The 72,089-nt window shown below is 47.5% G+C and overlaps 1 long non-coding RNA gene across 1 annotated transcript in view; it reads left to right on the top strand.

The window, feature by feature from the left end:
* The first annotated feature begins 71,016 nt into the window (after nt 1-71,016).
* LOC147111491 (uncharacterized) overlaps nt 71,017-72,089 on the top strand; it is a 3,895-nt gene continuing 2,822 nt past the window's right edge. The window contains exons 1-2 of the long non-coding RNA XR_015079840.1: nt 71,017-71,213; nt 71,950-72,061. This is a non-coding gene — a long non-coding RNA (uncharacterized LOC147111491). The remainder of the gene's footprint in view (nt 71,214-71,949; nt 72,062-72,089) is intronic.

The raw sequence follows: 72,089 nt of genomic DNA, 5'->3' as shown, positions 1-72,089 counted from the left end.
CATTTTCACTCCACCCAGATGCCCCTCGTGAAGCTCCTTTAGCACTTTATCCTGGAGTTTGGGTGGAATCACCACTCTGGATCCACACATCAAGGTTCCTCGGCACACTGACAGCTGCTCTCTTCTTTGCGAGAATGCTGGCAACAGTGGTTCGCCATGTGCTGGCCATCCCTTCACTGTTAAATCGTAGACCCGTGAGAGAGTAGGGTCATTTCTTGTCTCCCTTTCAATGGCAGAATTTGTCACCGGTAGACATTCCACTATGGTAGAGTGGAATATCTCTACTGGGTCTACTGTAGGTGCCTCTTCTATCGTTGGCAACGGTAGGCGTGATAAACCGTCAGCATTCCCATGCTGTTTTGACCCTTTGTATTCAATGTTGTATTGGTGTGCTCCTAGAAAAAGGGACCACCTCTGTAGTCTTTGTGCCATCATAATGGGGACACCTTCTTTAGGGTTGAATATGGAGATGAGGGGTTGATGGTCAGTCAGCAAGGTAAATTTTTGTCCGTGTAGGTAATGGTTGAATTTCTTCACTCCCCATACCAGGCTGAGTGCTTCCCTGTCTATCTGGGCATAGTTACGCTCAGCTGAGTTCAATGAGCGTGACGCAAAAGCTATCGGCCGTTCCGAGCCATCAGGGAATCTATGGGACAATACCGCTCCTATGCCGTAAGGGGATGCATCGCACGCCAGTCTGATTGGTAGTGATGGGTTGTAATGAGCCAAAATTTTCTCGGATGTGATTAAGTCTTTACATTTATGGAAGGCACGTTTACAGTCTTCGTTCCATTTCCAAATCACTCCTGTCTGTAGAAGATCATTAAGAGGGTGTAGAATAGTTGATAAGTTCGGTAAAAATTTATGATAGTAATTTATTAATCCCAGGAATGACCTTAATTGTGAAACATTTTCAGGTGCTGGGGCTTTTATAACTGCTTCAATTTTTTCAGGTGACTTATGCAACCCTTCCTTATTAATTATGTGGCCACAATATGATATCTGATTTTGGAAAAATTCGCACTTGGGGCGATTTGCTCGTAGGCCCCGTTCTTTCAGCCTAGTGAGCACCTGCTCCAAATTGGCAAGGTGCTCGTTGTCGTTTTCTCCTGTTATAAGGATGTCGTCTAGGTAGCATTGAGTCCCCGGAATCCCTTGCAGGACTTGCTCCATAGCTCTTTGCCAGATAGCTGGAGCTGATGCTATTCCAAAAACCAGTCGATTGTACTGGTACAGGCCTTTGTGTGTGTTTATTGTGAGATACTTCCTAGAGGTCTCCTCAACCTCCATCTGTAGATATGCCTGTGCCAAGTCAATTTTTGTGAAACGTTTCCCTCCGGATAGTGAGGCGAAAATATCTTCTATCCTCGGAAGAGGATACTGTACCGTGTGAAGGACCGGGTTTACAGTCAACTTAAAGTCCCCACAGATGCGAATTTTTTTCTGTTCCTCAGAGTTATTTTTCAATGTTTTTTTCATGACTGGAACGATGGGTGTTGCCCATTCGCTCCAATCTATTTTGGATAATACGCCTGCCTTTTCCAAATTCTTCAGCTCTGCCTCGACTGCCGGACGTATTGCGTATGGCACCGGTCTTGCCTTAAATAATTTTGGAATTGCTGTATCTTCCACTTTTATTGAGGCGGTGATGCCTTTCTAGGTTCCTAGTTTCTCTTGAAACACTTCTTTGGCGTTGGCCAAGATGTCTTTTAATCATTCAGGTATGATGTCATCATTGTTTTTTTCCTTACTGGTCACCGTCAGTGCCTGAATGGAGTGCCAGTCTAAACGTATCTTCCTTATCCATTCACGTCCCAACAACGGTGGACCACCATCTTGTAGAATGTATAAATACAACTTTTGTATTTCTTTGCCGTTGTATACCACAGGCACCCTTATTTTTCCTTTGGGGTAGACTTTCTGCCCCATATATGTTTTTAAGATACTGGATGTGTCTTTTAGAGGTATATGCGAAAATAGCCTCTCGTAATCTCGTCGATTTATTACGGTTAGAGCTGATCCTGTATCTAGCTCCATTTTAACTGGGGATCCTGCTATTGTGAGGGTAACCCAAATGGTTTGGTAATCCTCTTTGGCAAGTACATTATGTAATTTGAGACAGCTTAGTCTCTTGTTTCCGGAGTCGCTATCGCTATTATGGCCTGCGGAGCTACTGTCCGCCATCATTTGTGCCTTCCTGTACTTTTCTTTATTGATTTTTTGTTTTCTGTCAGTGGATTTATTTTGTCCAGATTGGCATACCCGTGCAATGTGTCCAATCTTACCACATTGCCTGCATGCTTTGCCCTTGAACCAGCAGTCCCTCTGGTTATGGGTGGATCTGCCGCAGCAATAACATCTTCCGAACTCCTGTGTCATTTTATGGGTGCCGAAGTCCTGTGTCTCTTGTTGTATCTCTGCAGCTCCTTTTGCTGCTGCTTCGTATGATACAGCCATACTGAAAGCTTTGTCCAATGTTAAATCTTTTTCAGAAAGCAGTCTTTTTTGTGTTCCTTCACTTAAGAGACCGCAAACAAATTTGTCTCGAAGATAATCCGATAGTCCTGCTCCGAATTGACAGTACTTTGATAGCTTTCTTAATTCGGTTAGGTAATCAGCGTTACTTTCATTCTTGTGTTGATTTCTCTTGAAGAACTTGAATCGTTCCGCTATCAGCAGCGGTGTTGGGTTTAAATGCTCCTGCAGGGTATCAACAATTTCTTTAAAAGTCTTGTCCTTTGGTTTGGCTGGAGTGATTACATTTCGTAACAGCCCGTATGTCTTCGCGCCCATTAAGTTCAGAAGTACTGAAGCTTTTTTTTCATCTGTTATTCCATTTGCAGTGCAATAAACCTCTACTCTTTCCACGTATGTGGTCCAATCTTCTATTTCGCCATCAAAAGCCTCAATATTACCAGATTTAGGCATTTCAGAAAAGATATGGCACTTCCCGCGCTTTTTTTTTCTCTCTGTAGCAACGATATGGCGCTTCCTGCACTTTCCCGCCGCTGCTACCGATAACAACGCTGTTTTACTGTGGTTTCCGTTTATTCACTGTTGGAGACTCGTTCCCGACGGAGGTCTAAACGCTGAACTGCTTGCCGCGCCGGCCGTCTCTCGAGTGCACCCTCCCAGTCCGTTATTGCTTGCCTCCGATTTCGCTGCCTGTCTCAGCTGTAGAGCCCGCCGCTGGAGCTCCAGCCTGACGCCCAGGAAGGATTAGCGCAGTACCTGTCACCAGCTTGGCCAGCTGGTGAAACCACAGTTTCTCTTACTTCCTTGAGTCTTCTCGACGCTGGAGGAATCGATGTCCTTGAGGTGCTGCCGAATTGCAGGTAAGTCCGTTTCCACTTCGTCGCCACTGTAGTGTCCGTGTGTAGATAAAGACACTGAAGACAGGAGTTGGTTCATAGGTATTTACTAAGCAAGTCTGGGGGGGGTTTCTAAAGGATATACACAATGCACAGGCTTATATAGCCCAAGTGGCAATTACCGGCATTACGCACACCTGGGGCTCTTAAAGGCACATACACCATAATTGCTCTTAAAGGCACATACACCACAGATGATCTCCCGACAACAGTACCCGGGCCACCCTCGTCGTTTCCCCGTCATGGCCGAGCCTTGCCTGGCCGAACACCGACCATGCTGCCTTAACCGAAGAGTCCGTCCCGAAACGTCCTGCTCGAATTCCGAAGCTACCGAGGTAGAAGAAGCGTGTCCCGAAGAGTGAATCTGAAGCGAAGCGCCTGATGGACTTTTCAATCCACAGTTATACCTTTTTGGGACAGTCTTATCTCCCGCCAAATCATAATCCTGTCTTTGTAATATTTTTGGCGGGCAGAAATCTCTGCAGGGGTGCTTTGTCTTACAACGGGAGCCGGTGATAGCTTAACTGGCCTTCCTGGCCGATAATGTCTTTTACTTTGTCACCGTAACTCGGTTCGTTTATTGATCGGTCTGGAGATTGCCCTTGATGGCTGTTAAACGGTTTTTCCTTTGTACAGTAAATGGGTTTAAGTGTTCATTCAAATGTCCGCCCATTTCTTGATGGGCCCCACCCTGTTACCTGAAACTGTCCTGTACTTAGAATCCAATTAATATGTATGCTCATTTCCCTGAGTTTCGTTTTCCCGATACTGGCTTTCGAGGGCTTACTGTCCTCAATCCACAAGCTTGTCTGGCTTGCAGTAACAGAAATCAAATGGTCCCAGAAACTGATCACGAGGTCCGGTGGCCATTTTGTATGCCCTTTTTTATCAATAGTTTTTCTGTACAATCTTCTTTTGGTCAATAAAACTGTCTTATTAACCCTGTTTTCTTGCGTGGTTAAGTTACTGAAAATTTCGAATCTTACAACGAGGTGAGGAGGCGACACGAATTGGGAAGACGAATGGGAAGACAATTGAAGAAAAGTTTCGAATGATCGGGCCTTCATTCCAGCTGACCTGTGACTATCTTCATGCAGACTCCAACTGCCGCCCGAGGAAGAGGAACCATCACCCCTGCGAGGTAAAGTACCCAAGCAAAGACTTTAACCTTGGGGTACTTTTACCTGGACGATGCCCTTGCAGTGCCCCGAGACCACGTGAGGACGGTAGGCCCCAGAGAGCACAAAGAGCGAACCCCAAGCCCCACCGTTGCTTAAATTCAGCAGATTTTGATTGGTGAGCATGAATTCTGACCCCTCATAGCTTAATCTAGTTAGGTATAGGGGGTGGGATTAGGATAAGGGGATTGTTAAGATAGTCATTTTCCCTCGATGTGCCGTGTGTTCCTCATTCCCTGTATAAGTATAGTTATTTTGTATTTGCCTGTAATTTTACACTGGTAACTTTTCATAAGATTTTATTATTTCCTATTTCAATAAAAATCTTGGTTTTGCTTACATCCAAACCACCTGTCTACTCGAGTTTTCTGTATCACCACCTGTACCTAAGTCCGGTGTCTAGAACCCAGGGGCGTGGGAGTGATTCGAACCGCTCACAAACAGTCAGGGGCATAACTGACTGGGCGTACGCGCCACACGCCACCACCTCCTACACCACTGGTAAGGCGTGTCCACCAGGTCCTCTGGGCTGCAAGTCTTGCTCCAGCAAGCTACAAATGTCTGCGATGACCTGACGCGATAGCCTGAGCCTCCTTTAGCACTGCTGCTCAGTCATGTTGAGGAAGCTCATCCTTTGCCTTTAAAGCCTGTGTTGGGGGTATCGCCTCTGACGTGATGCAGCCCTGCATTGATGCCCTCTGTCCTGTGGAGCATCAGGTAGTTGAGGAGAAGGTTGTTGATGCTGCTACTGCTGCTGCTGATGGTAGGGTTTAATCTTGGTCCGATTCTGAGGACCAGGGTGAGACAGTATAAACGGCACCCATGCTAATGTAATAGATGGCAGGTCAAGTAGAAATAAGAGGACCAATTTGTCAATGGTGTGATAGTTTGTAGCAATGAGCTGAGAGTGGCTTCCAAAGTTGCAGAAAATACTTGCAAAGTGTGGACACCTAAGTCTGTGCTCAAAATGCATTCAGCAAGAGCCTTTCCCATGGGCAAGTAAGCAGGTGCCATGTGGGAGTATTTATTGGGATTTCCATGCTCTGCATTAATCACCTTGATCAATGGCCACTGAGCTTCTGCCTCAGGTTGACGGATGTGATTCCCGATCTGCGTGATTCCCGTGGTCATACAGTGAAATTCAAAAGGCCTGGTTAAAAACACTGTTAAGGGTTGGATAACAAGATTTTAATGAGCTAAATTAGGTCGCCCGCCTCTGCCATTTGGGTCCGTACCGCGCTGGCAAATGCGCCCGAGTTAAAGGCGTGAGGAGGCGGGATGACAGCGGGTTCCTGAGGCGCTCCCTTTTTCTCCAACTTTTACTGCTGACCCGCCTTTAGTTCCGCACAGATGGCAGTGGGAAAATTCCGGCCATAGTATCTTACAGCACTGAAGGAGGCCATTTGACCTGTCACACCTGTGCCGGCTCTTTGAAGGAGTTGTCAAATTTAGTCCCACACCCCAGCTTTTTCCCATAACCCTGCAAATTAGTCCTCTTCAAGTATATGTCCAATTATCTTTTAAAAGTTTCTGTGGAATCTGATTCCAGCATCCTTTCAGGCAGTGTGTTCAAGATTTTAACAACCTCCTGTGTGAAGAAATCTCCCCTCTAGTTCTTTTACCAATTATTTTAAATCTATGACCTCCGGTTACTGACCCACTTGCCAGAGGAAATAGTTTCTCCTTACTTGCTCTAACCCCTCATCATTTTGAATATGTCTATTAGGTCTCCCCTTAAGCTTTTATATCTAAGGAGAACAATTCCAGTTTCTCCAATCTCTCCACATAACTAAACTCCCTGGTATCATCCTGATAAACCTCCTCTGTACCCTCTCCATGGCCTTCCTAAAATGTGGTGTCCAAAATGGTGCACAATACTCCAGTTGAGGCCTTGCACAGATTTGTGAAGGTTTCGCATGACTTCCTTGTTTTTGTATTCAATGCCCTTATTTACAAAGCCAAGTATCCCATACGCTTTCTTAACCGGCTTATCAACTTGCCCTGCCACCTTCAAAGATTTGTGACTATGCACCCCCAGGTCCCTCTGTTCTTGCACCCCTCCTCAAAAAGGTACCATTTAGATTATACTATCTCTCTCCATGTTATTTCTCCTAAAGTGCATCATATCACATTAAATTAAGTTGCATCTGCCATGTGTCTGCCCATTTCATATCTTTAGAAACTGTCGGAAAATCTGGGATTTTCATTAAAGAGGTTTAAGTAGTTGTAGATCTGGCTTAGCTTGGAGACATGGAGGAGAGTCAGTATTGTATTAACGCAATTCAAGCATTGGCAAAATTTTACAGTGGAAAGCATCCGTACAGAGGGATAGGCTTAGTCATCCTTGAGTGTTTCTCTTTTGACCTCTCGCACAAAACATTCTTTTTTTAAGTTCTCCTAATGTCAAGAATGCTGCCTGTGTTGCATAATGCATGGCTCAACTCGTGATCCAGAGCAGTGTTTCAATCAGGTGGTTCCGATGATGTGAAATCCATAAGAATAAAGCATCAGCCGAATCCTGGAACTGATTTACTGCCTTCAGTTCAATGCCAACTTTGTGTTATTCTTCCTGCAGTACAGTATTTAGTACATATTGTAGAAAGATAGTCTCCTTGCTGGTACATAATAGGCATGCTGAGCTCAGTATCCAAAAAGATGATAAAAAATATTATGAAGGTATATAACACTGCTTGACTAGCAGTGGATTACTACCAATGAGGATCTTTTTATTTCCCAATGATGGATTACTGGGAAATATGCTACACATACTCATTATAAATATAATGAATTAAAAGCACTCGCAAATAAACAATCTGGCTACCCTAGTGGGCCAGGTGTATATCAACATTATTATATTATCATCTGTATACTATTATCCCCATTATACTTATTGCTGTGATAAAGTGTAGCTTCTTAAGTGCTAGAGATGGATATAAAATATAATAATTTTTCCACTTGTTTTGGACCTGATTGAAATACAATGGTCAGGGTGACAGGTTTGATATTTCTTGCAATTATTGACAAATAGGTCCTGAACTAACTCACCACTTTTTCTGTGGTGCAGATTTGTTGCAACCCAATTTTCAGGGCCGCAAATTGGGGAGTTAGCCCTTTCTGCCAGTTTTCTGCCCATATTTACATATATTAAAATGCGGGCCAGTGAAGTTGGTGTGACTAAATCCAAGAAGTTATGCTCACAGTGCACCAAGGTAACATGGAATGAGATAAAGGAAAGGTATTCCTGCTGCCAGTAAATGCTCAGACCGGCAGAAGTGAGGAACACTTGAGCCTGAAGAGTGAAGAAACTTGACCAATGGATGACTGGAGCTGGGAAAGAGCTTTTGGACATGTTTTTTGGCTTTTCACCAAGACAGTGCTGGGCTTGCCTCTGATGACCTGTGGAACTGAGAACACTCAGACAGAAGTTCTGACGACTAGGCATGGGATTCCCTAAGGGGTTTCCTTTCTTGCCATCATACTGCTGGAAAGGAGGCCGCACGTTGAGAATAGATCAACGTATCCCCATTGGAATTAAGTAGACAGAAGAAGTTGTGGAATCTTGTGGCTGTGTGCTGCTTCACAGAGATGGCATGGCGACTGTTTAGATGTGCAACCATTAACCTGGCGCTTGTACTGTACCATCAATCTCACTAACTCCCACGTTTAAAGCCAGTGCCTCACTGACAGTTTGATAGACTGCCCTTCATAAGAGACAGCTCTTTGATGTCAAGAATCCTTCCTTTTACCCCCTGCCCATCCAGATATTGTGAACAAGTTTGTCCGGCAACATGATTGAGTGAATTTGGTGAAGGCCAGAAATTGTCTCCCAGGTGGCTAGTGGACAGTAAATATAATAGATCTGCTGTTATCACTCTGCTAAAATGGAGGAAGGGTTTGTCGAATTCTGCACAGATGTCTTTGCTTTTGGGGGAGATGGCAACACATACTGTAAAACCCAGAGTTAGTGACCCCCTTAACCACAGAGCAGTGTGAAGGGTTACTTGTTCTTAATTTTAGAGCATGAACAGTGTTTGGAGACCATAGTGCCCAAGGAAGAAAAGGGAGTGGCTGGTATGACATTTTGCCAGCCCTCATTAAGGTCATCGAAATATTTCCAGCACTGATCTACAGTTCAGCGGGATAGAGAGATGGCACTCAATTGCCACCTCCTTTAACATGATATGCAACACATTTTTCTGCATTTTACTCCCATGGACACTCAGAAATCCTTCTCTCTTTTGTTCCATCTCATCTAGGAGCGTTTGTAGGTTGGCCTTATTAAAATTGTGTGCGCTTCTTTTCTGTCTATATGCAGTGCCCTTTTGCCATCTTTGGGTACCTCTGCCAGAGCCTCTAGAGAAAGATATTCTTTAAAAGTGGCTTAAAACCACACATGAGCCATCCAGTACAGCTACTTTATGGTGAACCCAGTGAGTCAAACACTTTCCTACTTATCTGATGCTCCCCCAATCTCCTGCATCATTCTTCAGTCATTGTTGGCTATTTAAAGGCTGCACTCTAATTTTCAAGTCCTCCACAACCCAGTGCACTGCACCCATTTTACATAGGGGCTGTGCGGCTGAATGACGAATGGATATTTAAATGAGTTGATCCCGCAAATGATGATGGGGTCAGCAGTGCACAGCCCCAACTTGGGGTGCAAAACCGCTGTAAGTGGCCCCGTGCAATTTCAGCGCTACAATTTCCAGCAGTACGCTACATGCGGCTGCTTAAATTGCAGTTAGATTTCACTGCAGAAAACACATTAAAAGGTAAGGAGACGTCATTCTGCTATCGGGGACAGGACATGCTAATCAACTGGAAGGCCGCGATTTTCTGCTTGGAGGTGTTGGGAACGTTAGTCGGCGGGTTCCGGTCCCGCTGCCAGCTCCAGCCGTCCTGCTGACACAATTTTACATTAATTGGGCTCGTTAAGCCCGCTGTGCGCCTTACCCGCCCTGATCACAAGGTGCGGGTCTGCTGAGCTGTTCTGCTGACGCATTTGCAGCCAGAGTATTTAAGCGGGCCATTTCACAGTTAGATCTCACGTCGTTTCTGGTGCTCCTGACTGAGCTGCTCTCCACGATGTCTGCAGAGAGACCAGAGGCAGCTCTCTGCTTCAACAAAGAATACCTCCATATTCCTGGGGAGGGAGTCAGAGGATGTCCAGAGGTCCTTTACCCAGGAGATGGAAGCAGGAAACCTCCTCAGCAGACAAAGGCAGCCTGGCTGCGAATAGCTGAGGAGGTCAGTGCCAGGTCCATGGTCAGACGCACCTGGGTCCAATGCAGGAAAAGGTTCAATGATCTCCTGCGCTCTGGAAAAGTGAGTATAAAAGTTCACTTACCTTAATTCTGCTGTGCCTCTCATCACATCCCCATCACTCTGCACTGCCAGCCCTACTCCTGCACACCCTAACTCAACTTAACATCCCTTGCAACATCACCCACCCCTCTCTCCCTATGTAAAGAATCCCTTCCCCATCTAACTATGCACCCCTCAGACTCAGCCTCAATGATATGCAATGAAAACTAACAACTCAAAAGGAGGCAACTTGGTAATGGGAACCCACTCCATCGTAGTCTCCCTCTAAACATCTATCCTATCCATTCTTTACACTCATTCCATCTCTCTCACTGAAACTCCACTTCTTTCCCTCATTGCAGGAAAAGAGAGCCCATAATAAGAGAGAGAGGGAAAGAACAGGAGGAGGTCCACCATCCTTCTCACAGCTCACCCACACTGAGGAGGCCACTCTCGACATAGCGGGATCAGTGGAACAGCTCGAAGTGGGGGACGGATAGACGGGCTCAGTAGAACAACCTGGTGACAGAATGCTTCTCCATCCATCTTATTTGGCTTTCATGAGTGACACATATGGGACCTAATGTCAATAGAAATTGAATGCTCATCGTGTGCACAATGGGATGTATCTGCAATCTACATATAACATGTCTAACTCATGTCTTTACTCTCCCACGGACCCAGCAAGAGCTCCTCTCCCTACTGTCCAGGAGGAAGGGCAGGAGGACTCCTCAGAGGATGCTGCCTCCTCTGAGGGAGCAGCGTCAGCAGAAATGATCGCACTCAGCACCAGCACCAACACAGAAACGCACACCTCGGTGGGTCATTTGCGAGATAGAGTAGTGTTGTCACCTGGTGTCTCACAATTCACGAGCGAGCAAGAGCAGATGGTGGAGACAGGGACAGCAGTGGAGAGTCCTCGTGGAAGGCCGCAGGACGCTCCTAGCTCTGCTCAGCTGCATGTAGACGCTGAGCCTCAGGGGCCATCCAGAAAGAGAGTGGTGCTGGAGTTTCAGGAACAAGTGGCGGAGGCTCTGTCTGGGTTTGCAACCACGGTGACTGCTAATGTGCAGAAAATGGAGGAGTCCATCTCAAACATGTAAACAAGTAAAAGCCCATGGGATCCAAGGCAAAGTGGGAAGTTGGATCCAAAATTGGCTCAGAGGCAGGAAACAAAGGGTAATGGTCGAAGGGTGTTTATGTGACTGGAAGGCTATGGCAAGTGGGGTTCCGCAGGGCTCAGTACTGGGTCCTTTGTTTTTTGTGGTATATATCAATGATTTGGACTTGAATGTAGGGAGTATGATTAAGAAGTTTGCAGATGATACAAAAATTAGCTGTGTGGTTGATAATGAAGAAGAAAGCTGCAGATTGCAGCAAGGTATCAGTGGACTGGTTAGATGGCCAGAACAGTAGCAAATAGAATTCAATCTGGAGAAGTGTGAAGTAATACATTTGGGGAGGGCTAACAAGGCAAGGGAATACACTTTAAATAGTAGGACACTGAGAAGTGCAGAAGATCAGAGGAACATTGGAGTGTATATCCACAGATCCCTGAAGGTAGCAGGACAGGTAGATAAGGTGTATAAGAAGGCATACGGGATACTTGCCTTTATTAGCTGAGGCATAGAATATAAGAGCAGGGAGGTTATGCTTGAACTGTATAAAACACTAGTTAGGCCGCAGCTAGAATACTGCGTGCAATTCTGGTCACCACATTACAGGAAGGATGTGATTGCACTATAGGGGGTGCAGAGGAGATTTACGAGGATGTTGCCTGGGCACCAGCGATCGGAGTGCCGGCAAAAGAGCCCGGCACTCAAGAAAAGTGCCGGCTCATGGAGCGCAACTGGCACTCTGCGGTGGGGGGGTGGGGTGGTCAGGAGGCCGGGGATGGCAACGGGGGCAGGTGCTGGCAGGCGGCCAGCAGCAAAATGGCCACCCACACCTCGCCTTTAATTAGCACCGCCCCGGCCGCAGGTAGGCCCCCCTGACCCCATCGGAGTTGGCGTCTGGCGGTAAGTCAGGGAGCGCTACCGAAGATCGCAGCCGGGGCGCAAGCGGGGTGCTGCTCACAGAGATGATGTCATCGCCGGCGGCGCAGCGCCGTGAGGCGCTAACAGTTACCGCCGCCACTAACCTCCCGCGGCAGAGCCACACCAGAGCGCTAATTGCTTTGTGCCCCGTTAGGGAGGTGCAAAGCAACCAAATTTTTAGGCCTATGTGCCTTAAATCCCTTACCCGCCACTTGGTGTCGGGTCTGTTGTGAAATTGCAGAACTGACACTCTTGAAACTCACACTGAGGCGGGATCGCGGCGGGTACTACAAGAGAGCGCGAGAGCGGGAGATCGTGCCGGAGATAAAAGTGCGCCACTGAGCTGACCAGCAGGACTACAAGAGAGTGAGCCCGGAGCAGCGCCAACCGACCTGGGAGGGTAAGAATTAGAAAGATTCAAAGTGTGACGTCACAGGAAAGCAGGGAAGCGATTGGTTGGTCAATATTTCTCTCTTTCTCTTGGGCATTGCTTTAAATTAAGAGCCGGGATTAAAAACTAAACACTCAAAACTTAAACACTTAATTAATTAAATACATTAGAGATGGCAGGGCAGGCGATGTGTTATTGCTGCAACGTGTGGGAGCTGGTGGACACCATTGAGGTCCACGGCGACCACATTTGCAGTAAGTGTTGGTTGCTCGAGGAACTTCGGCTCCTTGTTGATGAGCTAGAGTCCGAGCTTCAAACACTGCGACACATCAGGGAGGGGGAGAGTTACCTGGATGCTGTGTTCCAGGAGGCAGTCACACCCCTTAGATTAAATAATTCAAATTTGGTTCGTGGCCAGGGACAGGTGGGTGTGACTGTGAGCAAGGCAGGTATGGGGACACAGGAGGTAGTGGTGGAGGAGCCTCAGCCCTTGCTCTTGTCCAACAGTTACAAGGTTAGTACACTCTGTGTGGGCGAGAGCAGGGACTGCAGTGAGGATGAGCAAACTGACCACAGCACCATGGTACAGGGAGCAATTCAAGTGGGAGGAGCAAAAAGAAATGTGGTAGTGGTAGGGGACAGTATAGGTAGGGGGATAGACACTGTTCTCTGCAGCTAAGAGCATGAGTCCCGAAGGCTGTGTTTCCTGCTTGGTGCCAGAGTAAAGGACATCTCCTCTGGGCTGGAGGGGAACTTAGAGTGGGAGAGGAAAGAACCAGTTGTCGTGGTCCATGTAGGTAGCAACAACATAGGTAGGTCAAAGAAAGAGGTTCTGCTGAGGGAGTATGAGCAGCTAGGGGCTAAATTAAAATGCAGAACCACAAAGGTAATAATCTACCTGAGCCACGTGCAAATTGGCATAGGGTAAATAAGACCAGAGAGATGAATGAATGGCTCAAAGATTGGTGTGGGAGAAATGGGTTTTGATTCTTGGGGCACTGGCATGTAAGGTTCGCAAAATTCCCACATTCCCCCAAGGTTATTAATAAAAGGGACCCTGTATGGGCAATTTAAAAATGGTACCCAAAAGATGGCATCCGCACCTCGTGACCAAAAGCCTGTAAGATTTTAAAAGCTTGGACTCTGTAGCACAGAACAGGCAGCTTTGGGAAATCAAAACTTAAATTGCATTTCTGTGAAAAGGACTTTGTGTTTGAAAAGCCAGACAGCTAGGCAAACACTGAATAAGCATTGTGTCAGATCGAAACAGATCAAGCCCAGTTAGGCCTAATCATGAGGCCATTAGTTTGTCTGCATAAATAATCGGAAACAGCTCAAGGGAGCCACCAAGGCTGGACAGGCCGATTAAAATGCATTAACGACAATACAACCCAGACATCGTGGCAATCGGGTACGATAAACGGCCATCTAAAGCCAATTAATTTAGATTGGTATAATCATTTAAAACAGCCTGCCAAAAGTTAAACAATGTACTGACCTGATTTGGCGCGCAGATAAGGAGTGGAAGAACGGGTATAATTGGAGGCCCATCAATAGCAATCACTCTTTTGACTCTGATCTCGTGTTTGGTCTTGGGCTGCTGCTGCTCGTACTCGTGCCCTGGCCTCATGGCGGGTTCTCTTCTCGCTCCCCGCATTATTTTTACAACTAAGGACATCCATACCAATCGCGGGAAGGGATCGAGACCCGAGTTCAAAGTCATACAAGACACACAGGCCACGAAAAGTGCAGACGAAACGAGACAAAATGAAGAAGAAGGTAAAGACCCGACAAGAGCAGAGAAGGGCAGCAAAAGACGCATTGGTAAAAACCAAACGCCTAGTTATAAGCTGGCATTTGGGGAAGAATTTAGCAGTGCATGTATGTATGGACAGTGAGAATAAGTTGGCTATTGAACACTGCGAATAAGCTGGCATTAAAAGCGAGTGTCCACGCCCACGACGAATATGCTGGCGTTTGACGCTTGGGTAGTAAAATCAAACCAGCAGTAAAACCGCCAAATGCCCCACAACCGCAACGTTACTGCCGATGATCGCCTGAGGGAGAAGAAGAAGCAAACCCATCGCGACGAGACAACGACGGTAGCTGAGGAGAGGGAAGGTGTGTCACAGCAACAGCTCCAGCACCGCGCCCTGAGACCACGTGGTGACGGAGTACCCCAAAGGACAGAAGACCAAACCTCAAAACTCGCAACTGTTAAAGCAACAGGCTTTGGATTGGTGAGCATGAATTCCTGGCCCCTCATAGCTTAATCTAGTTAGCTATAGGGGGTGGGATAAGGAAAGGGGATTGTTAATGTAGTTGTTTTTCCTTCAATGTGCCGTGTGTTCCCCATTCCCTGTATAATTATAATTTTTGTTTATGCCTGTATTTTATACTAGTGACTTCTAATAAGACTGTTTTATTCTGTTTTAATAAAATTTTGGTTCTCTTACACCAAACCACCTGTCTACTCGATTTTCTGTATCACCGCCTGTACCTAAGTTAGGTGTCTAGAACCCAGGGGTGTGGGAGCGGTTCGAACTGCTCACAGGCAGTCAGGGGCATAACTGACTGGGCGCATGCACCACACGCCACCCCCTACAGAAAATGCGCGACCGCAGCAGGACACCGGCAGCAGGGTTGCGATACAGTAGACAATGGTTCGGATGAGCAAACCATGATGGAGGAAAGGATTTCTGATTATGTGTTTAGCAAGGTGAATATCACAAAGAAGTGGATCACCACTCTGTTAAGGGCTGGTCATCCGGTAGATGCAGCAGCTAAGTGGACAGAGGGAAAGGAACACAAGAAGTCCTTAGAGAAGGCAGTCTGGCTGATGTGTTTCAAAAAGCAGGTCCAGCTTTTAGACAGGCTCGTTGCAGCACAGGCAACCGAGTTAAGGGAGTCAGCCCTGGAGATCCAGGATAAGGCTCTAGCAGGGGAACAGTTATTGGTAGCCTTGCAGGCCTTGAAACAGGACAGAGTGTATTTAATGGGAGAACACACGGCCCAGTAGGAATAACTACAGTGCCAAGTCACCAAAGCTAAGGGAACTGAGTTAAGGTTGCGGGAAAAGAACGCCCGCTTGGCAAGGCAAGTTAGGGAACAAGAAGAGTAAGTACAGGAGGTAAAGGCAGCGTACAAGCTAGCGCGCGAACGGGGGTTTGAGGAGGCAGACCACAGCCCCTGCAAAGAGCGGATAGAAAATCTGAGCCTGGCGCTCAGGAAGGCAAAAGGCATGGTGTGCCTCATAGGCCCAAAGGCAGGTCAGGCGGATTTTATGGGGAACGAGGGGAGGACAGGTCCAACATCACCGGTAGTGCCCAGGGACAACCCGGTTGAGGGGCAGAAGATCTCACGACCACCACCCGGAGCGCCAAGTTTCAGCGAGGTCTGGCAGCAAGGGGGGGTGGAGCCAGAGGTGGGAGCAGAGGTGGAGCAACCACCGCCAGAGAGGTCGGAGTCGGGACCGATGTGCCCAGCACGGCATCGGAGGTTCGGCCCACCCGTCAATGGCGACGATGAGGGACCCCTCCAAAACCAGTTCGTATTACCCTACAGCACCCAACAGCTTAGGGCTATGGTGAACCATATCCCAAAGCTTTCCGAAGTGGGAGACCCCTCGATCCACTTCAGGGAAATAGAGCAGGCAGCCAGTGTCAACGACTGCGATGGCGCTGAGCAGGCCAAGATGCTGCTATTCTCCCTGGAGAGTAGTCTCCTCCAATCCCTCTCTGACGAGTGTAAGAGGGGGCAGAGCGGGTATGAGGCGCTCAAGGATGAAGTTCTGGAGGCCATGGGGATGAATGAGGGAAGTCCTTTCTCCTGTGTGGAGAAGACGGTCCAGCTCCCAGGGGAAACCCTGCAGGCTTTCGCGGACCGGTTGTGGCCGGTGTACCGGAGGGCCTGCCTGGGGGTGCCGAACCGGGGGTTCCTGAACGGGGACCCCCTGGCCCATTGGCTCCGTTGCCTGGTGGCGAACAGCTTGCAACAGTTCCGGGCCAAGGCAGAAGTCTGGTTCGATCCCAAGAATCCCCAGACCACCAAACTTACGATGATCAGACAGTTGACTCTAGCCTATAAAAACGGTAAGGGAACCGATGCACACCCACCTAAGGGGAAGGTGCATGAGGTAAAACAAGGAACGGGTAGGAAAGAGTGGCACCAGGAAGGGAATAACCCCCCCAACACAAAGACAAATTGTTACGGGTGCGGGAAGGATGGTCACTGGCGGATGGAGTGCAAAAACCCTTGGAAAGATAACAAGGGAAAGAATTCCACAGCCCCAGCCCAAAAGGCGAAGGCAGGAATCCCTCCCGCAGCGGTCGAGTCAATTTGGACACCATGAGGTCCTTATTGACTGGCCAGGGGAGAGTAGCAGCCGCTACCAGTGCTCTGACCCCGTCAGCCCCATCTATCCCACTGCCCTGACTAGAGCCAGTGCAGCCTGTTTACCTGTGTTCTCTCCAGTACGATGAATGGAAAAGACCCCTCTTGGAGATGGAGGTAGAAAAGGTGACGGGGACCTATCTGTTGGACACGGGGGCATCATGCACCATGGCCTACTCAGCTAGCCCCACCACCTCGCCTCTATCTAACGGGGTCCCATAAAGTCTGTCGGGGTTCACAGGCAAAGAACAGGCCGGCTCATTTTCCATCCCACTCGCCATTCATTTAGGACCGCTCCGCTCTAAGTGGACCTGTCTCCTGATGAAGTGGGAAGTGGACGGTGGAAGAGAGGTCCTGGGAGCCGACATTATTGCAGGCCACGGGATCCTAGTAGATTTGAGAAATCATTGCCTGTGGGGGACAGGTAAAGGAAAGGACGGTGAGGTAGTAGTGATCCCAGGAAAGGAAGGGAAGGGGACCCTATGCACCATGAAGCCCAAAGAGGGTTATAACTTCGAGCTTATGGTCAGTAACACCCCACAGGAGTTCCAGGCATTTGTTCAGGCCCACCTAGCCACATTTGCCACACACAAACACGACTGCGGGAGGTTCAACGGGTATGAGGTCAGCGTAGACGGGGACCCCATGGCCCAACCACAGAAAAAGTGTGGCCTAGAAATTCGGTGGGCTGCACCACCAGTTAGCGCCTAAAGAGGGCACTCAGTGGCTTTAGCACCACTGGCCGCGCCTCCCGTGATATTTAGCTGGGGCGCTAATGGCGGCGTTAACCTGTTGCGCTGCGCAGCCTCCGATGACGTCATCGGTGTGCGCAGTGCCCCGCTACCGCCCCGATCTTGATATTTGGCAGCGACCGCCTCTGTTATGCCGTTCGCAAATGGCGCCCGGTTCACGGGGCCTTCCTGTGGCGGCAGTGGCGCAAATTAAGGTGGAGGTGCGGGGCGGCTGTTTTTGTTGGCGGCCGCCTGCCAGCACCTCCGTCCCCAGCCTCCTGATTGCCCCCCGTGGCATTGCCGGCTGTTTTCCGAGAGCCCAGCACTTCTCCTCGGCCCCCCGGGCTCTTTTGCCGGCACTCGCGATCTCCGATCGCGCTGGTGCAGGCCCCTCCCCCTTAAGAATGGGAGGAAGGCCTGCAGTACCGCAGTGTGTCGTGCCACAGCGTGTGGCGCTGCGGCACGTTGCGCTGCGATATTCAGTTTCAGCGCCCTAAGAGGGACGCGGAGCGCCTCGAGCCTCGCCCCGTGTCCCTCTTGGGGTGCTCAAGCTGAATTTCCGGCAGTCGCTATTGCTCCAAATGCTGCGCAAAATCTGGCGCCCAGGCGAGCTTGGCGCCCTGTTTGTGGCTCCACCCAATTTCTCCCCCTATAACTTCCCCAGGGAAGCAGAGCCAGACATGGAAGCAGCCATGTCCTCTTTAGTACAACAGGGAGTTCTGAGGCCGATAGCCACCCACGTAAACTCTCCATTGTGGTCGGTTAGAAAGCCGGACAATTCCTGGAGGGCCACGGTGGACTATCGGGTGCTCAATAGTAACAGCCCAGCCTGTGCACCAACGGTAGCAGCAGATGCCGACCTGATAGGAAGTATTCCAGCTTGCGCGACCACTTTCACGGTGCTGGATATTTCCAACGGGTTTCGGTCCATCCATTTAAGGAGGGAGGATCAGTACAAGTTTGCCTTTAAGTTTAAAGGGTAACAGTACACGTGGAACTGCTTGCCTCAGGGCTTCCACAACACCCCCAGCATTTTCCATCAGTGCATGGCAAACAGTTTAAAGGAGTTCAGCCAGCCCAGACAGTTGGTACAATATGTGGATGCCCTGTTCTCTTCACCGATTCGAGAGAGGAGCATGGCCCACTATTGGCCGAACTGCTGGAGCTGCTTGGGCAAAAGGCTTTTAAGGTAATCCCCAAGAAAGCGCAGATCGGCCAGCAGGAGGTGAAATTACTGGGCCTGACTGTACGTGCTGGAGAAAGAGCCACAGATAAGGCTAGGAGAGAAGCGGTACAAGAGTTACCAGTCCCCAACACAGTGACGGGTGTGAGGTCGTTTCTAGGGCTAACCAGGTACTGTAGAGATTTTATTGAGGACTATGCATCCACAGCGGCCCCTCTGCTCCGAATCCTACACAAGGGAGTGGAGTGGCTTTGGGATGAGGGCTGCCAGGCAGCATTTGTCAGGCTCAAGAAGGACTTGCAGACTGTACCAGCTCGAGGGGCTATAGATGGGGGGAAAGAGTTTTTCCTGGAGGTAGCAGCCAGCGGAAACAGCCTGAGTGCTGTGCTGGTCCAAGAGTGGCACGGCAGGCTAAGGCCGGTGGTCTACTCCTCCAGGATACTCACGGATGTGGAGAGGAGCTACTCCAACTGTGAGCGGCAGCTCTTGGCCACACATTGGGCTGTGAAAAGATCGCTGATCTTTACAGGCACCTCTCCCATCACCCTCCTCAACCATCACACACCCACCCAGATGCTTCTGGATGGGAGGATCAAGGATGGAACTGTTAGATCTGTGTATCTTGATGTTGTGTGTCCTTCAATAGGTAGACAGAGACTGCAGGGGAACAATCAACAGGTGTTTACTGAATGAGGGTTACTCTAAAACTAACAGTACAGATCCCTACTCAGGGTTTATATACAGGTGTGGTCACTGCCGGTACTACAGTATACAGGAGCTGTAAAAAGTAGTTCTCCCCTTAAAGGTACATACATTACAATTCCTCCCCTTTTAGATTAACAGTACCATAACATTCATTTAACAATTAACACTTTTAACAGGCAACATTAACTGAAAATAGTCCATTTATAAATTCAGTCTTTGGGGCGGCTTCCTGATCCTTTCTGGATAGCGCCTCTCCTGAGTGTCTTGCTCTTGGTGCGGAGGCAATTCTGGCCCCCTGTCATCGGTTGGTTCATTAGCTTCCGATGCTACTATTTCTAGGGTAGATGCTACCTGTATGTCGGGTTCATTACCAGGTACGCAAGACATGGGGTTGACTCGTTCCTGTGTCTCTAGGATCTGGTCGACATGGCGTCTCACAATGTTCTCCCAGACGAGATCTCAACCTTCGGTTAAAGAACATCATGGCCGGGGTCTGGTTGGTGACTGCATGTGTCGCATTTCTGTAGGCTAACAGGAAATTGTCCACCTTATGCTGCAGTGGAATGTCGTCATCACACATGGCACTTACTGCCTTTTTAAAGGTTTGTACGAACCTCTCAGCCAATCCATTTGTGGCTGGATGATACGGGGCGGATGTGTAATGCCTCACCCCATTCCTTTTTATAAATTTCCAAAACTCTTCGGACACAAACTGTGGTCCGTTATCAGAGCAAATCTGCTCTGGCAAGCCGTTCCTGGCAAATATGGTCCATAGGACTGCAATCGTTTTCTCCGTGGTGGTGGAGGGCATTTTGATCAACTCAGGCCATTTCGAGTGCGCATCCACGGCTATTAAAAACATCGAGTCCATGAATGGACCAGTAAAATCAATATGCACCCATTGCCATGGAGAGGAGGGCCACTCCCATGGGTGTAGAGGGGCATGTGGTGGTGCATTTGGACCTTCTGGCATTCTGAGCAGCTCTTTGTCAGGTCCTCGATTTGCTGATTGATCCCCGGCCACCACACATAAGCCCTAGCAAGGCTTTTCATTTTCACCCCTCCCAGATGGCCTTCGTGAAGCTCATTGAGCACTCTCTCCCTTAACTTGGGTGGAATTACCACTCGGGATCCACACATCAAGGTCCCCTGGCATACTGACAGCTGTTCTCTTCTGGATGAGAATGCTGGCAACAGTGAGTCGCCGTGTGTTGGCCATCCCTTCACCATCAATCATATACCCGAGACAGTGTCGGGTCATTTCGGGTCTCCTTCTCTATATCTGCGTTAGTTACTGGCAAGCGTTCAATTATAGTCGAATAAAATATTTCGACAGGGTCCACTGCTGGTGCTTCCTCCGCAGTAGGCAGTGGCAGGCGTGATAGCCCATCAGCTTTTCCATGCTGTTTTGTGCCCTTATACTCTATTTCATATTGGTTCGCCCCTAGAAAAAGGGATCATCTTTGTAGCCGTTGCGCAGTCATCACCGGAACGCCCTTCTTTGGATTAAAGATGGAGACAAGTGGTTGGTGGTCAGTCAGCAAGGTGAACTTCTGCCCGTGCAGATAGTGGTTGAACTTTTTCACTCCCCACACTAGGCTGAGGGCCTCCCTGTCAATCTGGGCGTAGTTACGCTCGGCTGAGGTTAGTGACCGAGACGCAAGGGCTACTGGCCTCTCTGAGCCATCCGGGAATTTGTGCGACAGCACCGCTCCAATGCCATAGGGTGATGCATCACACGCCAACCGAATTGGTAGTGCTGGGTTGAAATCAGCCAACACCTCTTTTGATGTGATCAATTCTTTCCACTTCTAGAAAGCTCATTTACATTCGTCATTCCACTTCCATGGTATCCCCGTTTGCAGTAGGGTGTTCAGTGGGTGTAATACTGTAGACAAATTTGGTAAGAACTTATGGTAGTAGTTCACCAGTGTAAGATTCGAAATTTTCAGCAAAAATCACGCAAGAAAACCGGATAAAATAAGACTGTTTATTGACCAAAGTAAGCTTGCACAGAAAAACCTTTGATAAAAGGGCATACAAAATGGCCGCCGGGCCCCGTGATCAGTTTCTGAACCATTTTATTTCTGTTACTGCAAGCCAGACAGGCTTGTGGATTGAAGACAGTAAGCCCGCGAAAGCCAGTATCTGGGAACCGAAACTCAGGAAAACAGCATAAATATTCAATGGATTCTAAGTACAGGATGGGGCCCATCAAGATATGGGCGGACAATGCAAAAACACTTATACCCATTTATTGTACAAAGGAGAAACCGTTTAACAGCCATCAAGGAAAATCTCCGGACCGATCAATATGCGAACCAAGTCGCGATGACAATGTAAAAGACATTAAAAGACATTATCGGCCAGGAAGGCCAGTTAAGTTATCACCGGCTCCCGTTACAAGACAAAGCGCCCCTGCAGAGATTTCTGCCCGCCAAAATTAATACAAAGACAGGACTATGATTTGGCGGGAGATAAGACTGTCCCAAAAGAGTATAACTATGGATTGAAAGTCCATCTAAGTTACTTCGAACTTCACTTCACTGCTGCTTCTTGCTGGGCGACTTCAGACTTCTACTTCTTCAAGAACTTCTTCTACAAGGAACGAACGAAGGACGGACGGTGCCAGGATCGGCGCCTCTTCCACTTCGGTAGATGCGGAATCGATGAAGACGTTTCGTCTTTTTAAAGACGGACGATTTCGGTGAAAAGACAACGTGGTCGGTGTTCAGCCAAACAAGGCTCGGCCACGACGAGAAGACGACGAGGGTGGCCCGGGTACTGGGGTCGGGAGATCATCGACGATCCAGGCCGGAAAGATTCTCCCATGTGCAGGCACTTCTTCAACAGCCTGCAGCTGAAGGTCTGCTCCATGAACCCAAATCCACAATAGTGGATCTCAACCTTGACGAGCGCTCATCGAGGCTGTGTCTACCCCACCGCCTCGAGGGAGAGAGAATATCGACTGCGCCAGAAGTTTCCCAATCCACGTGACGACGGAAAGCGGTGCCAAAAGACTGCGAACCCCCTTTTTCGCGATTTCGAGAGTGGTGAGCATGATCCCAAGTTCCCCAGGTCGAAACTTAGTTTAGGTATAGGGGAGGGAGTTAAGGGTAATCGTAATGTGTTTCCCCTTTTACGATGTGCCGTGTGTTCCCCATTTCCATAGAGTCAAGTTCATAAATTTGTGCATGATTGTAGTAACTTTAATCTGTGCCTATGACATGTATTTTGTAATGCTTCAAACTGTTTAAAAATAAAAGCATCCATTTCGTGCTATTCAACCTGGTCTATTGAGTTCTTTCTCTGCACTACTGCTCTCTGCACCTAAGTCCAAGGTCTAGAACCGTAGGGGGAGTGGGTCGAACCACTCAAGGGTAATTATTGCACGAAGCCTGGCAGGAGACCAGAACGAGCAAGAGAAACCCCCTACACCAGCCCGAGGAACGACCTCAGTTGTGACACATTTTCCGGTGCTGGAGCCTTGACTACTGCCTCAATCTTTTCAGGGGACTTATATAACCCCTCTTCATCAATAACGTGGCCACAATACGAGATCTGCTTCTGGAAAAACTCGCATTTGTGGCGATTAGCTCGGAGCCCATATTCCTTCAATCTAGTGAGCAACTGCTCCAGGTTGGCGAGGTGATCATTGTCATTTTCGCCCGTGACCAGGATGTCATCCAAATAACACTGGGTCCCTGGAATCCCTTGCAGGACTTGATCCTTTGTCCTTTGTCAAATAGCCGGAGCTGATGCTACCCCGAACACCAGCCGGTTGTATTGGTAGAGACCTTTGTGAGTGTTGATCGTGAGTTACTGTTTCGAGGCTTCTTCTACCTCCATTTGCAAGTACGCCTGGGCCAGATCAATCTTAGTGAAGCATTTCCCTCCAGATAACGAGGCGAAAATATCTTCAATCCGCGGAAGCGGACATTGTACCGTGTGAAGGACTGGATTCACTGTCACCTTAAAGTCCCCACAGATGCGAACCTTCTTTGGTTCCCCAGGCGTATTACTCAATGACCTCTTCATTACAGGAATGATGGGTGTAGCCCACTCGCTCCAGTCCAATTTGGACAGTACTCCAGAACGTTCCAAACCTTCCAGCTCTGCTTCGACGGCTGGGCGGATCGGATAAGGCACCGGTCTGGCCTTAAAAAACTTTGGGCTTGCATTTTCCTCTATTTTGATCGTCGCTGTTATGCTTTTTAGTGTTCCGAGTCCCTCCTGGAACACTTCTTGTGCGTCAGTTAGCATTTATGACAGTCGTCCAGGTGTGACGTCATCATCCTTTTTGGCATCTACAGTCAGTGCTTGTATGGAATGCCAATCTAGCTGTATCTTCCGGATCCATTCATGTCCTAGTAGTGGTGGTCCTCCATCTGGCAATACATATAGGTCCATTTTTGGTGTTTCCTTGCCGTTATATATAACGTTCACCCTTATTTTTCCTTTGGGGTAGACTTTTTGCCCTGTGTATGTCTTCAAGACAATCTCTGTATCTCTCAAGGGTACATGTGAGAATAGCTGCTTGTAGTCCCTTCGGTTTATGACTGTTAGGGCTGATCCTGTGTCCAATTCCATTTTCACTTGGACTCCGTCTATCTTGAGCGTGACCCAGATAGTTTGGTGATCCTCCATTTAATTACATTATGTAGTTTCAGACAACCCAGCTCCTTGCTTCCGGAGTCTGTATCACTTTTCTGTTCGCCTGAACTACTCTCCGTCACCTTATGTACCTTTTTGTACTTCTCCTGTGGAGAATTCTTGCTGCTGGTTTTCTTCCCGACTTGCAGACTCTTGCTATGTGTCCTACTTTTCCACACTGTCTGCACACTTGGTCCTTGAACCAACAATCCTTATGGTCGTGTGTTGTTCTGCCGCAGCGATAGCACTTCACTGTTCCATATGACATTTCATTTGTGCCATATTCTTGCGGTCTCCGTTGTATCTCTGCAGCGCCCCATGCGGCTGCTTCGTGTGATACTGCCATGCTGAAAGCCTTGTCCAGCGTAAGATCCTTTTCCGATAGAAGCTGTTTCTGGGTTCCTTCACTTTGAAGCCCACACACAAACTTGTCCCTTAAAGTATCTGCTAGTCCTGTTCCAAACTGGCAGTGTTTCGATAGCTTGCGCAGTTCCGTTAAATACTCAGCATTACTTTCGTCTTTATGCTGGTTCCTTTTGTGCAACTTAAATCTTTCTGCTATCAGCAGCAGTGTGGGGTTTAAGTGCTCCTGTAGGTTTGCCACTATGTTTTCAAAATCCTTTTCCACTGGCTTCTCTGGGTTACTAGGTTTCGCAGTAAGCCATACATTTTTGCACCCATGGAATTCAACAATACCAGTGCTTTCCTGGCATCTGGCACTTCATTCGCCTTGCAGTACACTTCTATGCGTTCTACATATGTCGCCCAATCTTCGACTTCATTGTCAAACGCTGTGACACTGCTACTCTTCGGCATCCCTGGGTGTGGTTAGACTGGCTAAAAATGGCGTCTCCCGCGCTCTCCCTTCTTCTCCGCTGTGGCTCAAAATGGCTTCTCCCATGCTTTCCTTTCTTCCCACGCTCTCCCTTCTTCTCCGCTGCGGCTCAAAAAAAATGGCATCTCCCGCACTCTCCCTTCTTCTCCGCTGCAGCTCAAATGGCGTCTTCCGCGCTTCCTTTCTTCCCCATGGACGCTGCTCAGCCCTTGAACACCGGCTGCGCTCTGCGCATTTTCCTGCGTGCTTCTCTTGTTGACGCCGCTCGGTCCTGAACACCGGCTGCGCCCTGTGCGCTTTACCCTCTCTCTCTTCTCCCGTCAACGCCGCTCGGTCTTGAACACCGGCTGCGCCCTGTGCACTCTACCCTCTCTCTTATCCCGTCGATGCTGCTTGGCCTTTTTCTGTGCCTTCGGTCGGTTCTAGCCGCCGCTGTCCGGGAAGGGTCTGCGCCGTACCTGTTGCCAGCCCGTTTTGCTGGACCACCGTGACTGGAGAACCAAGCCCAGCTCTCAACAGCTTCCTCTGCGATGCTCAAGTCTCCGCTGGATTGTCGACGCCCGTACTTCTGGACTCGGCCTTCTTCTTGCACTGTTCTCCAGGAGCGACTCCCTAGGAGGTGATGCAGAGTTGCAGGTAGGTTCGAATCGACTTGTCGCCAATGTTAGATCCGTGTATCTTGATGTTGTGTGTCCTTCAATAACTAGACAGAGACTGCAGGGGAACAATGAACAGGTGTTTACTGAATGAGGGTTACTCTAAAACTAACAGTACAGATCCCTACTCAGGGTTTATATACAGGTGTGGTCACTGCCGGTACTACAGTATACAGGAGTTGTAAAAAGTAATTCTCCCCCTTAAAGGTACATACACTACAGGAACAGTGAGCAGTGCCTGCATTGCCCGCTGGACCTTGCTCCTCTCACAGATGGATCTGAAGGTGAAGGGTCGCTGTGAGCCAAAGCTCGCAGCCAACCTGGTATATCCTGGAACAGCCCACCAGTGTTCCATAGAAGGGGTTTGGGAAGTGTACATAGGTTACGGACCGGGATACATCCCACGGGTCGCGAGATCTATGTAGACGGTTCCAGCACGGTATCTGCTGGCGAGCGTCTCACGGGGTCTGGAGTTTATGACCCAGCGGCAAACATTGCCCTGGCGATTAAGCTCCCCACGACCATGAGTGCCCAGCAGGCTGAACTGTCCACGGTAGTGTACGTCGTTACACACCCCAAAACCTTCCCCACCCCCTACATGATTTGCTCGTACAGCATGTTCACAGTAAAACCCTTGCTGGAAAAGATCCTGGCAGCAGTGGGGGAGATTTTCATCCACAAGGTGAAAGCCCATTCCTCCACAGAACCCCGCCAAGGAGGGTGCCCACACAGGCACTTTCTGGGACCCATTTGGGTCCAGACCCATGGCGGCGGTCAGAGGTAGGGATGGGACACAATGGCGTGTAGGGGTAGCTTTAGCCCCGCACCTTAAGATGGTCCAATCCCAAGACCCCGTCCTCAAAGCAGTCCTCAGTGCAGTGACTTTGGGAAAACTGGTAGAGGGTCCGTACGGCTGAGCAACCCTCTCCGTAAAAGAGGGCATACTGTTCCGGGGGGAATAATGGGTTGTACCGCAGCAACACTGGAGGGAATTCCTTCAACTGGTCCATGAGGGTCCAGGAGCGGGACGCCCCGGGCCTGAGACCACCTGGCAACAAGTGGAACAGGCGGCATGGTGGCTGGGACACAGGGAAGATGTCCACGAGCTCTGTGCAGCTGTCTTGTGTGCGCTGCTAATAACCCTGACACTCATAAAAAGAAGGTACCTATGGGGCACATCAGGAGGGCAGAGGGACCATGACAGTTGATACAGGTCGACTACATCGGGCCCCTGCCCGCCGCCCAGGGAGGCTATAATTACTGCCTAGTCCTGGTGGATGTGTTCACCAAATGGGTAGAGGCCTTCCCCTGCAGAACAGCCACAGCTCTGGGTACTGCCAGGATCCTGGTCTGTGAAGTGTTCTTGCGGTGGGGACTATCACAGTATGTGGAGTCCGACCAAGGGAGTCACTTCACCGGACAGGTGATGCAGAATACCCTTATGCTGCTAGGCATCGAGGGGAAGTGGCACGTGGCCCACAACCCACAGTCATCAGGGATTGTGGAAAGAATGAAGAGCACCCTAAAAGAAAGGTTGAGGAAGGAGACGGTGGACTCGCCCCCCAAATGGACCGAGGTCCTACCGTTGGTTCTGATGGGGATCCGGGCCAACCAGTCTAAAAGCACGGGGTACTCACCATACGAGCTGATGACTGGCAGAGTTATGCGGACCCCCACCCATGTACTAGCCCCGGTGCTCACGGAGGGTCAGCTCAGAGAGGTAAACAGGGACAGGTTCGCCCGAAACCTCTTTGAGCACCTTAAGCAGGTCCACGAGCAGACGGCTGGGAACATGGGAAAGCAGCATCAGAGTAACCGATTGCTGCTCGAACCCTGAAGGCACCACGAGTGGGAGGTAGGACAGCAGGTCATGGTGAGGAACTATGCCCGAGTAGGGAGTATGGAACCATTATACATGGGGCCCTACAGCATTGTAGATAAAGGCAGCCCCATGGTATACGCCGTTAAGATGCCTCGGCGCTCAAAATGGTTTCACATTAATCAGTGCAAACTGTTTAAACCTGAAAGGAGAAAACAGCCAGTTGGGGTAGGGCCTGAGGATAGAGATCCTCGGCCTGCAGCAGGAGCAAGTTCACAGACTGCACAGGCAGGCGCTGTGGCTTGTTTAAGGGGATGGGCCATCCCGCCCACCGATTGGAACACTCCCCCACTCTTCTGGGATCAAGATGAGGAGGGACCCGAGGGCGAAAACCCCGCTCCTAACCCAGGTGTATAGGAGGAGGGACCTGAGGTTGAAAACCCCGCCCCGGACCCAGCCATGGGACCTGGGAGCGGAGACTCTCAGCTTGCAGCAACAGGCTGCAGAGATTTACCTGCACCCAGCCCAGGTTCGGGAGAGGTCAAGCCTGAGGGAGCAGCGGTTCAGGTTAAAGGCCCACCAGCCAAGAAAACCCCACCCGCCAAAGACCCTAGAAGGTCCACACGGACGCCCCAGCCAAGGAAGCCTTGGTCACCAGCTCCCGAGTTTAAAGGGGCAGCCTCCTGAGTCAGGGGAAGTCCAAGGACAGAGATTCCCCAGCCAGCAGCCACGGGCGGCGAGGGACCAACAGTGCAGGACAGTGCGGCCACTCCGGAGGAAGCTGTGTGCCACAGTCCAACCAAGAATTAGCCTGGCCATCCGGAGACGGGCGGTGGATGTACATAGTATAGGTAATTTTAAGTTTAGGTATTTAGCTTAAGTCGGGTGTTTTAGCTTAAGTTAAATAAGGTGATGGGTAGTTTTAATTAAGTAGTAATCTGCTAAGAGTGTGTATATTTGAGTTGAGGTCGCGGGACCCGACTATGCTTCACCCAAGCCAGAGAATCTCTTGGGGAACTGGCTGCATGTTTTTGTATCTGTTGCAGAAAGACTTTCAGGATGAAGGGGATCGTAATCCTACTCGCCCTGATGGGACTGTGCCTGGGAAAGAGGGGCGACGTGGAGGACTCTCACATCTGTGGCTGCTCAGGGGATAGAGCGCCGATAGCAAACGATGGAAGCGGTGAACGGGATGCAGAGGAGACCGCCGTCTACGTCCACGAGGGAAGGTGGCCAGGGTGGCTGGGGTCCAATTCGTCTCAGTACTCCAGCCAGACCGGGTTCACGTACGGGGAGGCCTCCCTCCTGTGCCCCAGGGTATGAGTCGCTACCACAAGGGTCAGCGTCACCGTAGGGAAGCATGTATGTTAAACGTGCAAGGGACACATTCCTCTGGATAGGTGCTGGTGGCTCAGAAAGCTGAGCAAAGATATGAGAAACCCCGCAGTCGAGTGGGAACGGTTGGGGAACAATACCCACTGGACGATTACAGGGACCCACGGGGGATTAAGCATGTGTTGGGACAAGTGGTGGGAACCGGATCAAGGAATTTACATCTGTATGTGGGGGCCAGAGAGGGTCTGCCCCTCAGGCATATACATTATTTTCCACTGACAGTGGCAAGACACCGGGGGGGGGGGGGATGAAGTGGCATACCAGCCTGAAGGCGTGCGCAGTCCCATTCTCCCCGATCCCAGTCAATGCCACTGAGCTTGTTACCCGCCCCCGAAAGCCCCTGCCCACGGCGCAGGCAGTGAGGTTACCCAGGGAAGGGTGCCCCACCACCACCAAGGGACCAGGGAATGGGTTGGTACTAGTGCCTACCAACCAGATGCTGTACCAGGGGGTACACTACGCGGTAGCCTCGGTGATTTTCAATCTCACTTAGTTACATTTGCTGGAGTGGTGTCCCAAAGAAACAGAGCAGCAATACCAGGCCCTATTAAAGGACATGTTCAAGAAGTTTTATGAGTCTGATTTCGCCAATGTTGACAAAACCGAACTGTACACCACACACCGTGAGTTTTTGGGTAATGCGGGGAGACAAAGAAGGGGAGTATGGAATTATGTTTTTACTGCATTTAATACTGGGTCCTCTGTCATCAACAGTTTAGATGACATAGAGCTGCAGACCCAGATAAACGGTTTAAAAACGCAGTTAAGGAAGATATTAATGGACGAGAACAAGGTAGTGGGCTTGGAGTTACATGAGGACCAGGCCATGACGGTCAATTTAAAGGAGATTATAGCGGAGTTGGAGGACCATGCAAAGATGGTAAATGTCCTCATAAGGGAGGACAGAAATGCTTCTGACCAGGCTGCGCAGAACGAGGTGTGCATGCTGTATGGAGCGTGGTTGCTGGGCGAGAGCCGCAGTAATCTGAAGGATTTAAAACAGGATTTAGTCCCATCCTGGATCAGCAACAAACACCTCGCAGCCCTCCATCTGTTTGAGAATGCATTAAGCCCATGCCAACTCCGGCTAGCTTCCGAAGCCTACCCAGTCCCAGTAGATTGTGGGCGGTCCAACCACACCATCATGGGAATAGTAGTTAGGATGCCGGTGATGGGTAGGACAGCCCGACCCGCCCTGGTATACTGGGTTGAGAACATTGGAGTCATTCAAGGGGGTGCACACATTCATTTCACAGCGGTCCCGCCTTACGTCATAAAGTGGGAGCACGCTATGACAGGTACTGACCTCTCAGGGTGCCGGAGCCGGGGAGCTCACATAACCCTGTGTCCCCAGCACTTGAATGCCTATTCAAAACCGCAGTGCGGGTTCAGAGCTGCTGGCGTGAAACCTATAAATTGTACCATGGAGGCAATGGCACAAGGTCATGTTCCCCCACAGGTAGCATATATAGGAAGTGAGACATATTGTGTCACCACAGGTGCATCCCACTACCAGCATAGACAGCATAGCTGGTGTCCAGTAAGTGACAGCAGTTTCTGCTTTAAACCCGAGGCAGAAGTTCAAGTGGCCCAGGAGCGAATTGTCCCCATTCCTGAACCCTCCACTGTTCACCTCAGTGTGAAGGAGAATTTTACCAATTTGCAAAAGTACATAGCGTATTTCGGCTATGAAATTCTCCCTCTCCCGGAATACCTTACCAAAATACTCAAAGCTGTTATAGTTTCTCAGAAACATTTTTACACTCTAGAGCAGAAAACAGTAGAGATAGGGGCTAAGATAGTAAATATTGTGATTCCACCCTGGTGGGACATTTTCATATTCTCGTGGTTTGCCAGTTAGGGATAGTGCTGTATCTAGTCTGCATTCAATGCAAGGGAAAAGGTCAGATGCTAGAATTCCGAAACCAGAGGATCTGGAAGGAACATTATGTGAAGATGGAGGGAGATGCACCTGTGTGAGTTTTTTTGTATTTTTGATTAAAGATTGCTTTTTTTGTGTTTGTTGGTTTTAATAAATATTTTGCAACGCGTTGTTAATAAAGATGCATGTGTACCAAGTGGTGCAGGGGTGTTGGACCCCCTCCATGCTTGGATGTGTGTAAAAGACTGTAATTATTCTATGTATGCTTATGTACACTACATTTTCGCAGAATGGGAAGTGCATGTGTCGTGGGTATATTGGATAGGTAATTACAGGGGAAGGTCGACTATGGAGGGTCAGAAATTTTGCTCACCTTGTAAGGATGATACTCCAAGCAAGTTTTAGTATCACAGGGGGAGTGAAATGTTTGCAAAATTACCACATTCCCCCAAGGTTATTAATAAAAGGGACCCTGTATGGGCAATTTAAAAAGGAAAAGATGGCGTCTGCACCTTGTGACCAAAAGTCTGTAAGATTTTAAAAGCTTGGACTCTGTAGCACAGAACAGGCAGCTTTGGGAAATCGAAACTTAAATTGCATTTCTGTGAAAAGGACTTTGTGTTTGAAAAGCCAGACAGCTAGGCAAACACTGAATATGCATTGCATCAGATCGAAACAGGTCAAGCCCAGTTAGGCCTAAACATGAGGCCATTAGTTTGTCCGCATAAATAATCGGAAACAGCTCAAGGGAGCCGCCAAGGCTGGACAGGCCGATTAAAATGCATTAATGGCAATATAACCCGGGCATCGGGGCCATCAGGTGCGATAAACGGCCATCTAAAGCCAATTAATTTAGATTGGTATAATCATTTAAAACAGCCCGCCAAAAGTTAAACAATGGGCTGACCTGATTATTAATTGAATAACTAGGGCTGTAGATAGAGCTTTAAACTAAACAGTAGGGGGGGATGTGCTGAGCGGAAATTTAAAACGGCAAAGAAAAATGAGAAGGCAACAGTGCAGGGTAGTGATAGGGTAACGCCAGAGTGTGACAGGAAGGGACAGAGTATATACACATAAGAGTGCATCAGAAAGAGGGGTCAGAGTAGGGGGAAATGGTAAAAAGGCAAAATTAAAAGCTCTATATCTGAACACACGCAGCATTCGTAACAAGATAGATGAGTTGACAGCACACATAGAAATCAATGAGTATGACCTGATAAGCATTACAGAGATGTGTTTGCAAGGTGACCAAGGCTGGGAACTGAATTTTCAGGGGTATTTGTCATTTCGTAAGGTTAGGCAGAAAGGAAAAGGAGGTGGTGTAGCTCTGTTAATAAGGGATGAGATCAGTGCAGTAGTGAGATATTATACTGGCTTAGAAGATCAAGACGTAGAATCAGTTTGGGTGGAGATAAGAAATAATAAGGGTAAGAAGTCACTGGTGGGAGTGGTCTACAGGTCCCCAAACATTAGCCACACTGTAAGAAAAGTACAGCTATAATCATGGGAGATTTTAATCTTCATATTGATTGGACAAAGCAAATTGACAAAGGTAGACTTGAAGAGTTCTTAGAGTGTATGCAAGATGGTTTCTTGGAACAATACATTGTGGAACCAACCAGGGAGCAGACTATTTTAGATCTGGTAATGTGTAACGAGGCTGGATTAATTAATGATCTCGAAGTGAAATATCCTCTTGGGAAGAGTGATCATAGCATGGTAGAATTTCAAATTCAGTTTGAGGGTGAGATAGCTAGGTCTCAAACTACTGTCCTGAACTTAAGTAAAGGTAATTACAAAGGTATGAAGGCAGACTTGGTTAAGTGGGCTGGGAAAATATATTACAGTGTAAGACTGTCGAAAAGCAGTGGCAAACATTTAAGGAGATATTTCATAACTCTCAGCAAAGATATATTCCAGTGAGAAAGAAAGACTCTAAGAGAAGGATGAACCATCTGTGGCTAACTAAGGAAGTAAAGGATGGTATCAAATTGAAAACAAAGGCGTACAATGCTGCGAAGAATAGTGGAAGGCCAGGGGATTGGGAAATTTTTAAAAACCAGCAAAGAACGACTAAAAAATTGAGAGAGAAGATAGCTTATGAGAGTAAGTTAGCAAGAAATATAAAAACAGACAGTAAGAGCTTCTACAGATATATAAAAAAGAAGAGAGTAGCTAAAGTAAACTTTGGTCCCCTAGAGGATGATTCTGGGGAATTAATGGGAAACAGGGAAATGTCAGAGACTTTGAACAAATATTTTGTATCGGTCTTCACGGTAGAAGACACTAAAAGCATCCCAATAATGGATAATCAAGGGGCTATTGGGGTGGGGAGGGGGGAACTTAAAAAAATCATTATCACTAGAGAACAAGTACTAGGCAAACTAATGGGACTAAAGGTGGACAAGTCCCCTGGATCCGATGGCCTGCATCCTAGGGTCTTAAAAGAGGTGGCTGCAGAGATAGTGGATGCATTGGTTGTAATCTACCAAAATTCCCTGGATTCTGGAGAGGTCCCAGCAGACTGGAAAACTGCAAAAGTAACGCTCCTATTTAAGAAAGGAGGAAGACAGAAAGCAGGCAACTATAGACCAATTAGTCTAACATCTGTCATTGGGAAAATGCTGGAGTCCATCATTAAGGAAGTGAGAGCAGGACATTTAGAAAATCATAATATAGTCAAGCAGAGTCAGCACGGTTTTATGAAATGGAAAGCATGTTTGACAAATTTGTTAGAGTTCTTTGAGGATGTAACAAGTAGGGTGGATAAAGGGGAACCAGTAGATGTTGTGTATTTGGATTTCCAGAAGGCATTCAATAAGATGCCACCTAAAAGGTTATTGCACAAGCTAAGAGCTCACGGGGCTGGGTGTAATATATAGAGGATTGGCTAACCAACAGAAAACAGAGAGTTGGGATAAATGTGTCATTTTCAGGTTGGCAAACTGTAACTAGTGGGGTGCCGCAGGGATCAGTGCTGGGGCCTCAACTATTTACAATTTATATTAATGATTTGGATGAAGAGACCGAGTGTAATGTGCCCAAATTTGCTGATGATACAAAGCTGGTGGGAAAGCAACTTGTGTGGAGGACACAAAGAATCTCCAAAGGGATATGGATAGGCTAAGTGAGTGGGCAAAAATTTGGCAGATGGGGTATAATGTGGGAAAATGGGAGATTATCCTCTTTGGCCGGAAAAATAAAAAAGCAGATTATTATTTAAATGGGGCGAGATTACAAAATGATGAGATACAGAGGGATCTGGGGGTCATTTGTAGGGGTTTGCAAAATCCCCTCAGTCCCCGAAGATCGGGAAATATTAATCCACATCGTAGACGAAGACTTTGAGTGATTTAAATTGCCTCTGGGTTGGACAATGTTTTAAAACATACCCAGAACTCATGGGGGGGACTGCGTTGAGCTGGGTGGCATGTGGACAACACCGGAATCGAGGAACTTTGTAAAAGAAATTTCGCACACTTTAAGCCAGTACATTTTATTAAAAATTGCACTCTTGAGTTTGGTAAATTGCAAAGAGCTTTAAAAATGGCCGTCAGAAAAGCAAGGCCAAGGACAAAAGGGCTTGGAAGCAGCTCGTGTATGTCTGTGAAAAGGGGGAGGATCAAAGTTGGCAGTCAAATTCTGTCAATCAAAAAGGGAGTTTCCCTTCCCTCCAGAGACAATCGATGTTTGTTTACAGAAACTGCTGAATGTTGACACAAAGGATTATTCACTTAGGCTGCGGTTTCGACTGACCACAATGAATGGTTTCTGTTTACATATTAATACAGCCCCATTCAAAACCCATCAGGGTGAATGGAGATGGTTCGAAGGCTCAGCACAGACATTTGAAAATTAAGACACTCAAACTGAGGAAGGAACAGTTTAAGAATGAATGGGTTTGAATCACCCATTACTAGACAATGGGGCAGTTGTATCCCTTTTGTTTTAGCCAGATGAACTTGGATTTGGGCGGGAACATTTCGGCCCCAGAATGAAGACACATTCAAACCACTCCAAGCTTTATTCGAAACCCATCCCAGACAATAGGGCAGTTGGATCCCTTTTGTTTTAGCCAGATGAATTTGGATTTGGGTGGGAGCATCTCGGCCCCAAATTTCAGGTATATAAAGATAGCTTCTGAGAAGCATCTCTCTCTCTGGCCTGCCTCCGTGTGCCTTTCTCTACAGCGTAGGAATCTGTCTGAAGAAGTTAAAACACCAGCAGTATACCTTTAAAACACTGGGGTGTTTCTTTACTTCAGGACAGTGAAGATCTCGCGGGGCACGGAGCTGGCATTATAGTGGTGAGCATATATTTTTCTGACCTTCCACAAGGCAACTTAGGGTAGGCATAGGGGTGCGGAGTAAAGTGGGATTTCATTAAAATTGTGATTTTAGTCATTTTCCCTCGTTATGCCTGTTTTTCCTCCCCATCTAAGCAATTTTACCATGAGTACATTGAACATGTGGTGTAGTTTATTTAGTTAATAAAGTTTGACTTTCTTGCATCCAGATCATTTGTCCATTTTTAATATATCATTAATTATAAGTTCCTCCAGTCAGAACTGCAAGGGTGGGTTTAGCAATTCGAAACCGTTGAATGGTATTGGTCTCAGTCTGTGAAACAAAATCCTGCCAGACCAGGTAAATTACCGTAAACCATGTAAGAGAAGGTAAATTACCGTAAACCAGGTAAAGGATGCCCCCCTACAAATTGACAACCGCGGCAGGACTGGAGGCAGTTTATGATATGATAAGTGGTCTGGATCTGGAGAAAGCATCAGCTCTTGCTTTTCTTGCTTTCAGTCTGTGGGTAGCCCTGCAGAAGTTAGTGGCAGCATGTAAGCTGACCTATTATGGTATAGGTGTCTGGGTTAAGAAGGGTGAGATGAGGGTGCGGGAGGAGATTACAGAGGCCAAGAATCGGGAGTCCGAGTTTGAAAAATGCCAGGCGGAGGTAGAACGCCTCATAAGAGAGGTGAATGAGGCCAGAGATAGTGGGATGAGGGTGCGGGAAGAAAATGCATGCCACACACTAGAGGTCACAAAATGCCAGGCAAAGATAGAGCGCCTTGTGCAGGAAGTCACAGAGGCTAGGGACAGTGAGATGAGGCTACAAGAGGAGAACACACACCTCACCCAAGAAGCTAGTGAGGGCAAAAGCCATGTGAGGCACAAGATAGAGTTCCTAAAGCACCAAATTACAGAAGCTAAGAGTAACAAGATGAGACTGTGGGAAGAGAATGCCCGCCTCACCTCAGAAGTAACAGAGCAGGAGGAAATGGTTAGGGAGGTAAAGGCAGCTTATAAGCTAGCCTGCGACCAAAGGTTTAGTGGAGCAGATCATACCCCATGTAACAGAAAGATAGAGAGTTTGGGCATGGAGTTATTAAGGACTAAATGGATGGTATGTTTTGTAAGTCCGAAGGGAAGTCCGTCGGACAGTACCAGCCGCCCAAACCAAACCGCCCCACAGGCAACACCCAGGGAAGAGCTGGCCACGGAATTAGACATCCCAAGAGTGCAGCCCACAGCTCTGAGTTTTGAGGAGCTCTGGCAGCAGGAAGGGATGGACAATGGGGTGGTAGGAGAACGCCAGCAGGTCCCGCTAGGCAGTCGGGGACCAGGACCAGTGTACCCCCTCCGACAACGGACGTATGGTCCGCCCGTGAATGATAATGACCCAGGGGCTGTTCAGCATACCTATCTGGTACCCTATGATACCCAACAGCTCAGAGGCCTGGTGAAACATATTCCCCTGCTCTCCGAAAAGGGAGACCCCTCAGTGCACTTCCAAGGGATAGAACAGGCAGCCTGTGTTAATGGCTGTGATGATGAAGAGAAAGCCAAAATGTTGCTTTTCACTGTAGATAGTAAGCTCTATCAGACACTTTCAGGTGAGGCTAAGAGAGGGCAGAAGGGTTTTGAGCATCTAAAGGAGGAAATACTGGAAGCCATGGGTGCGAACGACGGCAATCCGTTCGATCGCATAGGGAAAACACTGCAGAAGGAAGGGCAGACCCCACAGGCATTTGCAGACAGGCTGTGGCCAGTCTACAACAGCACGTGTACAGGGGGACAAAATAGGGCACAACTGAATGAGCAGCAGCGGACCCATAGGCTTTGTTGCCTTGTGTCCAATTGCCTGCCCCAGATAAAAGCAAAGGCTGATACTTGGTTTGACCACCGAGACCCCTAGCATCCGAAGAGGTTGCAATCCGGCAGCTCACGGTAGCATATAGGAATGGTAGGAATAGTGGGACCCCCCAGCAAGAGGGTAAGGTCTACGAGGTTAAACCTGGGCTCAACACAAGACAGAGTGGCGCCAGGAGGGGAGCTGTCCCTCCCAGAACAAGGCCACTTGTTACAGGTGTGGGGAGGATGGCCACTGGCGCAGGGATTGTGAAAAGCTTGGGAGAGACGATAAAGCCAGGACCCCCGCAGCCCCAACTCAGAAGGCAGAGACAGAAACTCCTCCTGGTACAGTCGAGTCCGTCATGGAGTTGATAAAATCTTTCCTCAGGGCCAATCAGGGAAAGGTGGCAGCCATCAGTGGTGCTGCAGCCCCCTCACCCACCTCTGCCTCCCCACAATGCTGGCCAAGGAGGGTGCACGTGCAGGCACTTTCTGGGACCCATATGGGTCCGGGCCAGTGGCAGCGATTACAGGCAGGGATGGGGCACAGGGAAATTTGTATAAATCTGACCATACAAGTTCAAGTTCACCGGCTGTAAAGACAGGCACTGTGGCTTGTTTCAAGGGAAAAGTTGTCCGGCCCACCAATTGGGACACTTCCCCGCCCCAGTGAGACCTAAGTTTTGGCCAAAGTTTAAATTTGAACCAGTCATCTAGTTCAGAATCAGAGAAACAGCAGCCTGAGAGTAGAAATCTGCAGGCTGCTGCGAGTCCATTCACAGAAGAGACTGCCCGCGCATGCGTAGTCGCTAATCTGGAGACAGGAATGCCCCAGTCTTTTGAACAGCCTGTTCATGCATGTGCAGTTCCCCAGCCCATGCCCCAGCCCTTTGAAAAGATTGTTCATGCAGGCGCAGTTGCCTGTGGGACAATGGCGGCTCTTCTTCGGTTTTCCCGCGCAGGCACAGTCGCGCGCCTGAGGGGAGAGGATCCCCAACATCGGGTTTGTGCAGGCTCAGTCGCAGACTTGAAACACCCAGTGACTCCTTTTCTCTACGAGGCCGCGCGCACAGGCGCAGTCGGCCGTTTAAAGGTCCCTGCTTCCCAGTCTATATGCGCAGGCGCAGTAGCCTGCTTGGAAGACCCAGCGGTTCTTCCTACCCTTTTCAGTGAAATCAAACATGCAGGCGCGGTTGCCTGTGATAATATAACAGTTCCCCAATCCTTTGAAGAGATTATTCATGCAGGCGCAGTTGCCTGCGGGACCACAGCGGCTCCTCTTCAGTTTTCCTGCGCAGGCGCAGTCAACTGTTTGAATACAGAAGTTTCACAGCCTCTGCCGGGGGACTCCAGGGAGTAGGTTCACGCAGGCGCAGTTGCCTGTTTAAAGGGACAAGCTTCCCAGCCCGCTTCTAAAGTGTTTCCCCCTATGGTGTAGGACACTGGGGAGGCAGGGATAGCAATTCCTCTTGCAGGGGACATAGGGAAGGAGCTGTTAACAGGTTTTTAACCTGGAGAGGAAGATTTTCAGCCACCAGCAGCGGGTGGTGAGGGAGTACCTGCCCCCAGTACAGGAGTGGGTAAAGAAAAGGAGACAAACCCGGAGTACCGGCAGGCTGCCAGGTATCTTAATCAGTGCGGGCTGTTTGCATCAGGGGGAGGAGGTTCCCAGCCAGCTAGGGCTGTGACCCAGTCTCAGGGCCCTTCAGCCAAAGTTTCCCCCACAGAGACGCCTCTCAGAAGGTCTCTTCGGGTGCCCCAGCCCAAGAAAGCATGGTCACCCACTTTACAGTGGAGTAGGGCGGTCTCCCGAAACAGGGACAAGCCAATGGGTAGAGGTCCCCAATCAGCAGCCATTAGCTGCGAGGGATCAGAAGCTGGAGGCAGTCCAGCTTCGTTGCAGTCAGCTGTAATCTGCGACAGTGACACAAGAGATAAGCCTGGTCATCCAGAGATGGGCGGCATTTGTATTATAGCTTTGTGTTAAGTAAACAATGTTTATAGCTTGCTTTTAGGGTGTTTGAATTTTAAGTATTGATATAACTAGTAGTTTTGAGCTTAAGTTTAAAGTTTAAGTTTATAAGTGTGCCAAATGTTTGCATTTTGGTCCGAGGTCGAGGGACCCGACCATGTCTCCACCTAAGGCAGCCGGTCAGTGAGAGACCTAGCTATATGTCCTTTCAAGTTTTTTTGCAGGAGAGTGGACAAAGGAGCAGCCCTGTTCGCCCAGCCCAAGCTGGGCCTCGAATGAAGATATGGATACAGAATGTTGGGGATCACCTCGCCACTGGACAAATCCAGGAGGAGACCCCGCAGCGACCTTCGGGAGAAACTGGACAGAGTCCGGAGGAACCTGCCTACTCATCCTACGTGGAAGAGATGGCCCCAGCTGGGTGGGGCACGGCCCCCAACCCAGCACTCTCCTGACCGAATTTCACTTGTGGGAGACCTCGCTATTGGGGAGTCATGGTGGGGAAGCGCGGGCGCCTTGTCAGATAGGGATGCGTTCCCTGGGAGTGGATGCTGATGGCCCAGGAAAGATTGTGAAGGGGAGGGGGAGACCCAAGAGTCACGTGGGTGCATTTGGGGAAGGGAGGAACTTACCCGGGGGCCCACGGGCAAGGTTAGAGTGTAAGTGTGGCTGGGAAGGATGAGTGGGTGGCCGGATCTGGGATCCAAGTTTGAGTGTGAGGCCAGTGAGAGCCGCCACACAGGCACCCATCATTTTCTGCAGCCAGTCGAGGGAAGACGGGAGGGGGAGGGACTGGGAGTCGCGATCCCATACTCCCCGGTCTCAGTTTGTGAAACATGGGGGGTATCCTGCCTCCACAAAGGGACAAAGGAATGGTTCAGGGCTGGCAGATCAGACTGTTCTGTATAATCCATTCTGTATGTTTTAAAAGTTTAAGACCATTAAAGGGGGGTGGAAGGAACATTTATTGCCCGGGTGGGAGGAGCAATACCCACTCGAATTTCATGACCCATCATTGGCACGTGATGGTCGAGGTTTATTTCAGCATTTTGTTTCAAATGTTTAATGGAGATTTTTGCATTTTGTTTTACAGTTCCAAGTGGTGCAGAGGCATAGGACTCTTTCCGTGCTTGGAATCATTTTGATTACATTGTATAACCAAGATTGCAACATTTGTAATATGTTAAAATGTAACAAGTGGTGCAGGGGTAAGAGACCCCTTATTGTAACATTTTGTAATTGATGTATCTGTAGATGCCTACCGTACCACGGTCTTTCTTGGATTTGAGGGGAATAGACGGGTCGGGGGATCAGTGACAGGTAGCTATAGATAAATACAGGGGATGGTTGTTTGTCGGGGGTCAGGAAATTTTGCTCACTTTCTTCAAGTGGATACTACAAGCAAGTTTGAAGTATCCAAAGGGGGAATGTAGGGGTTCACAAAATCCCCTCAGTCCCCGAAGATTGGGAAATATTAATCCACATCGTGGACGAAGACTTTGCGTGATTTAAATTGCCTCTGGGTTGGACAATGTTTTAAAACATACCCAGAATCGCAGGGGGGCTGCGTTGAGCTGGGCAGTGCGTGGTCAACACCGGAATCGAGGAACTTTGTAAAAGAAATTTTGCACACTTTAAGACAGTACATTTTATTAAAAATTGCACTCTTGAGTTTGGTAAATTGCAAAGTGCTTTAAAAATGGCCGTCAGAAAAGCATGGCCATGGACAAAAGGGCTTGGAAGCAGCTCGTGTATGTCTGTGAAAAGGGGGAGGATCAAAGTTAGCAGTCAACTTCTGTCAATCAAAAAGGGAGTTTCCCTTCCCTCCAGAGACAATCGATGTTTGTTTACAGAAACTGCTGAATGTTGACACAAAGGATTATTCACTTAGGCTGCGGTTTCGACTGACCACAATGAATGGGTTTCTGTTTACATAGTAATGCAGCCCCATTCAAAACCCATCAGGGTGAATGGAGATGGTTCGAAGGCTCAGCACAGGCATTTGAAAAAAAAGACACTCAAACTGAGGAAGGAACAGTTTAAGAATGAATGGGTTTGAATCACCCATTACTAGACAATGGGGCAGTTGTACCCCTTTTGTTTTAGCTAGATGAACTTGGATTTGGGCGGGAACATTTCGGCCCCAGAATGAAGACACATTCAAACCACTCCAAGCTTTATTCAAAACCCATCCCGGACAATAGGGCAGTTGGATCCCTTTTGCTTTAGCCAGATGAACTTTGATTTGGGCGGGAACATCTCGGCCCCAAAATTGGGGTATATAAAGTTAGCTTCTGAGAAGCATCTCTCTCTCTGGCTTGCCTCTGTGTGCCTCTCTCTCTACAGCGTGGAAGTCTGTCTGAAGAAGTAAAAACACCAGCAGTTTACTTTTAAAACACTGGGGTGTTTTCTTTACTTCGGGACAGTGAAGATCTCATAGGGCATAGAGCTAGCATTGCAAGTGGTGAGCATATATTTTTCTGACCTTCCACAAGGCAACTTGGGATAGGCATAGGGGTGGGGAGTGAAGTGGGAATTCGTTAAAATTGTGATTTTAGTCGTTTTCCCTCGTTATGCCCGTTTTTCCTCCCCTATCTAAGCAATTTTACCGTGATTACATTGATCGTGTGTTGTAATTTATTTAGTTAATAAAGTTTGACTTTCTTACATCCAGATCATTTGTCCGTTTTAATATATCATTAATTATAAGTTCCTCCAGTCAGAACTGTAAGGGTGGGTTTAGCGATTCGAAACCACGGATTGGTATTGATCTCAGTCTGTGAAACAAAAGGCTGCCTGACCAGGTAAATTACCATAAACCAGGTAAAGGAAGGTAAATTACCGTAAACCAGGTAAAATATGCCCCCCTACACCTTGTACATGAATCATAAAAAGTTATAATTGCAGGTACACCAAGTAATTAGGAAGGCAAATGAAATGTTGGCCTTTATTTCAAAAGGAATGGAGTATAAAAGTAGGGAAGTCCCGTTACAACTGTACAGGGCATTGGTGAGACCACACCTGGAGTACTGCATAAAGTTTTGGTCTCCTTATTTAAGGAAGGATATACTTGCATTGGAGGCAGTTCAGAGAAAGTTCACAAGGTTGATTCCGGAGATGAAGCGGTTGTCTTATGAAGGAAGGTTGAGCAGGTTGGGCCTATACTCATTGGAGTTTAGAAGAATGAGAGGGGCTCTTATTGAAACATATAAGATTCTGAAGGGGCTTGATAGGGTAGATGCAGAGAGGATGTTTCCCCTTGTGGGGGAATCTAGAACTAGGGGGAATAATTTCAGAATAAGGGGGCTCCCATTTCAAACAGAAATGAGGAGGAATTTCTTCTCTCAGAGGGCCGTGAATCTTTGGAATTCTCTTCCCCAGAGAGCTGTGGAGGCTGAATCATTGAATATATTCAAGGCTGAGATCGGCAGATTTTTGAAAGGTAAGGGAATCAACGGTTATGGGGAGCTGGCAGGGAAGTGGAGTTGAGGCCATGATCTTATTGAATGGCGAAGCAGGTTCAAGGGGCCAAATGACCTACTCCTGCTCCTACGTCTTATGTTCTTATGATCTTATGTTTCCAACCCACCGTCAATCATTGCAACTTTAACAGCTGACCCACTTCCAAACCCGCCCTCTGGCAAAATCGTGGCCTTTGAAGTTTCAGAATCCCTAAGAAAAGGATATTGGTGGGGGGCTTTAATGTCCTTAATGAGGCCGACAATATTTGAATGAATATATCTAAATTGGGTTTTTTTCATTAACTTTATATACTCATATAAATTAAACATCAAGTGGGATAAATTCGGGAGCGGCTATTTTTGAGCGCCTCACCCACACAGTGTTAACAGTCTGCACCCAAACAGTGAGGTCCAAGGAGCCCCAGATTTTGGGCCTCAGACCTCATCATGATCGAGATGGCGCTGTGGTAGGAACCCGCACAGGTTAGTGCCCCAAGTTCCAGGTAAGTGAACGGGTTGGTTCATTGGAGTGTGGAGGAGCCTCGATTTTAATGGCCTTGAGAAGGCGGGTTTGGAGGCGGATCTGTTGGGAAAATCAGAAAAAATGACTTCCGACACTCAACCCGCCTCCATCCCGTCCCCACCCGCTTTTCCTGAGTGTCTATTTAGCCGCTCCCAAACTGACCCATATCCAACCAGTGGGTCAGATAGTTAAGGTAGTTAACAGCCTGTTAACTGCCTTGCTAATCCTATTTTCATAGTGGTTTCCCATTTTCCTGCTATTTGGCTCCTGTTTCCCAACTAGTCAGAAACAGACCAGGTTCAAGGAGATGAATTGCTGGAGGATATGATTTGTGTGCATTGGTGGAGTGCTTTAAAAGCGCCCCTGAAACATGGCTGACATTCAAATGCAACAACTTTGCTGTTGTAGGTATGGGATAACATTTTGCACATCTACTGACCTTCTGACTGTTGAAGCTGACACCCATCTGCAGTGTGTCATGAATGGAATTATTTCAGGTCTCTTCGACTGTATGGTTGCAAGTTTGTTACCTCAATTGAAATCTATAGCAAATGGATTGGAAACATTTATGCTCTATCATCCTGGTCCTCATAATCAAGGGAGTAGAAGCCATGAGGCTCACCACCTTCCTCCTTTGTGAACACAGAACCAAAGTATGTATTTAATTGGTCCACCATTTCTTTGTTCCCCATTATAAATTCCCCTGATTCTGACTTCAAGGGACCTACGTTTGACTTCACCAATCTTTTGTGACATCATCAGAGGAGGCCAGCTGACCCAATCCCACTCATTGTACCAGCCAGCTCGCCTCCATGAAATTAGCAAGGTACTTTAACAAAACTTGCAATTCTGCAGCTGTTCCCACCAGAAGCGGCTCCCTAACCTGCCCAGCATGCAACCTGACTCCAACCCGCCTCGGGAATTAAAATCAAGCCCAAGATTGGGGTTCAGTGGGGAATTGAGTAGGGAGATCGGGAGTACCATTGGGGAGGTTAGGAATGTACAGGAAACTTTCGATTAACCGGCCCCTAAATAACCAGAATGCTCTATCCACCGGCAAAATTCAGGAGTCGGTTCAGGTAACTTTTTTTACTTTTAGTTACTTTTTTTAATTGATTTGTTGCTGTGCAAGGATGTAGCTGAAGCTGTTGCTAAGCTACAGAGATGCTTGCAACTTGTGCCGATTGTTTTGAAGCTGCAACAGGGTTTGTTGCAGAGCTCCGTATCTTTTACTATAGCATTCGGTTATCTGGAATTGTTGATGAACCGGCAACACGTCGGTCCCGTCCATGCCAGTTACCAAAAAGTTTCCTGTACTCAGGGATTGGTTAGGAGGATTGCAGGCCTCGAAAGTACTGTTGGCGGAGGGGGGGGGAGGGTGAGAGGCAGATAGGAGGGCCCTGGAGGTCAGTGCTGGGGGGGAGGTGGGGGAGATCTGGAGGATGCCTAGAGGCCGGGGTCGGGAGCAATGTCCTGCGTAAGCTGCACTTTGTTCTGCGCAGCCCGGTATTTACAATGTAAAAGCCAGTGAGCGGGCCTGCGTGAGCCCTTTCGGATTATGGAGCAGCCGCGCGCGTGCATCTTAGCGGGAACATTGGTCGGGAGGGTGGTTGGAGATCTAGGGACTGGAAATGGCGCTGATTATGGTAAGTACTTCGCTTTTTTTGCCTACATGGTGTGTAGATTTACTTTTCCTGGATGTAACCAGCACTGGCGTTGGATGCCTCAGGGAAAACCAAAGTTGCAGCAGGGACCAGAAGCAGACATAAGGCCCCATATTTGCATATGCAAATGGGCAGACGCCAACTTCAGACGTGGGTATAGGACGCCTCTTGTATTGTCCTTTCCCAATATGGCGGGCGGTGCATTTCCAGTCGGAAGTGTGCGTACGCTTCCTGCACGCCATTTTAGTGCCTAAGAAATATGCACTACTCGGTGCATATAACCCCCAAAGGCTTTCTGAAGCTCAGATGTATGTAATTTTTCACACTGCTTAGGTTATTTTTAAACTCACCATTCATGTGACCTTGGCATCAAGTTATTGCAGTTCTCTGGCAGACTAATTGCACACAGGCTTAATGATGGTCTGCCTGGTATTAATATAATTGATAAAATCAGAAAGGCAATTTTCTCTATGCTGTCAGATCATGGCGATGCTATCAATACACTGACATCAAATCATTTGGTAGGTGCCTCTACTGAACAGAGTTTAAATAAACCTTTGTGCGTTGTAAATGGAAAATGAAATGTGCAGTATTTATGTGCTGCAGTATCAGAATAGCTGATTATATGAATTTTGCTTTGTGCTTGGTTTCGATTGATTGAAATTATAAAGTGAGAATCCTACTTAAGATTAGTGAATAAGGAATACCGATTTAAAGCAAGGAATTCATCACAACATTTTGACAAGTTTCCTTTGGCGAATCAGTAATTTAATCTAATTAATTGTCTTTATTTTCTTTCTTCCACAAAACTGTAACATTGCCAATAAAAGCCCCCAATTACATTCGAATGGCCATTTACTTCAGCCGTCCGTGTGTACTCCTACCTTCAAAAGTGGTAAAGAGCTTGAGCCAAGAGTCAGATATGCTAAATTCTTTGATTAATGGAAGACAGAATGGTACTCAAAGTTGGAATAATTCATTTAACTTACAGCATTTTCATGCAGTGGTCCAGACAGAAATAATTTACAAACCAAAGGCATAATAGCATGTCTCCAGGGAAAGATATCAGGAAAAAAAATTAATAAAGAAACTTGAGATAACTGGCAGCTCCATTAACTAACAGCTGTCTCTTATAAATCTACTTCAAATTCAAAAAGGCTGGTGCACTGGCCTAAAAGCAAAATACTCTAATTAACTTTATTCATCACTGTTGAAAAAACAGACTGAAGATAAATGTCATTTGCAAAAACAATCTGTTCATTGTAATCTGAAATTTCACAGATCAAAGTCACCACTCTCATTCATAATACTCATCAGGACACTTACTCAGTATTATTTCAATATTTAGCCTGACATGAAGTGATCAATGACTAAAATCCTAGTTTATGTTATAGTTGTTGACAAAAAAAATGCCAGCAGAGAGATTAGTCTCCACTGATTTACTTCTTCTTGAAATCTGCTTAGTATTTAGTCTGCAGAACAATTGATGATTGATGATTCAACCTGAGCCAGGCCTGGGAGATTTGAAAGAAAGTGGGATAGTTCCCTATCAGATGATCAGGCTGTCTCCTGAAATGCAAATCACACAGGACTCATGTCATTTGGGAAAATCTTTGCAGTGGAAAAGTTTTTACAAAGCATCCATTTTCTGGGAGAGAGGGAGTCTGTGCAGATCTTGGCTTCATGCATTGCCAAGTACATGAAAGCTTTTACCGGGAATCTATTGATTTCTATGCGAGAAGAATTCACCGCACGGAAGAGAACCAAATTAGAAAAATGGAGCTTTGTGCAGGGGGCATCTTTTCCATGGTTTACGGTAATTTACCATGTCAGCAGCCTTTGCCTGCACTCTGACCAATTCCAACCTTTTACCTGGTTTACGGTAATTCACCTGGTCAGGCAGCCTTTTGCTGCTACACTGTAAACCAATTTAAACAGCGGTTTCGAATCGCTACCCCACCTTCCAGTTCTGACTGGAGGACTTATAATTAATGATATATTAAAACGGACAACTGGTCTGGGTGTGAGAAAGTCAAACTTTATTAAACTAAAGAAACTATAATCAACTTTAAACTATACCACACGAACACAGTAATTACAGTAAAATTGCTTAAATGGGGAAGGCAGACGGCAAAAACGAGGGATTAATGGCTCCAATGTTGATTAAACAATCTTAGCAATTTCGCCTAAATTACCACCCCCTAACTCCTGACTAGTTTACCTTGCTGAGTAGTCAGAAAACCTGCTCACCTGTGGTCCAGCGAAGTAAGAGAGAGATAGCTTCTCAGGAGCTACCTTTTATATCCTGCCAACTCCTGCTGTTTGTTACTGGCAAAAAGGTCTGTGTGCAAAATTCACGCCCAAAGTTCCAATACACAAGAGAAGGACTGTGATTGGCTGACCCAAATGGTTTTGAGTGGTTTAATGTGTCTGCACTCTGGGGCTGAAGTGTACCTGCCCACATCCGGAGTTCACCTGGGCTAAAACAAAAGGGAATCCAACTGCCCTATTGTTCTGAGTGATGGGTGATTCAAACCCATCCATACTGATCTGTCCCCTATCATCGTCCTTTTTCTGGGGTTTAGATGTATCCATTGTGTGTAAGTGGTGTTCAAATGGGGCTAGATTGCTGTGTAAACAGAGCCGATTGTTCTGCGGTTTAGTTCAAGTGGGTTAATCCCTTAAGTCAATAAACAAACATCGATTGCTTCTGAGAAGGGAACTCCCTTTGATTGGCAGGTCTGACTCCCACTGTATTTGATCCTCCCACTTTTTCACAGATATACTCCACGAGCTGCGAGCTGCTTTCTTTTGTCTTTTGGCCATGCTTTCTGATGGCCATTTTCCAACCTCTTTGAAATATACACAGTTCGAAACTCAGAGGTACCATTTTTAATAAAATGTACTGTCTTAGATCCTGATATTGCCCAAGTGCTGCTCTGGCCAACGCAGCCTTTCATGATTCTGGGTATGTTTTAAAAACACTGTCCTACCAGAGGCATTTCAAAACACATAATTCTTCATCCACGATGTGGACCAATATTTCCCGAACTTCAGGGAAAATAGGGGAATTTTGCGAACCCCTACATTCCCCCCTTTTGATACTTCCAACTTGATTGTAGTATCCACTCGAAGGAGTGGGCAAAATGTCTGACCCCCCGACAAACAACCATCCCCTGTATTTACCTAACAGCTACCTACCACTGATCCCCGTTCCATCTATTCCTCTCAAATTCGAGAAAAAACCGTGGTACAGTAGGCATCTTACAGATACGTCAATTTACAATAAGGAGTCTCATACCCCTGCATCACTTGTTACATTACAACTTATTACAAAATGTTGCAATCTTAGTCGTACAATGTAATCAAAATGATCCGAAGCACAGAGAGGGTCCTACGCCTCTGCTCAACTTGGAGTTGTAACAAAATGATCCCAAGCACGGAGAGGATCCTATGCCTCTGCTCAACTTGGGGCTGTAACACAAAATACAAAAAAAACTTGAACAACATGCTTAAACAAAACCCGACCATCACGTGCCAATGATGGGTCACGAAATTCGAGTGGGTATTGCTCCTCCCACTCAGGCAGTAAATGTTCCTTCCACCCCCCTTGAATGGTCTTGGACTTTTACAACATACAGAATGGATTTACAGACCAGCCTGCTCCGCTAGCCCCGAGCCATTACCTTGTCCCTTTGTGGAGGCGGGGTACCCTCATGTTTAAAATTACCTTGGCACAGACCGAGTCCGGGGAGTATGGAATCGCGACTCCCAGTCACTCCCCCTCCCGTCTTCCCTCGACTGGCTGCAGAAAATGAAGGGTGCCTGTGTGGTGGCTCTCCCTGGCCCCACACAAACTTGGATCCCAGATCCGGCCACCCACTCATCCTCCCCAGCCACACTTACACTCTTGCTTTACCCGTGGGCCCCCGGGTGAGTTCCTCCCTTCCCCGAATGCACCCACGTGACTCTTGGGTCTCCCCCTCCCCTTTACAATCTTTCCCGGGCCATCACCACCCACTCCCAGGGAACGCGTCCCTCTCTGACAAGGCGCCCGCGCTTCCCCACCATGACTCCTCAACAGCGAGGTCTCCCGCAAGTGAACTTCGGTCAGGATAGAGCTGGGTTGGGGGCTGTGCCCCATCCAGCTGGGGCCATCTCTTCCGCATAGGAGGAGTAGGCAAGTTCCTCTGGACCCTGTCCAGTTTCTCCTGAAGTACGCTGCGGGGTTCCCTCTGGATTTGTCCAGTGGCGAGGTGATGCCCAACATTCCGTATCCATATCTTCATTCAATGCCCAGCTCGGGCTGGGTGAACAGGGCTGCTCCTTGGTTCATTCTCCTGAAAAACTTAAAAGGACATGTAGCCAGGTCTCTCACTGCTCTGCTGCTTTAGGTGGAGGCATGGTCGGGTCCCTTGACCTCGGTCCAAAAATACAAACATTTGGCACACTTATAAGCTTAAACTTAAACTTAAACTACAACAGTTAATTCTTAAACTTACAATTTACACCTTAAAGCAAGCTATAAACACACATAGCTATAATACAAATCCCGCCCGTCTCTGGATGGCCAGGCTAATCTCTGGCACTGTCGCAGATTACTGCTGGCTGCAGCGAAGCTGGACTGCCTCCTGCCTCTGCTCCCTCGCAGCTTATGGCCGCTGGTTGGGGACCTCTGTTCTTTGGCTACTCCCTGGTTCGGGAGACTGCCTTACTCCACTCTAAAGTGGGTGACCATCTTGTCTCGGGCTTGCGGACCCGCTGAGACCTTCTGAGAGGCGTCTCTGTGGGGGAAACTTTGGCTGGCGGACCCTGAGCTTGGGTCACAGCCCTAGCTGGCTGGGAACCTTCTCCCCCTGGTGCAAACATCCCAGACTGTATAAGATACCTGGCAGCCTGCTGGTACTCCGGGTTTGTCTCCTTTTCCCTACCCACTCCTGTACTGGGGGCAAGTATTCCCTCACCATCCACTGCTGGTGGGTGGAAATTTTCCTCCCCATGTCCAAAACCTGTTACCAGCTCTCCTGCAAGAGGAATTGCTCTCCCTGCCTCCCTAGGGTCCCACATCATGGGGGGAACCACTCTAGAAGCGGACTGGGAAGCTAGTCCCTTTGAACAGGTGACTGTGCCTGCACGAGAACACAGAAAAAGAGCCACAGTGGTCCCGCTGGCAACTGCGCCTGCGGAATCCTCCTCCTCGGGGTCCCGCGGCAGAGGCTGTGAAGACTCTGGCTTCAAGCAGGCGATTGCGCCTTCGCGGGATAACCGATAAGGAGCCGCTGGGGTCACGCAGGCAACTGCGCCTGTGCGAACAATCTTTTCAAAGGGCCGGGGAACTGCTACACTCTCACAGGTAACCGCGCCTGCACGTTCGATTTGTTTGAAAAGGATAGGAAGAGCCGTTGGGTTTTCCAAGCAGGCTGCTGCACCTGCGCGTATGTATTGGGAATCGGGGACCTTTAAACAGCCGACTGCGCCTGCGTTCGCGGCCTCACACTGAAAAGGAGTCGCTGGGGGTTTCGAGTTCGCGACTGCGCCTGCGCGAACCCAGTGTTGGCAAACCTCTCCCCTCAGGCGCGCGACTGCGCCTGCGCAGGAAAACTGAGGAAGAGCCGCTTGGGGTACGGGCTGGGGAACCGCGCCTGCATGAGCAGTCTCTGTGGATTGGTTGGCAGCAGCCTGCAGATTTCTAATCTCAGGTTGCTGTTTCTTTGTTTCTGAGCCACATAACATGTTTAAATTTAAACTTTGGTTCGAATTTAAGCTTTGGCCAAAATTTAGGTCCCACTGGGGTCAGGAAGTGTCCCAATTTGTGGGTTGGACAACTTTTCCCTGGAAACAAGCCACAGTGCCTGTCTTTACAGGCTGTGAACTTGAACTTGTCTGGTCAGCAAACTCATGTTCTCTTACCCGGGTGGCTTTAAATGGGGAATTTTGGACTTGGACCTGCCTTTGGTCTGGGGCCAAAACTATCCCCTGTGTGCCTCCCTTGTCCTGGATTTCTGCTACCGGACCTGCTCTACAGGGGTCCCAGAACTCTCCTTCACTGTTCCCCTGCTTAAGCAGCTTAGTCCTCCTTAACTCCATACCCAAACTCTCTACCCTTCTGTTACCTGGGATATGATCTGCTCCACTAAACTTTTGGTCGCAGGCCAGCTTATAAGCTGTCATTACCTCCCTAACCATCTCCTACTGCTCTGTTACTTCTGAGGTGAGGTGGGCATTCTCTTCACGCAGTCTCATCTCGTTCCTCTTTGAACTGTAAATCTGGCACTTTAGGAACTCTATCTTGTTCCTCGCATGGATTTTGCACTCGCTAGCTTCTTGGGTGAGGTGTGCGTTTTCCTCCTGGAGCCTCATCTCACTGTCCCTCACCTCTGTGACTTCCTGCACAAGGTGCTCTATAAATGCCTGGCATTTCGTGACCTCTAGTGTGAAGCGTGCATTTTCTTCCCGCACCCTCATCCCACTAGCTCTGGCCTCATTCACCTCTCTTATGAGGCGTTCTACCTCCGCCTGGCATTATTCAAGCTGGGACTCCCGATTCTAGGCCTCTTTAACCTCCTCCTGCACCCTCATCTCACCCTCCTTAACCCAGCCAGCTATACCATGATAGGTCAGCCTACACGCTGTCGCTAACATCCGCAGGGCTACCCACAGACTAAAAACAAGAGAAACAAGTGCAGATGCTTTCTCCAGATCCAGACCACTTATCATATCAAGAACTGCCTCCAGTCCTGCCGTGGTCGCCATTGTGTAGGGGGATCTTTTCTGTGGTTTATGGTAATTTACCTTGTCAGCAGCCTTTGCCTGCACTCTGACCAATTCCAACCTTTTACCTGGTTTACGGTAATTCACCTGGTCAGGCAGCCTTTTGCTGCTACACTGTAAACCAATTTAAACAGCGGTTTCGAATTGCTACCCCACCTTCCAGTTCTGACTGGAGGACTTATAATTAATGATATATTAAAACGGACAACTGGTCTGGGTGTGAGAAAGTCAAACTTTATTAAACTAAAGAAACTATAATCAGATTTAAACTATACCACATAAACACAGTAATTACAGTAAAATTGCTTAAATGGGGGAAGGCAGATGGCAAAAATGAGGGATTAAGGGCTACAATGTTGATTAAACAATCTTAGCAATTTCCCCTAAATTACCACCCCCTAACTCCTTACTAGTTTACCTTGCTGAGGAGTCAGAAAACCTGCTCACCTGTGGTGCAGCGAAGTAAGAGAGAAATAGCTTCTCAGGAGCTACCTTTTATAGCCTGCCAACTCCTGTTGTTTGGCGCTGGCAAAAAGGTCTGTGTGCAAAATTCATGCCCAAAGTTCCAATACACAAGAGAAGGACTGTGATTGGCTGACCCAAATGGTTTTGAGTGGTTTAATGTGTCTGCACTCTGGGGCCGAAGAGTAACCGCCCACATCTGGAGTTCACCTGGGCTAAAACAAAAGGGAATCCAACTGCCCTATTGTTCTGAGTGATGGGTGATTCAAACCCATCCATACTGATCTGTCCCCTATCAAAGTTCTTTTTCCGGGGTTTAGAGGTATCCATTGTGTGTAAGTGGTGTTGAAATGGGGCTAGATTGCTGTGTAAACAGAGCCGATTGTTCTGCGATTTAGTTCAAGTGGGTTAATCCCTTAAATCAATAAACAAACATCGATTGCTTCTGAGAAGGGAACTCCCTTTGATTGGCAAGTCTGACTCCCACTGTATTTGATCCTCCCACTTTTTCACAGACATACTCCACGAGCTGTGAGCTGCTTTCTTTTGTCTTTTGGCCATGCTTTCTGACGGCCATTTTCCAACCTCTTTGAAATATACACAGTTCGAAACTCAGAGGTACCAATTTTAATAAAATGTACTGTCTTAGATCCTGATGTTGCCCAAGTGCTGCTCTTCCCAATGCAGCCTTTCATGATTCTGGGTATGTTTTAAAAACACCGTCCTTCCCAGAGGCAATTCAAAACACATGATTCTTCATCCACGATGTGGACCAATATTTCCCGCTCTTCAGGGAAAATAGGGGAATTTTGCGAACCCCTACATTTGCACCTGTTAAAACTGAAATATTGAAGTGCTTTCATTGAGTATGTCCTTGTGGAAAGGAAAAATGGGGCAGAGGGCAAAAAATTCAAAGTAGTTTGCAGGGTGGGTGCGCAAAATCCACCAAGTGAGTCATAAAGTGTGAAAAAAGATCATCATGACATATGGGCAGGGCGGGGACAGTTATGTACACGAATGCACGTAGCATGAGGAATAAAACAAGTGAGTTAGAAGCACAAATTCAGCATAAAGTGTATGATGTAGTAGCCATTACAGGGACCTGGCTACAAGCTGGGCATGATTGGGTGCTAAATATTCCAGGCTATAGGAAAATTGAAAAAGGAGGTTCAGGAGCAATATTGATAAAAGACACAATTACAGCTGTAGAAAGAATGGATTTCAGTAAGAATGCTCAGGCAGTGGAAAAACTATGAGCATAGTTAAGGAACAGCAAAGTATGCAAGGCACTAATGGGAGTTGTCTATACAGCTTCTGATATCAGTAATATAGTGGGGAATATATCTATATATATATGGAGATTAGGGAAGCATTTTTCAAAAATAATGGGCCGGATATTCTGATCCCCATGGGTGTGTACGCAGTGTGTACGCACCCATAGGGGCCTCACAAGTGCCAGTTTCAGGCATGCGAAGCACATGCGCTAAAACCCGGCACCTGCGATTGGTCAAGAAGCCTCTTGACTGATCATCTGCCTGCCTGGGAGATGGGCCTCTGCGGGGGGAGAGTTCCGCTTTCTGAAGAACCTCCGCCCGCTGAAAACCTTTAAAAATCTTACACATGCGTAAAGCCTGCTTTCACAAACGTAAGAGTTTAAAAAAATTTAAATGTTCACTTTTATTACAATTTTAAAATACGTTTAAAATAGCTAAGTTTATTTTTAGCCCTGTAAAAAACTTTAATTATTTTTTTCAAAAAGTAAAATTTTTGTTTAAATTATTGAATTTAATGTAATTTTAACTAATTTTAAATACGTGATGCAAACATTTTTTTATTTAATGTTTAACTATGTTTTTTAAGTGATCCCCATTCATACTTTTGACAGATCCGTGCGTAGAGACCTGTCAAAAGTGTGAAGGAGGATTTCTTTCTTTGATTGGTTCCCCATGGCCCATGTGATCCTGGAGTGCTTGCGAACAGCCTGCACACCTGGGATATCTGGGCCTCTGTGCATTTCGTAGTGGAGAGGCCCAGGATCACAAATCTCAGGACCTACAGAGCCAACAGGTAAGTGCGTAGATTTTTTTCGATCAGAGGCATCCGCTCGCAGGAAGCCTCCGATCGGAAATTCAGGGCCAATATATTCATAATGGTAGATTGTAATTTTCACAAAGACTGGGAGAAGCAGAACAGCTCAAGTAGTAAAGCCAATTAATTTATACAATGCATTCAGGACAGTTTTTGAGACCAATATGGCCACAATTTTACCTGAAGAGTTGCGTTGGGAGCGGGACTGCTGGTTTTTGCGTTCTAGTCCTGCCCCCAGCAATGTCTGACGAACAGACGCTATTTTCCCTTGATTGGCTTTGTTAAGCCCATCCTGCGGGCTTGCCGGCCAATTAAAGGAAAGCCGGTGTCAGATGATGTCAGTGCATGACGTTTCATCTGTCAGTTTTCTTAAAGGGACAGGCCCCATAATTTTTTTAGAAATGAATTGTCTGTGTTTGACAGCATTGAGGTGCTGTCAAACACTGACAATCACTGTCCAAAGGGGAGCTCTTTCACCCAGGCTCAGCAATGACTCTCTCCTTAGGAGAAAACAGATGGCAGCTGCATGTGAGATTGCAGAAGACATCTGTCAATTCTCCCGATCAGATGAGGCTTCACAGAAACATCAAATCTTGTCACCTGCCGATACATATAACCAGAATAAAAATATTTCTCACTACATTCTTTCACCTGTCATAATTACCTGTGCACCATTGCACCCATCACACTACATCTGCAGCTGTCATTTGCACATTAAAACTGCAGCAGACCCACAGCTTGCCTCACTGACCTGACGGGGTTTCCCGTCATCGGGAAGCCCACATCAGCAGGCTGAAAATGGGGAAAAGACTCTTAACTGCCTGTTAACTACAGTTAATTGGCTCTAATCCCCTTCCTGCTGCTAGGAGACGGGTCCCTGCGCGAGTCGGGGACCCACCTCCTGGGAAGATGGTTCGGAGGCGGGTTGGGAGCAGGATTGGGAGCAGGGTTGGGACCCGCTTCCAATTTTTCCCATTTTCCCAGCAGTCCCGCCTCCAAACCTACCTCCTCAGGGCTGGCAAAATCCAGCCCTATGTGTTAGAACAGAATTGGGATCAGGCCATACCACATTTGGTGATGAGTAACAAACTAGAATTAGTTAACAGTCTGAGCATAAGGGAAAAGCTTGCAAATAGTCAACATAATATAACTGAATTTGATAGCAGATTTGAAAAGGGTGAGTCACAAATCAAGGTTTTGTATTTAAGTAAGGCAAACATTGAAGGAATGAGAAATAAATTGACGACAGTAAATTAGGTTGAAATGATAATTGATAAACCTACAGACAAACAGTGGGGAGTATTCAAAGAAGTATTCAGTATGATAGAAAACCAGTACATATTCCTAAAAGACAAAGCTCCACTTGTGTAGCTAAGCAACCATGTTTAACAAATGAGATAAGAGACAATATGAAAATGAATCTTGAAAGCTAATATTAGAAGTGTTCATAAATATATTAATGGAAAGTGAGTAGTAAGACAAAAGGTCAGCCCATTTATGGCAGAGGAAGGCGAGCCATAATGGACAATAACCAAATGGAAGACTTGTTAAATGTGTACACTATCTATTTGCACAGTGGAAGATAAAGAAAGAATACTAGTGTTACAAGAAAACTGAAAATATATGTCAAGGAAAAGAACTTAATGGATTTAATATGAGTAAATATAATAATGGTGTAGGCGGTTTTTACACTCCTTTAACCCAGATCCTTTAACCCAGATCCTGCTGCTGGCCGCCAGGAGATGTAAACGTTTTTTGATCCTAGCCCGATTGCTAGACGGACAGTTCGAATCGCCCCCGCCTTATGAAAGTTCTATACCCGGTAGTTATTATTCAGAGTGTAAATTAAATAAGTCACGGAGAGGAATGCTTCGGTGAAAAATCAAACTTGTATTTATTTGGTTTAACATACACTGGCTAAACATGCACTACTCAACGAAATCACAATCCCTGTGGAGAATAAAAATTCAGATTACAATCAACATACATACAGTACAAAACTGGAGACTATAACAAGTAGTAATTCTCTTATTGCTATGGTGGACGCTGATTCCACCCCTACCAACGAATTACCCAGTTGCATAATCCCCTTTCACCTGGCTAAACCAAACGAAGCTCCCACCCTCGGAATAGCCCAAAAACTTCACTTCTGAGAGACCTTAAGCCCCCTACACCTCACCCAGCTTGCCTGGGATATCTGGTTACCGGCTTGGCTCACTCGAGTCTGTGCTTACCCCGGTTTCGATCGCTCTGCTCGTTGGCTTCTCTGGTACTTGTCTTGTTGGAGCAGGAGCGGGAGAGAGAGAGAATGGTGGAAAAGAATCTGTCTTTATAGATAGTCTGCCTGTCTTTTCCCACCAGTCTTAAAATCCATTTGCTTCTGAGCACTCCGGTGCTAAATCTGTGATGAGTCATCCTCAGACCCATGCGTATTGGGTTAATGGCCCTAAGTCTGGGACATCTTTCGGCCTTTGTGTTGGGAGAAATTCGAAGCACTCCAGTGCTTAATCAGTGATGCATCATCGTCGGACCCATGCGAATTGGATTAATGGCCCTAAGTCTGGGACATCTTTCGGTCTTTGTGTTGGGAGAAATTCTAAGCACTCCGGTGCTTAATCAGTGATGGGTCATCGTCGGACCCATGCGTATTGGGTTAGTGGCCCTAAGTCTGGGACATATCTTTCGATCTTTGCTGGGTGAGCTAGTGGGTTCATTGTTCTGCTTCTCTTCTGAGATGGAGGTGAGAAGTGTTTTTGCATTTTAGAATGGTTTTTCTAATCAAGTTCAATGGCCCACTTCCTTTTTCCAGGACTGTTGGGTGAACCCATGCATACTGGATGAGTTCATTTATCACAGCCAACTCTCTGGAGTTTTAACAAACCAGTCTTTCACGTATCTGCACAGGGCAATCCCATAACAGGGAAAATACCTCAGAAAAATCCCATAAAGTCCACAAAAAATATTCTTGACTGAATCCATTCTTCAGAGACTTTGCGATCTCTTCAATGGAGAAAATAATGGGACTTAAGATAGACAAATCTCCAAGACCCGATGTTCTCCACATTTAGGTATTAAAATAAATAGTTGAGGAAATTGCAGATGCGTTAGTCATAATTTTCCAAAATCTCTCTAGATTTGGGAATTGGGGCTTTAGGTTTTGAAAATTAAATATGTCGCTATATTATTTAAGAGAAACCAGGTAACTACAGACCTATCAGTTTAACATCAATTGTGTGAAGTTTACTGAAATCTATCATCAGGGGTAGAGTGACTAAGTACTTTGATCAGCTAATCAAAGAGAGTCAGCATGGATTTGTGAAGGGTAGATCATGCCTGAGGATGTCACTTCCAAAAGGCATTTGACAAGGTTCCATGCAGATTATTAGCAAATATGAAAGCATATAGAATAAGTGACATAGGTTGGTAATTGCTTTGGAAGACAGGTAAAGGAATGTTCTCTGATTAGCAGGATGTGATAAGTGGTGTTCCCCAGGCATCTTAACTGGAATCTCAGATTTTCACCATATTTATTAATGACTTGGATAAAGGAATAGAGAGCTGTATATCCAAGTTTGCAGATGACACTAAGTTAGGAGCCAGAGTAAGTTATGTAGATGGGAGAAAAATATTACAAAGGGATATAGATGTAAGTGTGATACTGTTACAGGAGCCATTCATCCATGAGATGTTAAACTGAGCCCCTTTTTTCTTCTCAGATGGATGTAAAATAAAACATGGTCCTATTTGAATAAGAACATGGGTGTTCTCCCAATGTCTGACCCATCATTTATCCTTCAACTCACTACTAAACAGATGATTTGGTTACATATCTCATTGCTGTGTGAGTGACCTTGCTTTGTGCTATTATATCTGCGCACATTAAAACAGTGTATACATTTTGAAAGTACTTCATTGGTTGTATCATTTTTGAGACGTCCTGAAGATGTGAAAGGTGCAAGTTCTTTTTTATTTCTGCTCTACTGAGGTAGAAATTAGTGCTGGGCTTAACCATTGTCTCAGGAGGGAGATGCAGTACTATAAAGGATTCAAGGACATTGTAAAACTTGGAAAGGGGGGATTGGCAAACAGATTCACTCTAAGAACACAATGGCCCAGAAATTCGGGACCCCACGGGTGAGTACGCGTTGGGTACTCACCCGTAGGCCCAACGAAAGTGCCGGTTTCGTGCATGCACTGCACATGCGTGGGAAACCGGACCTTCTGTTCCCTTAAAGGAAGGGGTTCACAGGTCAAACGTGTGCGCCAGAGAGGCAGTGCGTACGCCTGGAACTTCCATTTTTTTCCAGGTTTCTCCAGGAGGGTAAGTCTCCAGCAGTGACGCTTATAAAAAGCAGTCGCAAGGCCTGCTTTTAACAAGGTAAGTGGTGAATTAAGTAAAATTAAAACATTTTTTCCACAGGTTTATTATTTTTAAATACTTTAAAGAAAGGTAAGTTTATTTTTAGCCCCGTTAGAAACTGTAATTAATTTTTTCAAAAGTTTAAATTATTGTTTAAAATAGTTATTTTATGAAATTTTTAGTTATTTTAAAAATGTGATTTTTAAAAAATGTATTTGAAGTTTTAGTTATGTTTTGGGGCTGAATTGTATTCATAGATTTGATAGCTCTTCTTGTCAAATTTATGAATGGGCATTCCCTGCTACCATTGGCTCTCCAAGGCCCACGTGATCCCAGGGGACACTTCGAACTAACTGCGCCCCGGGATACGCAAGCACTGCGCACCGGCAGTTGGAGCAGGCCCAGGATCGGAATCACATGCGGGCCCACAGCACAACGGCCGGCGCACTAGGTAAGTGCAGGTCGGAGGCTTGCATCCGCGGGAAGCCTCCGACTCGAATTTCTGGGCCATTAAGTTTGTCAAAAGAGACTAAAGGATAGTTCAGGTCAGTGAAAGAACACAGAGAAAATAGACAAGGGAGATTGTGGAATGACCAAGAGATATGGTGGGAAAACATGATAGAGCAGGAAACTGTAAGATACAACAGGAAAGCATGAAATAGTGTGGGGAAAGAAGCGTTAGAGCAAGAGCAACAAAATATTTATACAGCATCATTGAATTTACCAGAAGTGTAATCAGGCAAATATAAGAGATGGAGCAGGAAAACAAAAGATAGGGTGGGAAAATATAATATGCAGATGGTCTTTAGTTAAAATTTCAATATGTATTTAGAAATTAAAATTAGAATGATTTACAATAACTTGGACTTATTTGAATTAAGTTAGAAGTTTATTGAGACCAGGGGGTCGATTTTCATTAAGCTGTTGGGAAGGAGGCGGGACTACAACTTTCGGGTTTTAGTCCGCCTACATCGAAGTTCGGCCAATCGACGCGATTTTCCCTTGATTGAGCTTGTTGAGCCCGCCCAGCGGGCTCAGCAGGCCAATTAAGGGTCACCCGGCAACAGGTGACATCACAGACTGAAATTTCATCTGTCAAGAGGTGTTGACAGATGAAATAGCAGTGTTTCACAGCTGTTTGAAACTGTCAAACACTGACAGTCTGACTTCTAACCCGAGTCCTTCTACACAGACTCAGTTAGAACTCTCACCGGCAATGAAAGCTGAAGGCTGTCACTTTTGACAGCTCGCAGCCATTTTGCTTTCAGTGCGGGCTGAGTGATGGACTCCCGAAACCTAGAGGAAGAAAGACTGTTAAGGTATGTACAGGTAATTTAAACTTCTTTACACACTTTAGACACACCAAACACACTTACCTTTGCACTCATGCACCCATCACTCACCTGAACACTGACACCGCGACCCCTCCAAGTCCTTCAACCTGACGGCCCGACTCCTCTAACCTGGTGTGGTTTGGAGCCATCGGGAATCCCACACGACACCCCTCAAAATAGGGGTTAGGCTAAAAACTGCCTGTAAACTACCTGTTAACAGGCAGTTAATTGGCACTAATCCCTTCCCGCCTCAGGTCGGCGGGTCCCAGTGCGGGGCAGGTACCCACCTCCTCTGAAACTTACGTGGAGGCGGGTTTTGGGTGGGATGGTGTCGGGACCCCCGAATTTGGGATTTTTGACCCCCTGCCCGCCTAAAAACCCGCCTCACGGCACACTGAAAATATAGGCCCAGATGTCAAAGACCTTTCCACAGATGCTGCCTGTCAATGGTGAGAGCGTTCTTCCAATGAGGTGAGACTGGATGGAAACTTTGCTGGAAAGGCTTGCAGCCTGCAGAATCTGTGCTGTAAATGTTCTGAGCAACAGCTTCTGCATGAGGAAAGTGAAAATGCTGAGTATTTCCAGCATTTCCTGTTTTTATGCCAAAGATCTCACCTGCTCCACCATGGGTTACACTACAGAACTGAATCCCAGTTTAAGTTAACAGAGCAATCCAAATGCCAGGAGCTGTGAGAGTGGAATTCTGGGCCAGTTTCATGATCCAACCATGAGCTAATAAGACTGTCTGCATGTGCCTGGTTGAACATACTGGAGTGCACACGTACAGCATTTTTATTACTGCAGACTCAATTCCAACCATCTTTTGTACTTCTTCCAGAATGACGAGAAGTGGTATGCTGCTCCTGACTATGCTGACTCACTCAATCTGCTGGTTGGGACCAGGGCAGCAAATTGAAACTAAGAAAATTCTTAAGTATATTATTCAAAGTTTCAAAGGATCAGTCCAACGAGAGAAAACAAGGCCGGAATTTTCCAGGGTGATAGCAAGCGCAATCGGTGGCGGGTTGGTTGGGAAAGTTGTTATTTTTGACTGCGGGTCGGGCTGTCATCTCACTCCCATGCTCCTTTCCCCTAGGCGCATCTGTCATCACAGAGCTGACCCGACCAGCAGTGGCAGGGGACCCAATTGAGATGGTTATCAGGTAGATTAGTGGCACTTAAGAGCCTTTTATCACTTACTTTTTAAATTTCCCTGCATGGCCACGGGATTCACACAGCTCAGAACCACATCTGTCAACCAGAGGCAGGAGTTCCATGACCATTGCTCCAGCTGTTTACTTGACAGTATCAAATGTTCAGTAAAAGCTCCCACCTGACAGATGATCACTTTCCTCAGGCAGAAGCTGTTTCTCAGTCATTTCCAGCACAGATTCTACAGGCTGCAAGTCTTTCCAGCAAAGATTCCATCCGGTCTCACCTCATTGGAAGAACTCTCTCACCATTGACAGAATGCTTCTGTCATCTGTACTTTACCTGCCATCTATTCCATCAACATGGATGCAGTTCTACTCTCTCACCTTGGTCCTCAGTATCAGACCACAATGAGCCCCAACTCCAGCAGCATCAGGCACATCATAAGCACCAAGCACACCAGCAGCATCAACAAGAACACCAACCATCTCCACAATCAACTGATACTGCGCCCAAGCCTATTGTTGCCTGGGAGGCAAGGGATGGCCTCATCATGGCCAGATTTAGTTAACTTTACACTGTACACCCATATGGCTGCCACATGATGCGCCAGGTTGGCACCACCCCACACCAACACCATAAAGCATCCCTATAATGACCAAGCCATTCTTTTCACACTCATCACCATTGTGGGGGGGTACCATTATGTCTCACCATTCACTGCAACTCATTATGGCACTTCCAAAGGTGCACGCAAATCTGTCACACAAAGGGGCTACCCTTGTGTGTTAATAGTTGGTATGAGTGCACTAGGATGAGGGTGAGTGTGAGGGGTGGCTAGTGAGATGGGGATGTGGTAATGTAGAGAGAGAGGGATGGGTGGAGGTGCAAGGTAAGTTGGTGTGAGTAAGGATATGCAGGAGTAGGGTAGGAAAGGCAGAGTGATGGGGATGTGATGAGAGGCACAGCAGGATATAGTTGAGTGTGGCGTTGTACTAACTTTTCCTGATATAATGAGATCATTAAAACATTTGTGGCACTGCTCCAAGGTCCTACTCACCACATCCCTGCTTGTGCCCTCCTGTGGAATGTGCTACTAGGTTGGGTTGGTCTCCTTGGGGGGAGGTCTCTTCTGTCCATTGGAAGTGAAGAGGACCTCCCTGCCTGCTCTGACTCCCTCCACAAGCATATGGAGGGAGTCATCGGAGAACCTGGATGCAGCCCTCTGCCTCTGTGCAGTCAGTGTCAGTATTTGCAGCACTCCAATACTGTAGCACACTGACAGCACAATGTTAGATTAAACTTCAAATGTAATGTAGCCATGGTCCCTTTAAGTAGCCCAGCTGAAAACGCGTCATGAATGATGTCACCAGACCCGCTACATCTCATTGGGCCGGGTAACACGCTGGGTGGACCTAATAGGCCCCAGAAGGCAAGTTCATTTTCAGCAGCCGGATGGAGCCAGCAGCGGGGTCGCGACCTGCCACAGACACCGGCCGTACCGGACCCTCCCAGGTAGGCAAAATTCCGGCCCAAGTGTTTCGGGCAGACAAGGAGAAATTATACCTGTGTAAAATCAAGGGAAAAATGGCCAACAAATAGCATGTGGTGATGAAGGGCTGTGCACAGCTGGAGCAATTCTTATAGCAGTCCTGCCACCATTATGCTTCTAAAATAGGGAGAAAATTGCAGCTTACAAAAAAAACTACAATTAACATTGTCTGTACTTTTTATAGTAATAAGTTCAAAATTCAACACAGACTGAAATCCCTATCTCCCATTATAACATTGGCAAAACTTTCATGGACACCCAGAGAAATGACATAAATGGCCATTTCTTCCATTTCTCCAAAGTTTCTGATGATCTTCTGCCATCATTTAGATGGGAGATTGGGAACGCCCACACTTCCTTTGGAAATATCAGGCAAACAAGAACATTTCTGTCACCGTCCCAATCCAGAATCCAATACAATCTTCTTAGGAAGACCCAAGACACAATGCAATTACTTGGTTGTAATAGAAATACTTATACTTTGCTTGCATGTCTGCAGTATTATGTTCCAATATGACAGGACTAAGGGAGAAGTCCAGAAGATATGTGAGTGGGAGCCAAATCCTCAGCACCTTCTCCTACATGGATCTGCAAGCAGCTGGCAATGCTGTAACCATGTTGGTGTGATGTAAGTAGTTTTTCTGGGCTGAATTTTAATGTGCAGATGCGCCGGCAGTGTTGGGGCCTGATAATGCGTGGGAAATCTGGAAATATGCAAAGCATGTCTGTCAGTGGCATTTTATGATTTCCGGGTTTCCTGACCAATCGCATTGCATGATTTTAACTCCACTATTTAAATGGACACTCCAAATATGCAAGTTGAAGCAATTGGAGGTGGGAAGGAGAGAGAAAGAAGCGTAACCATGGAAGGTAGATCTCCCTGGATGTGCTGGTGGGGGCTATGAGGACCAATGTTCCCGTTAAGCAGCGCGGCCGTGCGGCCACACAGCGGTCTGAAGATCCTGCGCAGCCGGCTTATCGACTTTTGAATGGAAAAACTGCGCATGCACGCAAATTTGAATGGACCGCGTAGCCCATTAAAGGGGCTGTGCACCCAAAAAAAATAAAGGGAACATTGTTGAGGACCCAGAGGGATATACATTTCCCTAGCAACCAGAAGAAGAAGCCGGCTGGGGACACCAAGAAGGCGTGATTGGAGGTGGCACAAAGAGGTCAGCAGCAGGAGCGTGTTGCCACACTCATAGATACAATGCCGGACGCAGTTCAATGATCTAAGCAGGTCAGGAAAGGTGCGAGCAATGGCACATTCACCTACATCCTGATGTGTGTATCATCCCTTCCCCTCATTCTGCTTTCTCAAGTCTACACCAGAACATCACTTCTCACACCAGCTTACCTTCCAGGTAACCCAATCCCTCTCTGTTCTTACACTCCCTCACATCCCCATCTGTCCATCCACCACTGGCACTCACCCTCATCCTTATGCAATGTCATGCCTCTTCCTAAGAGTCACCCTCAACAAATGCTCTCCATCCATCCATTCAACACATGCCATTACTCTCACTCATAGGTCTTTTCTTTTCCTCCTTGCAGGAGAAAAGAGAACAGAACACGAGGAAGAGTGTAGGAGGTAGCCCTCCAGCTATCTCACAACTAACAGCTGCAGAGGAGGAGGTGCTGGGGATCAGCGGAGTCTCGGCAAATCTGGCCGTCAGAGATGGGGAGATGGGGGCCTCCCAGCTACCTGGTGACAGAATTAAATATCAGATAGCCACATGGCATACAACACTCAGTCATGTTGACTTGACGTCAACAGCGAGTGAAATATCATCATGTGCATAATGATAACTTCCAATATTTTTACCTTGACAGGGTCTTCACGCTTCCCACAGGAGGTGGTCCATGTCACTGCTGCCACCGCTGACTCCTCGAAGGAGCTCACTCTCTCTGAGGGTGCACCGTCACAGGACTTATGCAGACCATGCACCAGCTCAGATATTCATACTTTGGTCCAAGAACTTAGAAAGATAGTTGCATTTCCACACGGTGATTCGTTCTTCACAAGTGAGCAGGATGGTGGAGTCAGGGACAGCAGTGGAGCGTCTGCGTCAGAGTTGCAGGAATCTCCAAGCTCTACTCAGCTGGTTGCAGATGCTGTACCTCGGGGGCCATCAATGAACAGGATCCTCCTTGAGCAGCAGCAGAGAATGTGTGATGCACTGGCAGGCGTTCCAGCCGCATTGTGCACCATTGCAGGGAGATTGGAGGAGTCTGTCTCAAGCATGAGAGGCATGATGTCGCAGGCCTTTGTGATGATGTCTTCTTCCATGGAAAGAGTAGCCAACTGCATAGAGCATCAAGTGTGGCAATCACATGAGTGCATACAGGCCTTCAGCAAAGGCTTGCACACTACGAATGCCACCTTAAATAGGATGAATGATAAACTAACCTTGGCCTTTCATCGCCTCACTGATCTGCAGCAAAGTGTTCTGCAGCTCCATACGAGCAGGGAAGTACAGGTGGGTCATTAGAGAGATGATGGTGAAAGAGGACATGGAAGTGGGGACTCGACTTAAAGCGCTCCCACTTCTCCCCCGTTGCCCCTCCCCTCAGTCAGTATCCCACATACAGCCTCATGTCCTGAGTTCAGAGGGACCTGGGGGTCCTTATGCATGAAACACAAAAAGTTAGCATGTAGGTACAGCAAGTAATCAAAAAGGCAAATGGAATTTTGGCCTTTATTGCAAGTGGGTTGGAGTATAAAAGCAGGGAAGTCCTGCTACAACTGTACAGGGTATTGGTGAGACCACACCTTGAGTACTGCGTACAGTTTTGGTCTCCTTATTTAAGGAAGGATATACTTGCATTGGAGGCAGTTCAGAGACGATTCATTAGGTTAATTCCAGAGATGAGAGGGTTGACTTATGAAGAAAGGTTGAGCAGGTTGGCTTTACTCATTGGAATTTAGAAGAATGAGAGGTGATCTTATTGAAACATATAAGATACTGAGGGGGCTCGACAAGGTAGATGCAGAGAGGATGTTTCCCCTCGTGCAGAAATCTAGAACTCGGGGGCATAGTTTCAGAATAAAGGGTCGCCCTTTTAGAACTGAGATGAGGAGGAATTTCTTCTCTCAGAGGGTCGTAAATCTGTGGAATTCTCTGCCCCAGAGAGCTGTGGAGGCTGGGTCATTGAATACATTTAAAGTGGAGATAGACAGATTTTTGCAAGATAAGGGAGTGAAGGGTTATGGGGAGCGGGCAGGGAAGTGGCTTTGAGCCCAAGATCAGCCATGATCTTATTGAATGGCAGAGCAGGCTTGAGGGGCCAAGTGGCCTATTCCTGCTCCTATTTCTTATGTTCTTGTGTTCTTATGGCTGAGTCTGCTCCTGCACAGATACGGGTGGAGCAGTCTTTTGCAGGGCCCTCACATGCTCCAGAATCCAAGAGCATCTCAACAGCCGGAGCAGGGATGTCAGCAGTCTGCCTCTACCTCTGCTGAAACCATTGGGATTGCTCCATGTAAAAGTGCTAGGAACAGGAAGAGTAAAGATTTGTAGTTGCAGAAGGGTATGCACATGGGCCTGTTACACATTGTTAGTTTGGTAAGTTTCTGTTTTTTATTTGAGCCACATAAATATTATTGTTTTGCACCACTTTCCCATCTTGCCTATTCTTGGTTGCTGGCTGACAAGTGGTCTTTTCAATTGTGTGATGATGAATAGGATGACATGAATTGACACCGAGCAATGGGGGCAGTAAAAGGGAGGTTTGGTTGTTTGTAGGACTACATTGTGTTGCATTGAGGGTGGGGGGGAGGTGCAAAAGTGGTGTTTGCAGGTAGTTGTCAGATGGGTGCACAGGTGGAACCTAAGTGAACCTCAAAATAATGAGGGCACCCCAGGCAGCAATGTGCACCACTGGTGGTACATTGCCCTCATCACCTTCAGCCTCCTCCTCCTGCTCCTCCTTGGAATTGTCTGAAGAGTCTCTGTGCTCTGCAGCTTGTTCCTCCTGCAGGTCCAAATCTCGTTGCTGCTCAATGTTGTGCAGAGTGCAAACTACAACCATTCTGGAGACCCTGGCTGGTGCGTACTGAAGAGCATCTGCAGATCTGTCCAGGCACCTGAAGCGCATCTTCAGCATGCTGATGGCTTGTTCATTGGCACATCTGGTGGTCCTATGCATTCATTGTATCACTGCTGGGCATCATTGCTCAGGTTTCTGAGAGGTGTCATCAGCCATGTTTTAAGTGCATATCCCTTGTCTCCGAGCTGCCAGCTGGTAACTCTGCTTCGAGGTGCAAAGACATCAGGGAGGGCAGACTGGCTCAGGGGAAAAACATTATGGCAGCTGCCTGGGAATCTTGCACACACCTGCATAAAGATTTTCTTGTGGTTGCACACCAGCTGCCCATTAATGGAGTGGAAGCCCTTACAGTTGACGAACACTCCTCGGTGATCTATGGGTGCCTTAATTGCCACATGCATGCAGTCAATGGTGCCATGCATCTGAGGGAAGCCAGCCAGAGCTGCAAATCCGAGTGGCAAGTCACTCTGGCTGGCTTAATCGCAGGCAAAGTTGACAGAATTGGTGGCACTGGCAAAGAACCCATCAAGCACCTGTCTTATGCATTTGTGCCCCGCTGACTGTGAGATCCTGAAATTTCACTGGCAGAGCCTTGTAAGGATCCAAAGGCAAAAAGGTTGAGGGCGGTGGTGACTTTGACAGCCATTGGTAAAGCGTGGCCACCAGGTCCAGTTGGCAGCAGGTTTTGTTCTAGCAGGCTGCAAATGTCTGTCACCACCTGACGCAACATCTGAGCCTCCTCAGACATGTTCTGACATGTCGAGGAAACTTACCCTCTGCCTGTAGACCCTGTGTGCTGGGTATGACCTTCTGCAAGCTGCACCTCTCTGCTGATGCCCTCTCTCCTGTGGGGCTGCAGGTCTGGGCGCATCAGGCTGCCGATGCTCCTCCTGCCACTGCTGGTGCTGGTGCTGCTCCTGCTGCTGCTGCTGCTGTTGGTGCTACTACTGGTCATCTGGGTCCTCATCTGAGCTCCAAAGTAACACAGCGTATGCGACACCCATGCTGATCTAATAGATTATAGCTCCAAAGTGCAGATCAGACCACCAAACCTCCAAAGTGTAGATGAGACCTCCAAAATCTGTAAAGTAACCCTTCAGCACAACTAGTGTGAATAAACCCTTTCGCACAAGCAGGTAAGGAAGCAGTTGTGGGTACTGAGCACTTATTGTCATATTTCCCAGTCATGGCTTCAGCCCCCTCAATTACTGCTGTCTTCTCGCTTTGCTTTCACTGGCGAGTTCCAGGAAACCCGTGGAGCCAAAGTTAAATGGCAAAACCCACATCAATATCGCTCTAATCGAGCGATTAACATATTTAAATTGACAACCCACCTCTCCCGAAGGAGTTGTGCGCACGCAGCCTAAAGCTCTGGAGTGAAATACGAAAGTCGGCGGGTTGGAGCCGGATTCCCGATGCAATCGCATTTTTCCAGGATTTACTCCACCCCCCACCCGTACCCAAACATACGCGCTCACCCATGTTAAAATTACCCCCAGATTTGGATCATTTAAAGCATATACAAAGCTAAGGTGCAATGTCAAGCTAAAGTTAGTTCTACATTTATCTGAAAGTGAGCTTAATAATCCATTTATTCTGTGACTTGAAATCAATATGAGAAATATAGGCAGGAATTTTCAACCCTCAAAACGGGTGGTTTTGATTCAGGTGGAAGGTTTAAAAGCTAAAAACCTGAAACAGGAACCCAGCAGGCCTTGAATACGCCCACTTCCGGTTTTAACGGAGGCGGGACGAGGGGTGTGCGACCAATCTGCTCGCAGGAGGCGGGTTGGTCATTTAAATATTTTAATGAGGATGCGTGCCTTCATTGTAACAGTGATTCTAAATTTAACCACAGGCGGTGGGTTTTCACCGGCCTCAGAAAATCGGACCCCACCCCCCCGACCACCACCTCTCACCACGGTCTCTTCCACCCCCCACTAGACCTCCCTGCTCTCAGCAGAGCTCAGCTGCAGCCTTGTGCTGCAGGATTTCCTGCCTGATGGGCCTCGAGCCTATGAATCAGGCTGGCTGTGGGTAGGAAACCTACAGAAAAACATTTCAAGACGTTCGGGAAAACCCATATTTCCAAATTTCCTGACATTGATAAAGCACCCAAGCCCACCCCCCTCCCCCGCCGCTCCCACCCCAAATCTGAGCTAATATCCAGCCCTTAATTAATGCTCCATTCATGCATGTGTCTGCGGTGATTTAACCCTACCAGCCTGGTGATAATTAGTCAGGTTACATCTGCGCCCTGAAGCCGTGGGGAGCTGACAGTTCCCAATTTTAACCTGCTCTACTGAGCAAGTTCCAAGGACACCCACCCATGTGTCCTTTTTAACATATGCATGATGGAACCCGATGACATCATAGAGACCTGACTGCAATTTTAACTAGGTGGCCTGAGCAGGAAACCACAGGGAGCGATTTTCCCACTGGAGGCGAGATGGAGGCAATTTGCGATTTTCCCCTGATTGTACATTTGATATCAGAGGTGTGGGATGCCCTTGGTCAATTAGCATTTTGGGACTGAAACTCGCCTCTGTTGACAACACTTTTCCAGTCTGATCTTCACAGAATCACAGAATCACAGAAACCCCACAATGCAGATAGAGGCCATTTCGGCCCATCGAGCCTGCACCGACACATATCCCACCCGATCCCCGTAACCCCTACACCAACACATATCCCACCCTATCCCCGTAACCCCACGTATTTAATCCCCCTAACACTAAGGGTCAATTTATCATAGCCAATCAACCTAACCCGCACATCTTTGGACTTCTTGCTCCCTTGGCTCATTCCACAGGATTGCTGCGTATCCTGCACTACCTCCAACATCTGTTGAGAAACCAGTATGTCCAATTCCAAGGCAAGGGCCTCCCCAAGGCTCTCAGACGAGGCGCTGCAAATGTTGTTTGAGGGGATGACAGCTAGCAGGGAGGTGCTCTTCCACGCATCTGGGAGGAAGAGGCCTGCCAAAGAAATCAAGGCTTTGTGGGTACAGCTTGGAAGGGATATAACCTCCAGATCTGTGCGCAGATTGGGAGGCTGTTTCTGTGTATTGATGAAATGCCATCCCTGTTGGAAAGCTTTAAAATGATTTGAAGCCAAAATGTTGGCATTGTGCCATCTGTTCTTTCGCCTTAGGCAGTTCCACATTGCGGGCTCCGCCACACTTGCATTGTCAGGTTGATGGCCTGAGTGAAAGGAGGCCAGAGAGTCATGTCCATTGTCAATGATGTCCTAGGATGGAGCCAAGGACATGTGCCAACTTTGGCAACCTATGCAAATCTGGCCATGATAAGTTCATCCCTTGTATCCCGGGCAGCCATGTGCTCGTGTGCTGCCGCTGCCGCTGGTCGATACACCAACGCTCTGACCTCCTCCTGCTTCTCCTCCACCTCCTCCTCCAGATCCTCCTCAGCCTCCTCCTCCTCCTCCACCTCATCCTTATCTGAGGAGGGCTGCAACTGAGCCGCTTGCTCATCATGAAGCTGCAAGCCATGGCGCTGTGCGATGTTGTGCAGTGCACAGCAGGCCATGACCATTCTGGAGACCCTGTATGGTGTATACTGCAGGGCTCCATCTGATCATTCAAGGCAACGGAAGCGCATCTTCAACAAACCAATGGTTTGCTGTATGGTGGACCTGGTCGATGTGTGGCCGGCGTTGTAGCGCTCCTCAGCCTCATTAGAGGGCCTCCTGATCGGCGTCATTGGATACTTCTTCAGGGAGTAGCCTTTGTCACCAAGGAGCCATCAATTAAGTTGGTTTGGCGGATTGAAAAGCGGAGGAACACTAGAGTGCCGCAGGATGAAAGGCATCATGGCAACTACAACAGAACTTGGCGCAAACATGCAAAAACTCTTTCTTGTGGTTACACACCAGCTGTACGTTGAGGGAGTGGAAGCCCTTTCAGTTGACAATGATAGCTGGGTTGAGATGGAGTGTCCTAAGGGTCACATGTGTGCAGTCTATGACGCCCTGCACCATTGGCATGCCTGCCAAATTTGCAAAGCCAACAGAACGTGCGGTTACACTTGCTTGATCCCTTGTGAACTGAATGTAATTGTGGGCCTTAGCAAAAAGGGCATTGGTAGCCTGCGTGATGCAACTGTGGGCAGCTGACCGGGAGATGCTGCTGATGTCTACTGATGATCCCTGGAAGGAGCCTGAGGCAAAGAAATTGAGTGCAGTGGTGACTTTGACAGCCACTGGTAAGGGGTGTCCACCCATTCCTCCGGGCACCAGGTCTTGCTGCAGCAGTCTGTAGATTTCTCGGACAACCTCTCGCAAAAGTCTGAGCTTCCTTTGGCACTGCTGCTCGCTCATGTTGAGGTAGCTCATCATTTGTCTGTAAACCCTCTGTGGGGGGTATCTCCTGCGGCGAGATGCCTAGATGCGCTGGTGCCTTCTGCCTTGTGCAGCATCAGGTGGCTGAGCAGGAGGTTGGGGCTCCTGCTGATGTTGCTGCTGAGCTGCCTGGTTCTGCTGCTGCCCTGGATGATCCTCATCCTCATCTGAGGTCCATGCAGAAAGAAAACGAATGGTTCCCATGCTGCTTGTAGATGCCTTCTTTGGGGAAGCGCTCATTACAAGTGGGGAGAGGGTCTTCCAAGGAGTTCCCACAGTTGATTGAGTCAAGCTGCAGCACCTCCGACTGGAAGGCCTCCTAAAAGTGCTCAGAGACCTTTCAAAGCCAAGGTCTGGAACCTGCAAGTGATCCTTGCTGCAATAAACGATGTCTTGTTAGACCAGCAGCAGTGAGGAGATCACCCACGAGTCAACCCACCAGGTTACCTGGTGTGGTTTAGGAGGTGCGTGGAGCATGCTGAAATGCTGGAAAAATCACGAGGGCCTCTCAAAATGGGCTTAGAGAGGCCCTTAACGAGCATTTAAGGATGTTAAATAGCGCAATGGCCAGCTGGGAGCGGGAGCGTTTCCCGACCTCCAAAATCGGCACTGGCAAAATCCCGCAGAGACGGGTTGGAGGCGGGTTCCAAACCCGACCTCTTTGAATATGATTTTCCCGGCTTTCCCGCCTCCAAACCCGCCTCCTCCGACATCAGAAAATCGCCCCCACGGTGTCTCGCTTGCCTGATGAAGTCATCGGGGAAGAGCATTTGGGCCGGAAGAGGCCCAAACAGGTAAGTTTTTTCATTTTAATTGCTGTAGACTCACCCCCCCACCGTTTCTGATCATGTGACCCCCATGAGACGGCCCCTATCTGGTGAAAGCGGGCAGTCTCCCAACTGTGCAGTTTTCTAATGCTTCTTTCCTTGGAATGGTTGGGATGTTGGCAGGCAGGATTTAAATGAGGCCCGGAGTTAAGATAGCCCAAAACCTGCCTTGATTTAAAATCAGGGCCATGCATGCCTGTATGAATAGAGGGGAAATCATATATAACATGTCATGAAAACAAATATAATTTTACAGCAATTACCACCCATCCTGTAGTGCTGCATTTGTTTGACCTACATTACTTATGGGGATTACCTGTTAATTTTAACTATTAACTAATATTCAATGATAAGTAGATGAATTGGTTTAGAGCAATTTGTGAGACTGCATTTTTTTTCAAGATATTTAGGTCATCTGCCTAATTAATTCATACTGACAACTGAAGTTTGTAACAGACCCCAAATATGCTGAACTTTTTCTTCAGATTTTATGCTCCAAAGTTATCCAGGTTCAAATTGCCTTCTATAAGCTACAATAATGGCTCTGGGTTCCAATGGCAAGCAGCGCTCACAAGAATCGCATCCTTACGCTTCGTGCCAGGTCTAAACTGGAGATGAATCTCTTACAATTTGAGGCTTTAAAGGAAGTTTTCCCTTTCAAAGGTGCCTAAATGTTTAACTTGTGTTTTTTTTCTCTTTACAGATGCTGACAGACCTGCTGTGTTATTCCAGCATTTTTTTTTATATCAGATTTCCAGCATTTGCAGTTCTTATTATTGATGTAAAGTAATATCCTATGCACTCATAATAAAAAGGTGAGTGACTCATCAGTTAACATCATCA

Source organism: Somniosus microcephalus, chromosome 10 (assembly GCF_052327205.1).
Source record: "Somniosus microcephalus isolate GS21.2 chromosome 10, FLI_Smic_1.0, whole genome shotgun sequence".
In the NCBI taxonomy this organism is placed as follows: Eukaryota; Metazoa; Chordata; class Chondrichthyes; order Squaliformes; family Somniosidae; genus Somniosus; species Somniosus microcephalus.
Note: the sequence above shows the minus strand (reverse complement) of the source record. Positions and strands in the feature narration are given on the sequence as shown.